Source organism: Sturnus vulgaris, chromosome 27 (assembly GCF_052056855.1).
Source record: "Sturnus vulgaris isolate bStuVul1 chromosome 27, bStuVul1.hap1, whole genome shotgun sequence".
In the NCBI taxonomy this organism is placed as follows: Eukaryota; Metazoa; Chordata; class Aves; order Passeriformes; family Sturnidae; genus Sturnus; species Sturnus vulgaris.
The window spans coordinates 3,866,952-3,921,407 of record NC_142269.1 but is presented as its reverse complement, the minus strand read 5'-3'; the positions used below and the strand labels follow the sequence as shown (position 1 = coordinate 3,921,407).

General features: G+C 41.0%; 1 protein-coding gene across 2 annotated transcripts; it reads left to right on the top strand.

Moving 5' to 3' along the window:
• Positions 1 to 4,422: 4,422 nt before the first annotated feature.
• KPNB1 (karyopherin subunit beta 1) lies at positions 4,423 to 51,696 on the top strand. 2 transcript variants are annotated; one of them, XM_088179421.1, is made up of 22 exons: positions 4,424 to 4,522; positions 4,778 to 4,836; positions 8,056 to 8,238; positions 11,671 to 11,871; positions 14,534 to 14,686; positions 18,424 to 18,483; positions 18,612 to 18,701; positions 21,873 to 21,983; positions 24,085 to 24,186; positions 27,691 to 27,915; positions 30,319 to 30,510; positions 32,955 to 33,085; positions 34,919 to 35,066; positions 35,322 to 35,393; positions 38,545 to 38,689; positions 39,765 to 39,847; positions 41,075 to 41,182; positions 42,318 to 42,461; positions 42,929 to 43,034; positions 45,438 to 45,552; positions 48,611 to 48,772; positions 49,701 to 51,696. In XM_088179421.1, coding segments are annotated over exons 1-22 (2,631 nt in total). In that variant the 5' UTR covers positions 4,424 to 4,482; the 3' UTR covers positions 49,702 to 51,696. The 2 variants fall into 2 exon arrangements, with proteins under 2 accessions (XP_088035545.1, XP_088035547.1); XM_088179419.1 differs by lacking the exon at positions 49,701 to 51,696 and having other exon boundaries at positions 4,423 to 4,522; positions 48,611 to 48,776.
• Positions 51,697 to 54,456: the final 2,760 nt, after the last annotated feature.

The window sequence follows — 54,456 nt, the reverse complement described above, 5'->3', positions numbered from 1 at the left end:
CTGAAAGGACCCGAATTTGGGTTTATTTGGAAGCTGAAAGGACCCGAATTTGGGTTTATTTGGAGGCTGAAAGGACCCGAATTTGGGTTTATTTGGATGCTGAAAGGACCCGAATTTGGGTTTGTTTTGAGGCTGAAAGGACCCGAAGCCGTGGGGGCCCAGGGGTCCCTTCCAGGACCCTGCAGGGGTCGCGCTGAGGCTCAGCCCTGAGCAGAGCCCTTTTAATCTGAATTAAAAATCACCCTCAGGCACCCCAGAACCGCGTTTAGCAGAGAAAGGGGAAAAAATAATTATTAGTGAAACAAAAAAAATTGATATTAAACAGCACAAAATTGACGGAATCGAATTGTGGAATCATTTCCACCCCCCCCCAAAAAAAAAAAAAAACAAAAAAAAAAAAAAAAAAAACGGGAATTTGGAGCTGTGGGGTGGATGCTTTGGGAATTCTGCATTTCCCTGCTGTCAGCACCACACTCAGCTGCTTTCCCTTCTGCTCCCTGCACACGAACAAAATCAAAATCGGCCACAAAATCCAAACAAGCCCGGAGGGAGCGGGGCTGGGGCTCGGGGGGAGCCGGGGGAGGAGACACAAAAATAAAAACAAAAAAAAAAAACCAGGAGGGGCAGAACCGGCCCGGCTGGGGCTGGGAGCGGCTGAATCCAAATTAAAGGAACTTTGGGATTTGTCCTTTCCGAGAAAAATCTTTATTTTTATTGCTGGAGGCAAAGGGATGATGGGGAAAATGGGGAAGACAAGAAAAGATTTTAGGGGTGAGGAAAGGGCTGGGCCTGAACTCTCCTGCAGGCCCTGAGGGGAATTTAATTCACAATTAAAGTTTGGGATTTATCTTTTCCATGAGAAATCTTTATTTTTATTGCTGGAGGCAAAGGGATGATGGGGAGAGAGGCAGGACAAGGAGAAAAAAGATTTTAGGGGTGAGGAAAGGGCTGGGCCTGAACTCTCCTGCAGGGCCTAAAAGGAATTTAATTCCCAATTAAAGAAAGTTTGGAATTTGTCTTTTCTATGAGAAATCTTTATTTTTATTGCTGGAGGCAAAGGGATGCCAGGAAAAGGGGAAGACAAGGAGAGAAAAGATTTTAGGGGGGAGGAAAGGGCTGGGCCTGAACTCTCCTGCAGGCCCTGAGGGGAATTTAATTCCCAATTAAAAGAACTTTGGGGATTTTTCCATTCCTAGGAAATCCATGAAGGCAAAGTGATGCCAGGGAGAGGCAGGACAAGGAGAGAAGAAATTTTGGGGCGAGGAAAAGGCTGAGATGGGGCTCAGGGGGTGATTAATGAGGGAATCGTGGTAATTAATGAATGAGGGAATTAATGAGGGAATTAATGAGGGAATCGTGGCTGCCACATCCCAGTGGCACCTGGCCCTGGATGAGTTTTTATCTCTTTTCCACCCAAAACCATTCCAGGATTTTGCCCACGGGATTTGGGAACGTTCCTGGGGCTGGGGGTCCCAGCAGGGACAACTGAGGGAATCACCAGAGTCCCTGGAACACGGAATTTTTAGGGAATGCTGGATATTCCCTGTAATTCAGATTATTTTGGGGAATGCTGGATATTCCCTGTAATTCAGATTATTTTAGGGAATGCTGGGTATTGCCTGTAAACTGGATTTTTAAGGGAAATATGGACATTCCCTGTAATCCAGATTATTTTTATGGAATGCTGGACATTCCCTGTAACTCAGATTATTTTTAGAGAATGCTGGAGATTCCCTGTAAACTGGATTTTTCAGGGAATGTTGGATATTCCCTGAAACCCGGATTTTTTCAGGAAATGCTGGATATTCCCTGAAACCCGGATTTTTCAGGAAATGCAGGAAATTCCCCGTAACCCGGATTTTTTTTTAGCGAATGCTGGACATTTCCTGTAACCCATTTTTTTTCAGGAAATGCTGGATATTCCCTGTAACTCAGATGATTTTTTTATGGAATGCTGGCTGTTCCCTGTAACTGGGATTTTTCCCGGGAACGCCGCCTATTCCCATTTCCCCGGCAATGAATCAAATCCCCCCTCGGGGGCCAACACGAGCTCGGTTTGGGGGTTCGGGCTGGGGAGCCCCCGGGCACCTCGGAGATGTCGGGGCAGATTTTCCTCAGCTGCCAGCAGGGAATTCTCCCGGATTCCGCCCCAAGGGAGGAAACTCTGGGAGCTCCTCTGCACGCCCCGGGGTGAGGGCAGATGTTGGCAGCTGGAATGGGAATGTCGGAGCCAGCTGCTCCCAGGGGTTTTTTCCATGGATGATGGAATTCTGGAATGGTTTGGGTGGGAAGGGAGCTCAAATCCCATCCAGGAAGATTTTCCCCCATCCCAGCCTGGCCTGGGACACTCCCAGGGATCCAGGGGCAGCCACGGCTGCTCTGGGAAATCCCTGCAGGGTTTTTAGAGCCTCACTGGGAAAACTTCTTCCTTTTTGAGCTCATCTCCAATCAATCCTCTCCCACTTTCAAACCATCCTCCCCTGTCCTACTGCAACGTTCCATAAATCCCAGAAAATCCTGAGCTGGAAGGGACCCACAGGGATCACCCAGCCCAGCTCCCATCCCTGCAGGACACCCCAAAATCCCACCCTGGGCAGCCCTGGCAGCGCTGCCCAAACATTCCCGGAGCTCTCAGAGGTTTGGGATCAGGATCATCCCATGGGGAGCTGCTCCACAGCCCAAAAACCCTCTGGGGGAAACCCAAAAATCCAAATCAAACTCCAACCCCAAACTCCTGGAGCTCTCAGAGGTTTGGGATCAGGATCATTCCATGGGGAGTTGTCCCAGTGCCTGAACATCCTCTGGGGGAAACCCCAAAATCCAACTCAAACTCCAACCCAAATATCCATCCCAAAACTCCTGGGGCTCTCAGAGGTCTGGGATCACAACCATTCCACAGGGAATTATCCCAGTGCCCAAAAACATTCTGGAGGAAACCCCAAAACCCAACCCAAAACTCCCGGAGCTCCCAGAGGTTTGGGATCAGGATCATTCCACGGGGAGTTGTCCCGGTGCCCAAAATCCCTCCCCAAATCCCTGTTCCAAGCAGGAATTCCTCCCCCGGTTCCAGTCCAGCCCCGCCCTCTCCCCCTTCCCCCCCGCATTCCATCGGCTCCCGTTTCTGGGGCGCGTTCCTTCCCCCGGATCCCGCAATTCCCCGCACGATCCAAGGGCCGCTCCCAGCCCGGGAGGGGCCGGGGCAGTGTCCCGGTAATTGCCGCTTGTCCCCGCGGCCTCTGTGTTTACTGTGTGTCACTAATTGCCACTCCTCATTACGGCCCGTTAATTGGTCACCCGCGCTTTGTCCTGCCCTTCTCCAGCCATCCCGTTTTCCCTCTTTTCCTTCCCATTCCCGCATCCCACGGGAATGCGGGTCCAGGCTGGTGTCACCCCGCTTTGGGGACACTCGGGGCACACCGGGGGCAGTGCAGGGCGGGCACTGCCGGGGCTGGCTGCGCTTCTCTCCCAGCCCCGGTACCCGGTGCTGACCGGGCCGGGGCCCCGCCCGCTCACCGGAACCGGCCCGTGGGATACACAGCGCCGGTTCTTGCGGGATGCCCAACCCGGAGCGACTCTGCAGGGCCGGACAGGACACACGGACACGCCCGGACACACCCCCGGTCCCGGGAGCCCCGAGCCGGCTGCGCTTCCCGCGGCGCGCCGAGCACGTGGCTCCTCCCAAGCCGGTTCCGGTGCCGGTGCCCGGAGCCGCTGCCGCTGCTTCCCGCGCCCATCGCGGGCGGAGCCGCGCCGGGGATGGCCGGGACGCCCCGGCAGTGCCGGTGGCCCCGCTCTCCATCTCGGTGGCCCCGCTCTCCATCCCGGTGGTCCCGGTGTCGCCCCCACTCGCGGCCCCACGTGGTCGCGCCCCCTGCCCTCCTGCCTCCCCCCCACCACGGCAATGGTCGCGGCCCGGCCCCGCCCAATCCCCGCGCGCGCTGCCGGAAGCTCCGCCCCTTCTCTTTCCTCACCCGCTCCCCCCGACTTGGCCGCCCCCCCCCCCCCACCGCCAATGGCCTCGCGCCGCCGGCCCGACCAATGGGAAGCCGCGCGCGCCGCCCCGGGGGGCCCCGTCGGCCAATCAGCGCGGCGGGCGCGGGGCGCGCGCGCGGGGCCTCCTGGCGTATCCCTCCGCCGCCCGGTGCGCGCGCGCGCCGCCGCCTCCCCGCTCGCGCGGCCCCTTCTTTTTTTTTTTTTTTTTCCCTTTTTTTTTTTTTCCTTCTTCTTCTTTTTTTTTTTTTTTTTTTTTTTTTTTTTTTTTTTTCTCAATAATCTCCCGCCACCGCCCCGAAGCCGCACCGGGAGCTACTACTACCACCACCCCCGCCCCGGCCTCCGCCCGCCGCCTCCGCGGGGCAGGCCCCGACTTTCCGCCCTTCCCCTCCCTCCCCTCCTCCGGCCCGCCCCGCTTCCCCCCCCCTCCCCTTCCCCTCCTCCTCCTCCTCCTCCTCCCGCCGGCGCCGGAGCCGCCACGCCGCCGCCATGGAGCTCATCACCATCCTAGAGAAGACGGTCTCGCCGGGTAGGGCGCGGGCTGAGGGCTGAGGGCGCCGGGGCGGGCAGGCCCGGCGGGGCCGGGCGGGGCGGAGGCCGCGCAACCCGCGGGGCGGCCGAGGCGGCGCCCGCAGCCCCGGGGAGGGCGTGGGCGGCGGGAGAGGCCGCGGGGCAGGCGGGAACCGTGGCGGCGGGGAGGCTCCTGGGCACGGTGAGGAGCGCGCTCGGAGCCTGAGGGCCCGGGCGGTTGGGCCGCGGCTGACGCCGGTTTCCCCCTCCGCAGACTGCTCGGAGCTCGAGGCGGCGCAGAAGTTCCTGGAGCAGGCGGCCATCGAGAACCTGGTGAGCGCTCGGCGCGGCCCCGGGGGTGGCGGGGCCGGCGCTGCCCCGAGCGCTCCGCGGCCTCCCCCGCCCCGCCCGGCTCGGCCCGGCCCGGCCCGGCCGCCATGGCCGCTGCCGCCCCTGCCCGCGCCCGGCGGCCGCGCGGGCCAATCACAGCGCGCCCTGCGGGCTCGGCAGCCAATCAGCGCGCGGCGCCGGGCCGGGGGGCGGGGCCGGTGCGGGAGCGGCCGCGGGCCATGTGCGGCCACCGCGGCCATCGCGGCCCCGGGCGCCGCCCGGTCCTAAAGCCCGGCTGCCCTCGGGGACCCCGGCCCGGCCCCGCCGGCCGCTTCCAGCCCCCGCGAGAGCCCTGCTAGGCCCCAGTGCCCGCCCGACCCCCGCCCAGTCCCTCTGCCCGCTCCCGCCCTCCGCGGGACCCCCGGCCGGTTCTAGCGCCCGGTCCTTACGGGACCCTCTCCCAGGCCCGCTGTCCGCGGAGTCCCTGCCCAGTCCTGCTGCCCGGTTTTAGTGCCCGGTCCTGCCGCCCGTGGGACCCCCGCCCAGTCCTGCTGCCCGGTTCTGGTACCCTCGGGACCCCTGTCCGGTCCTGCTGACCGCCGCATCCCCTCGAGACCCCAGCCCGGGCGGGATCGGAGCTTCGGGAGCCTGGGGAGGAGCTCGGGGGCCTCCGGTGGGGGAGGGAGGCTCGGCTGGGCAGGGGGAGTTGCATCTGCGGTGACTTTAAAAAATGTGAGGAGGAAAAGAAATCTGGAAAAAAGGAAAGAAATAGGGGCGAAAAAAGCCCAAACTCCTGGGTGTATCGCTGTGCTGGAGAGGGGGATTTGCTGCTGGTGGTGCTGGAGAAGGTTTTTGCTTAGTCAAGGTGTGGGGCTGCAGCTCTGGCTGCTCCTTGCAGGGCTGGGGAGCACTGGGGGATGCTGGGCCCCGGTGTCTCGGTGCTGTCCTTGTCACACCGCCGTTATCACCCCCAAAAGTGTCACCTGTCACCCCAGCAGCGGTTCCCTCCCCGGGCCTGCTGTGAGCTGGGAAAGCCACAGGGGTTCTGCGTTTCTGCTGCTGTTGGAGGGAGTGTGAAGCCCCCTCGGCAGCGGCGTTGATGCAGCCTTTGTGCTGAACCTCGGTTTGGAGTGAAAAATCCTCTGGATTGGTGCTGCTGGAGTGTCAGGAGCCTCCAGTTGAGCCTGGAGTGGCAGGGCTGTGTGGAGTGAGGGATTTCGGGGTGATGGGCAGGAGCTGCTCGTGGTCCTGATTTCCAGGTGTTGGGAGGAGCCGGGGCAGATGTGGGTTTTCATTTTCCAAACTTTCGTTTTGTCCTCTTTGCCTTGTGGGATTGCTCCGAGCTTTCATTTTTTCCTTTGCTTTGTGAGAGGCAGGACTGGCTGAGAGCAGAGCTTGGGCTGGCACTGAGGATTTGTGTGGGAAAGGGCCGAGTCCTGGAGGAGGATGAGGGTGGGGATGAAGCAGGAGGATGAGGATGTGGAATCCAGGCCTGTCCCCAGCACGGGATGGGTGGGAAGAGCATCTGGAGCATCTCCCAGTTCCCTGATGGAGCCTCCTGCTCTTCCTCATCCCCCTTCCTCCTCCTCCTCTCCACCCCTAATTTCTCCCTTTTAGCTAATTAATTTTTCCCTTTTAGCTAATTTCTCCCTTTCTACCTGAGCTGTTCCCTGACACCTCTGCAGGTGGGAGCCAGCTCAGGCACATCTGCCTTGGCTTTCTCTCTCGAGTCTGGGAGCTTCCATGTGATGCTGCTCATTTTTTAAAGCTGAATTTAACCCCCAAAACCTCACAAAAATGCAAATTTTCCCTGCTAATTTATGGGTGAGAAACCCAAAGGTTTCCTCCACCTGTGAATTTCAGGAGTTTTCTTGTCCAAGGTGGCAGCAACACTTCTGGCTTGTCCTGTGAACTGATTCTGGCTGGCTCCTCACTCGTAATAAAATCAGAGTTTAAAATTTGTTTTTGTTTAAAATTTGGTGGGTTCTGCTTGTAGGATTTATTCTGTTGCATTAAACTGAGTCTATTTCTAAAGCCTCACACCCATCCCTTTAAGTTTTCCCCCATTTTTTGACCCCAAATTCTGCAGTTTAAACGTTGAAGAGTTGGGGATGGAACAACTAAAATGGATTTTATTTCAAAAGCTTGGCTTGGGCATTGAAAACGTGGAGTTCAAGGCACTGGAGTTGTTTGTTGAACTTCTGAATGTTGGGTTAGTTTGAAAAATGCGTTTTTGGTTTCCCAAAATCTTTTAAGATTAAGGAATTTTTAAAAAAAATTGTATTTTAAGATTTCTTAAGTGATTCTAGAAATGGGTTTATTGTAAAAAAAGTTGAAGATTTTTAGGAAAATCACATTTCTGCTCGGTGTAAAAAGGTTTGGGAAGGGATGCATCTGCTCCCACTGTTTCCTAGGAAGGATTTTCTGGGCAGGCAAAAAGCTTTTGAGGAAAAATATTCAGGAAAAATAAAACTTCCCTGCTCAGACTTAACTTCAGAGAAACCTCTGAAATGTGAAGAAATTAAGAAATGTTTGAAAGAAAAAAAGGTTTAAAAGGAAAGGTTTTAGCAGAGGGGGTGGCAGCAATGCCAGGGGGTTTTGTGTGCACTCAGGTGGTTTTTTGGGGGGGTTTATGATGATTTTGAAGGGTTTGTGATGATTTTGAAGGGTTTATGATGATTTTGGGGGGGTTTATGATGATTTTGAAGGGTTTGTGATGATTTTGATGGGTTCATCATGATTTTGGGGGGTTTGTGATGATTTGGGGGGGTCAATCATCATCATTTTGGGGAGTTAATGATGATTTTTGGGGGTCAGTCATCCTTTTGATCAGCAGAGAGTTCAGAGTGTCACAAATCAGAGATTCCAGATTTCACCAATCCCAGTTCGTGTGTGGAACCACCGCAACAACAAACAGGGAATTCCTCCTTTTCCACACTAAATTCCCACCCAGAAAACTCTTTTTTTTTTTTGTTTGTTTTTTGTTTTTAACCCCATAAATCCATTTATTTAAAGAAATTCTCAGGGCAGGGAAGGTAACTGTGCTTCAGTGTCAGCTCTTAAAAAAAAAAATCTCATCGGAGCTTCCGGCGCTTCTTGTGAGGAGCTTAACCCTTAATCTGGGCCTAGCTCCGGGGGGGGGGTGGCTTTGTGAGGGTGACCAGGGGAGATTTTTGGGGTGTCTAGGGTGGGGGGGGGGGTCTGATCCCGTTGTTTTCACAGCCAACTTTCCTGGTGGAACTGTCCAAAGTGCTGGCCAACCCCGGGAACAGCCAGGTGGCGCGCGTGGCCGCGGGGCTGCAGATCAAGAACTCGCTGACCTCCAAGGATCCCGACATCAAGGCCCAGTACCAGCAGAGATGGCTCGCCATCGACGCCAACGCCCGCAGGGAGGTCAAGAACTTTGTGAGTCCTTGCCTTTTGTTTCCTTTTTTCCCACTTTTTTTTTTTTTTTTTTTCCTCATTTTGAGAAGGGGTCAGCGAGGGATTTGGTCCGGTTTAAAAAGTTTTGTCGTAGACGACGCCGGGAGTTGATTTCGTGCCTGGGGAGTTTTGGGGTGGGATTTGGAGAAAGATCTTCCTGAAGAGGTGGGTTGGGTGCTGGGATTGCTCCCCATGGGATGGTTGTGATCCCAGAACTCTCAGGGCTCCTGGAGTTTTGGGGTTGGATTTATTGAGTTTTGGATGTTATGGGTTGGGTTTGTTGGGTTGGAGTGAGTTTGTTGAGTTGGAGTTTAAATTGGATTTTGGGGTTTCCTCCAGAGGGTGTTTGAGCACTGGGACAGCTCCCCATGGAATGATCCTGATCCCAAACCTCTGAGAGCTCCAGGAGTTTGGGATTAGATTTACTGAATTACGGATATTATGGGTTGGATTTGTTGGGTTGGAGTTTGAGTTGGGTTTTGGGGTTTCCCCCAGAGGGTTTTTGGGCACTGGGGCAGCTCCCCATGGAATGGTTGTGATCCCAGAACTCTCAGAGCTGCTGGAGTTTGGGGTTGGATTTATTGAGTTATGGATTGAGTTTGTTGGGTTGGAGTTTAAATTGGATTTTGGGGTTTCCTCCAGAGGGTGTTTGAGCACTGGGACAGTTCCCCATGGAATGGTTGTGATCCCAAACCTCTGAGAGCTCCAGGACTTTGGGGTTGGATATTTGGATTGGAGTTTGAGTTGGATTTTGGGGTTTCCTCCAGAAGAATTTTGGGCACTGGGACAGTTCCCTGTGGAATGATCCTGGTCCCAAACCTCTGAGAGCCCCAGGAGTTTGGGGTTGGAGTTTGATTTGAATTTTAGGGTTTCCCCCAGAGTGTTGTTGGGCTCTGGAGCAGCTCCCCATGGAATGGTTGCGATCCCAAAGCTGCCTGAGCTCCAGGGTTGGATTTTGAGTTGGGTTTTGGGGTTTCCTCCAGAAGATTTTTGGGCACTGGGACAGTTCCCTGTGGAGGGGTTGTGATCCCAGACCTCTGAGAGCTCCAGGAGTTTTGGGATGGATATTTGGGTTGGAGTTTGAGTTGGATTTTGGGGTTTCCCCCAGAGGATGTTGAAGCACTGGGACAACTCCCCATGGGATGATCCTGATCCCAAACCTCTGAGAGCTCCAGGAGTTTGGGGTTGGAGTTTGATTTGGATTTTGGGGTTTCCCCCAGAGGGTTTTTGGGCTGTGGAGCAGCTCCCCATGGGATGATCCTGATCCCAAACCTCTGAGAGCTCCGGGAATGTTTGGGCAGCGCTGCCAGGGCTGCCCAGGGTGGGATTTTGGGGTGTCCTGCAGGGATGGGAGCTGGGCTGGGTGATCCCTGTGGGTCCCTTCCAGCTCAGGATTTTCTGGGATTTATGGAACGTTGCAGTAGGACAGGGGAGGATGGTTTGAAAGTGGGAGAGGATTGATTGGAGATGAGCTCAAAAAGGAAGAAGTTTTCCCAGTGAGGCTCTAAAAACCCTGCAGGGATTTCCCAGAGCAGCCGTGGCTGCCCCTGGATCCCTGGGAGTGTCCCAGGCCAGGCTGGGATGGGGGAAAATCTTCCTGGATGGGATTTGAGCTCCCTTCCCACCCAAACCATTCCAGAATTCTGTGGCTCAGCTTGGTTTTTCAGGAAATGCTTTTTGAGGAAGATTTTTTCCTTCCTTTTCTGAGGAAGAGCTTCCCCAAGTGCTCTCCAATCCCCATCAACACCTTGGAAACGCTCTGGGGCTGAACAACATCCACAGGAGTCCAAGGAAGATTGAAGGGTGGAAAATTGGGAAAAAAATTGCAAATTCCAGATAGAAAATCAGGCAAAAATTGGGGTGTTTTCCCGAGGATCCTTTTGTGTCCTGTGCCAGTTGGAGTTCAGAGCCTGCACAGACAGAAGTGGTGGCTCAGTGGTTTTTGTTTTGTTTGGTTCTTTTTTTTTTTTTTTTTTTTTTTTTTTTTTCTGGCTGATGGGAGCAAAAAGCGGTGCTGGGATTTGTGCAGCGCTCTGTGATTGATTCAGCTCAGCCCCCTGAGCTTTTATTTTTATTTTTTTTTCTGTGTGTGTGTGTTAATAGAATCTCTATAATCCCTGAATTATTTGGATTGGGAGAACTTGGAAATTCCATCCATTCCCAATTTTCCCTTATCCCAGGGTGCTCCCAACCCAATCCAGGCTGGCCTTGGACATTGCAGGGATCCAGGGGCAGCCACACCAGAGGGATAAATTTGGGTGAGAGATGATGGAGCACCTTTGATCCTTTTATTTCCATGGAATTTTACTGGGATCAGGAACTCTCCTGGTGCATTGAAATCCAACGATTTGTTGATGTTTTCAAAATCAAAAATACAACATTGAGGTGGAAACTTGGAAAATGAAAATGTGCAACTGGAAATGCTGATAAAATTCATCCCACTCCCTGCAGTTTTTAGAGGAAATGTTGTTGGTGTGGAGCTGGAAATGCTGAAAAAATGAATCCCCATTTCTTTGTTTTTTAAAGAAATTTTTATTGGTGAACAATCAAAAATAGAGAGAAAATGCAAATCCCTCTTTTCATTTTTTTATAGAAAATATTATTGGTGTTCAAGTGGCAATGGTAAAAAAAAAAAGCATTTCTATTGTTTTTTTTTAGTTATTGGTTTATAACTGGGAATTCTGAAAAAACTCATCCCATGTCCTTCCATTTTTTAGAGAAAGTTGTTGGTGTCCACCTAAAAATGATGGAAAAATGCAAATCACTCCCTCTGTTTTTAAAAAAGAATTTTATTGGTGAATGACTGGGAAATGCTGAAAAAAAAAATCCCTGTATTTTTTAAAGGAAGTGTTATTGGTGTATAACTACAAATGATGGAAAAATGAAAGTCCATCCCTCTTTTAAAAAAAAAAAAGTTCTTGGAATGGCTGGGAAATGCTGTAAAAATCTCAGTTTTTTAAAAGTGTTATTGGTGTATAACTGAAAATGAAGGAAAAATGAAAATTGACTGCTTTATTTTCTGAAAAAAAATTGAAAAATTGAAAAAAAACTGAAAAATTTTCTTGGTGTGTAACAGGAAAAGCTGAAAAAATCAGGGAGGGATTTTTCTCCCTCCATTTTTTTAAGGAAAAATTCTCAAATTCCACCACCACAAATCCTCCTGATCAATCCCACTGCACACCAAAACCACCCAGATTATTCCAGCATTAAAAATTCACACTTTTGGGCCGAATTTAACCTCCATTTCTCCAATTTTTAACCATTTTTTTTTTTTTTAACCACAAGCTGGAACCTCCCCATCCCCACCAGCAATTTTCCCGGTACAATCCGAGCCGTTCGCGGCACGAGATGAAGGATTTGGGATTTTTTTTTTTTTTTAATTTTTTTTTTTTTTTTTTTTTGTCCCTCTGCCAGGTGCTGCAGACCCTGGGCACCGAGACGTACCGGCCCAGCTCGGCGTCGCAGTGCGTGGCCGGCATCGCGTGCGCCGAGATCCCCATGAACCAATGGCCGGAGCTGATCCCACAGCTGGTGGCCAACGTCACCAACCAGCACAGCACCGAGCACATGAAGGAGTCCACGCTCGAGGCCATCGGTTACATCTGCCAGGACATCGTGAGTGCGCCGGGGAGGGCTCGGGGAACGGGGTTAAAAAAAAAAAAAAAAAAATTCAAAAGAAAATAAATAATAACGACGCGGGGTTTAGGATATCCCGGATCGGGATGGGTTGGGTTTGTTTGGTTGAGTTTGTTGGGTTTATTGGGGTGGGTTGAGTTTGTTGGGTTGGGTTTATTGGGTTAGGTTGAGCTGGTTGAGTTTGTTGGGGGTTGAGTTTGGTGGCTTGAGTTGGTTGGGGGTTGAGTTTGTTGGGGGTTGAGTTTGTTGGGGGTTGAGTTTGGTGGGGGTTGAGTTTGTTGGGGGTTGAGTTTGGTGGGGGTTGAGTTGGTTGGGGGTTGAGTTGGTTGGGGGTTGAGTTTGTTGGGGGTTGAGTTTGGTGGGGGTTGAGTTTGTTGGGGGTTGAGTTTGGTGGGGGTTGAGTTGGTTGGGGGTTGAGTTGGTTGGGTTGAGTTGGTTGGGGGTTGAGTTGGTTGGGTTGAGTTGGTTGGGTTGAGTTGGTTGGGTTGAGTTGGTTGGGTTGAGTTGGTTGGGTTGAGTTGGTTGGGGGTTGAGTTGGTTGGGTTGAGTTGGTTGGGTTGAGTTGGTTGGGTTGAGTTGGTTGGGTTGAGTTGGTTGGGGGTTGAGTTGGTTGGGTTGAGTTGGTTGGGTTTTGGGCTTGTTGGGTTTGTTGGATTGGGTTGAGTTGGTTGGGTTGAGCTGATTGGGTTTATTGGGGTGGGTTGAGTTTGTTGGGTTTTGAGTTTGTTGGGTTTTTGAGTTTGGTGGGTTGGGTTTGTTGGGTTTTGGGTTTGTTGGATTTTTGACTTGTTGGGTTTTGGGTTTGTTGGGTTTTGAGTTTGTTGGGTTTTGAGTTTGTTTGGGTTTGGGCTGGTTGGGTTTGTTGGATTGCGTTGAGTTTGTTGGGTTGGGCTTGTTGGATTTCTGGGTTGTTGGATTTTTAGGTTGTTGGGTCGGGCTTGTTGGGTTTTGGGGTTGTTTGGTTGAGTTGGTTGGGTTGAGCTCTTTGGGTTTATTGGGGTGGGTTGAGTTTGTTGGGTTTTGAGCTTGTTGGGTTTTGGGTTTGTTGGGTTGGGTTGGGTTTGTTTGTTGGATTTTTGGGTTGTTGGGTTGGGTTTGTTGGGTTTTGGGGTTGTTGGATTTTTGAGCTGTTGGATTTTTGGGTTTGTTGGATTTTGGGTTTGTTTGGTTGGGTTGGGTTTGTTTGGTGTCGGGTTTGTTGGATTTTGGGGTTTGTTGGGTTTTTGAGTTGTTGACTTTGGGGCTTGTTGGGTTGAGTTTGTTGGATTTTGGGTTGGTTGGATTTTTGGGTTTGTTGGGTTTTGGGGTTGTTTGGTTGGGTTGTTGGGTTGGGTTTTTGGGTTTGTTGAATTTTTGAGGTTTGGGATTGTTGGGTTGAGTTTGTTGGATTTTTGGGTTGTTGGATTTTTGGGTTGTTGGGTTTTGAGTTGTTGGTTTTGGGCTCGTTGGGTTTTGGGTTGGGTTTTTGGATTGGACTCTGGTTTGGTTTTGAGTTTGTTGGGTTTAGGGTTGGATTTTTGGGGTTTGGGGTTTGGGTTTTGGGGTTTGGGGTTTGTTGGATTTTGGGGGTTTGGGGTTTGTTGGATTTTGCCTTTGTTGGGTTGGATTTGTTGGATTTGGTTTAGGGTTGGACTTTTTTGGGTTGGACTTTAGGTTTAATTTTGAGTTTTTTGGGATTTTAGTTTGGGTTTAGGCTTGGATTTAGGGTTGGATTATTGGGGGTTGGATTTTCCCAGCGTTAAGAATTCCCAGATTTCCAGGATAATTTGAATTTCCTGGAGGGAAATTTCCATGAGGGAATATTTCTGTTTTTGAGGGAATATTTCTGTTTTTGAGGGAATATTTCTGTTTTTGAGGGAATATTTCTCTTTTTGAGTGATTTTTTAAATTTGGATTTTATTTGGATTTTTTAATTTGGATTTTTTATTTGGATTTTTTAATTTGGATTCTATTTGGATTTTTTAATTTGGATTTTATTTGCATTTTTTAATTTGGATTTTATTTGCATTTTTTATTTGGATTTTTTTTATTTGGATTTTATTTTCAAGGGATTGGTTTCACTGAGGAGAAAAACAAAATAAAAAAGGAAATTTGGTTGTGAGAAATCCCTGGAATTCTGCAGGGTTTGTTCCTTTTTTTTTTTTTTTTTTTTTTTTTTGCAGGTCCAGGCACTGTGAATTTTTTTTTCTGTGTCTGAAAAAAAAAAAAATTTGGAAAATTTCCCACTTGAAAATCTCTGCCCAAATCCAGAAATTATTTGGAAATCAAATTTTTGAACTTTTAATGAATGGAATCAAATCCTGGAGTTTGTTTGATTTATTTGGTTTTTTTTTTTTTTAATTTGGATTTCTGGAGGAATTTATTCTCAGTTTTTTCCTTCCCATCCCAGCAACTGCAGGAATTTATTTTTTTTTTTCCTCATTATTTCTTGGTTTATCCTAAAATTTTCCTGACTTATCCTAAAAATTTTTATTTGTAGATTTTAGCAAAAATAATTTAAAAAAATATAAAAATTCGTTTTATCTGTCGATTTTGCTGCTTGAAAACACGAAAAAAACCCTTTAAATCTTGAATAACTTTATGAATATTTTAAATTTTTTTTTAATTTTTTTTTTATTTTTTTTTTTAATTTTTTTTTTAGGATCCAGAGCAGCTCCAGGACAAATCCAATGAAATCCTGACTGCCATAATCCAGGGGATGAGGAAGGAGGAGCCCAGCAACAACGTGAAGCTCGCAGCCACCAACGCTCTCCTCAACTCCCTGGAGTTCACCAAAGCAAACTTTGACAAAGAGGTGAGAAATGGGGGAAAAAATGGGAAAAAATTGGGGAAAAATTGGGAAAAAATTGGGGAAAAGTGGGGAAAATTTGGGGGAAAAATGGAAAAAAATTGGGATAAAATGGGAAAAAAATCGGCAAAAAAAAATGGTAAAAAAGGGCAAAAAATCGTAGAAAATTGGCAAAAAAAAAGGCAAAAAATTAGTAAAAGATTGGCAAAAAATCGGCAAAAAAATGGCAAAAAATAGCAAAAAATTCACCAAAAATTCACCAAAAATTGGCAAAAAAAAAAAAAAGCAAAAAATTGGCAAAAAAAATCGGCAAAAAAATTGGCAAAAAAATTCACAAGAAATTGGCAAACAAATTCACCAAAAATTCACAAAAAATTGGCAAAAAAAGGGCAAAAAATGGCAAAAAAAGCGGCAAAAAAATCGCAAAAAATTCACCAAAAATTGGCAAAAAATTCACCAAAAATTCACAAAAAATTCGAAAAAATTCACCAAAAGTTCACCCAAAATTGGCAAAAAAGTCACAAAAAATTGGCAAAAAAGTCACCAAAAGTTCACAAAAATTGGCAAAAAATTCACCAAAAATTCACAAAAATTGGCAAAAAATTCCCCAAGAATTCACCAAAAATTGGCAAAAAATTGACCCAAAAATTGGCAAAAAAGTCACAAAAAATTGGCAAAAAATTGGCCAAAAAAAAAAAAAAAGGCAAAAAAAAGCGCCAAAAATTGGCAAAAAATTCACCCAAAATTGGCAAAAAATTCACCCAAAATTGGCAAAAAAAATTCCAAAAAAATTCCCCCAAAAATAAAAAAAAATCCCAAAAAAATAAAAAAAAATCCCCCTCAAAATCCCAAAAAAATCCCCCAAAATCCAAAAAATTCCCCAAAAAATCCAAAATAACGCTGAAAAAATTCCCCAAAAATTCCTCAAAAAAAATCCCCAAAAAATCCCAAAAAATTCCTCAAAAAATCCCCAAAAATTCCCCAAAAAATTTTAAAAAAAATTTCAAAAAAATCCCAAAAAATTCCCCCAAAAAAATCCCTAAAATTGCCCTGCAGTGGCCGTGCAGGTCCGTGATGAGCGTTCATGCACCACGCTGAGAATTCCTGCAGAAATCCCAGAGTGAGCTGAGACCTGCACGCGCCTTTTCTGGGATTCTCTGGGATTTTCTTGGGATTTTCTTGGGATTTTCTTGGGATTTTCTTGGGATTTTCTTGGGATTTTTGTGGATTTTTCCGGGATTTTTCCGGAATTTTCGTGCGATTTTCGTGGGATTTTTCTGGGATTTTTCCTGGATTTTTCTGGAATTTAACTGGAATTTTCCTGGAATTTTTCTGGAATTTTTGTGGGATTTTTCTGGAGTTTTCCTGGGATTTTCCTGGAATTTAACTGGAATTTTCCTGGATTTTTCTGGAATTTTTGTGGGATTTTCCTGGGATTTTCCTGGAATTTAACTTGAATTTTCTTGGGATTTTTCCGAGATTTTCTTGGAATTTTCTTGGAATTTAACTTGTATTTTCCTGGGGTTTCCCTGGGATTTTCCTGGAGTTTTCCTGGATTTTCGTGGATTTTTCCTGGGATTTTCTTGGAATTTTCCTGAGATTTTCGTGGGATTTTTCTGGGATTTTTCTTGGGATTTTCCTGGAATTTTCCTGGATTTTTCCTGGAATGTTTCTGGGGTTTTCCTGGACTTTTCCTGGAGTTTTCCTAGGATTTTCCCGGGATTTTCTTGGAGTTTCCTTGGGATTTTCTGGGATTTTCTTGGGATTTTGCTGGATTTTTCTGGAATTTTCATGGGATTTTTCTGGATTTTTCCTGGGATTTTCCCAGAATTTTCTTGGAATTTTTCTGGGATTTTCATGGGATTTTCTGGGATTTTCGTGGGATTTTCCTGAGATTTTTCTGGAATTTTCCTGGGATTTTCTTGGAATTTTCCTGGGATTTTCTTGGGATTTTTCCGAGATTTTCCTGGAGTTTTCCTGGGATTTTCCTGGAATTTAACTTGAATTTTCCTGGGGTTTCCCTGGGATTTTGCTGGAGTTTTTCTGGGATTTTCCCGGGATTTTCTTGGAATTTTCGTGGGATTTTTCTGGAGTTTTCCTGGGATTTTCCTGGATTTTTCCTAGATTTTTCCTGGGATTTTCCTGGGATTTTCCTGGAATTTAACTTGAATTTTCTTGGGGTTTCCCTGGGATTTTCCTGGAGTTTTTCTGGGATTTTCTTGGAATTTTCATGGGATTTTTCCTGGATTTTTTTTGAATTTTCCTGGAGTTTTCGTGGGATTTCTCTGGGATTTTTCCTGGCACTTTCCTGGATTTTTCCTGGGATTTTCCCGGGATTTTTCTGGAATTTAACTGGAATTTTCCTGGATTTTTCTGGAATTTTCGTGGAATTTTCCCAGCGTTGTCGCGGAGTTTTCCCGGGATTTTCCTGGGATCTTCATGGGATTTTCCTGAAATTTTCTTCTTGGAATTTTCTAGGAATTTCCCTGGATTTTTCTGGGTTTTTCCTGGGATTTTCCCGGAATTTACTTGGAATTTTCCCGGGATTTTCCTGGGGTTTCCCTGGGATTTTCTTGGGATTTTCCTGCGATTTTCCTGGAATTTTTCTGGATTTTTCCTGGAATTTTCTTGGAATTTTCCTGGAATTTTCCTGGGATTTTCTTGGAATTTTCTTGGAATTTTCCTGGATATTTCTGGGATTTTCCTGGAGTTTTCCTTCGATTTTCCTGGCATTTTTCTGGAATTTTCCTGAATTTTTCCTGGGATTTTTCATGGGATTTTCCTGAAATTTTCCCGGAGTTTTCTTGGAATTTTCCTGAGATTTTCCTGAAATTTTTCTGGAATTTTCCTGGAATTCTGGGAATCTTCAGGGGAGGGGAGCAGTGACCTTTTATTCCCTTTTATTCCCTTTTATTCCCTTTTATTTTCCTTTTTTAAATTTTTTTTTTTCCCTTTTTCAACTTTTTTTTCTCCCCTTTTTTTTCCCCCTTCTCCTCCCTTTTTTTCCTTTTCCCCCTTTTCCCTTTTTCCTTATTTTTTCCCCCCTTTTTTTCCCTTTTTTCCCCCTTTTCCCTGTTTTTTTTTTTAATTCTGGAGTTCTGCTGTGTCTTTATTTTGGAGAGCCTTGAGGTGGAAATTTGGGATCCCCATTTTGGGGAAAGGAAAAATTTGCATTTTGGGAGAAGAAAGAAAAAAATTCCCGTTTTGGGATGGAAATATTCCCATTTTAGGAGAAAAAAATCCTGTTTTTGAGTAGAATTATTCCCATTTTGGGAAGGAAATATTCCCATTTTTGAGTAGAAATATTCCCATTTTTGAGTGGAAATATTCCCATTTTAAGTAGAATTATTCCCATTTTTAACTCTAAATATTCCCATTTTTAAGTAGAATTATTCCCATTTTTAAGTAGAATTATTCCCATTTTTTAGTGGAAATATTCCCATTTTGGACTAGAAATATTCCCATTTTTGAGTAGAATTATGACAAGAAATATTCCTATTTTAACTCTAAATATTCCCATTTTTAACTCTAAATATTCCCATTTTTAGTAGAATTATTCCCATTTTAAGTAGAATTATTCCCATTTTCTCTATAATCCTCATTCCCATCAGCCACTTCTCCCCTCACCCCATTAAATCCCATTCCCATCTTGTAAGAAAACCCCAAAAAAACCCCCCAAAACCCCTTTTTTTAATTAAAAAACCCCTTTATAATTTCCTTTTTATTTCTATTTTTCCCCCCAGTCTGAAAGGCACTTTATCATGCAGGTCGTGTGTGAAGCCACACAATGCCCAGACACCAGGGTGAGTGACACCAAAAAAAAAAAAAAAAAAATTCCTTTTTTTTTTTTTTTTACCAATGAAATATTTCCAAAAAATCATTAAAAAATTCAAAAATAATTTGATTTTTTTTTTTAAATTTTCTGCTGCAGGTTCGAGTGGCTGCCCTGCAGAACCTGGTGAAGATCATGTCCCTTTATTATCAATACATGGAGACCTACATGGGCCCTGCCCTCTTTGCTGTGAGTTTTTATTGCAGGAAATTCCAATTATTTCTCTTTTTTTTTATCCTTTGTGTCGCTGGGGTATTTCTCTGATTTTTTTTTTCTCTTATGTTTTATTTATTTCTCTGATTTTTTTTTCTATTTATATTTTATTTATTTTATTTATTTCTCTGATTTTTTTTCTATTCATATTTTTATTTATTACATTTATTTCTCTCATTTTTCTCTCTTTGTATTTTATTTATTTCATTTATTTCTCTGGTTTTCCCCCATTTGTATTTTATTTATTTCATTTATTTCTCTGATTTTTCTCTATTTATATTTTTATTTATTTCATTTATTTCTGTTTTTTTGTCTATTTATATTTTATTTATTTCATTTATTTGTCTGATTTTTCTTCCATTTGTATTTTATTTATTTCATTTATTTCTCTGTTTTTTGTCTATTTATATTTTATTTATTTTATTTATTTCTCTGATTTTTCTCTATTTATATTTTATTTATTTCATTTATTTGTCTGATTTTTCTCTATTTATATTTTTATTTATTTCATTTATTTCTCTGATTTTTCTTCTATTTGTATTTTATTTATTTTATTTATTTCTCTGATTTTTTCTCTATTTATATTTTATTTATTTCATTTATTTCTCTGATTTTTCTTCTATTTATATTTTTATTTATTTCATTTATTTCTCTGATATTTCTTCTATTTGTATTTTATTTATTTCATTTCATTTATTTTTTTCTCTATTCATATTTTTATTTATTACATTTATTTCTCTGATTTTTCTCTATTTATATCTTTATTTATTTTATTTATTTCTCTGATTTTTCCCTATTTATATTTTTATTTATTTTATTTATTTCTCTGATTTTTCTTCTATTTATATTTTATTTATTACATTTATTTGTCTGATTTTTCCCTATTTATATTTTATTTATTTTATTTATTTCTCTGATTTTTTCTCTATTTATATTTTTATTTATTTCATTTATTTGTCTGGTTTTTTTCTCTATGTTTTATTTATTTCGTTTATTTCTCTGATTTTTCTTCTATTTGTATTTCATTTATTACATTTATTTCTGGGTTTTTTCTCTATTTATATTTTATTTATTTCATTTATTTCTCTGATTTTCCCCCGTTTGTATTTTTATTTCTCGTTTTTTTGTTGATTTTTTGTGGTTATTTTTGTTCATTTGTTCATGATTTTTTGGTGATTTTTTTTATTTTTTGCTGATTTTTTTGTTGATTTTTGTTGATTATTTTTGTTGATTTTCAGTTTATTTTTTTCTGATTTATTGTTAATTTTCACCTGATTTTTTTGTGATTTTTTTTTTAATTTTTTGTAGATTTTCTGTTGATTTTTTTGTTAATTTTCAGCTGATTTTTTCTGATTTTTTTTTATGTTTTGTAGATTTTCACCTGATTTTTTTCTGATTTTTTTTCATTTTTTTGGTAGATGTTCACCTGATTTTTTTCTGATTTTTTTTATTTTTTGTTGATTTTTCTGTTGATTTTTTGTAGATTTTCAGCTGATTTTTTTCTGATTTTTTTTTTATTTTTTTGGTAGATTTTCTGTTGATTTATTGTTAATTTTCAGCTGATTTTTTAATGCTTTATTGTTAATTTTCACCTGATTTTTTTGTGATTTTTTTTTAATTTTTTGTAGATTTTCTGTTGATTTTTTTGTTAATTTTCAGCTGATTTTTTCTGATTTTTTTTTTATGTTTTGTAGATTTTCACCTGATTTTTTTCTGATTTTTTTTTAAATTTTTTTGTAGATTTTCCCCTGATTTTTTTCTGATTTTTTTTTTATTTTTTTGGTAGATTTTCTGTTGATTTATTGTTAATTTTCAGCTGATTCTTTCTGATTTATTGTTAATTTTCACCTGATTTTTTTCTGATTTTTTTAATATTTTCTGTAGTTTTTCTGTTGATTTTTTTGTAGATTTTCAGCTGATTTTTTCTGATTTATTGTTAATTTTCACCTGATTTTTTAATGCTTTTTTGTTAATTTTAAGCTCATTTTTTTAATGCTTTATTGATAATTCTCACTTGATTTTTCCTGATTTTTTTTCATTTTTTTGTCGATTTTCACCTGATTTTTTTTTATTTTTTTTTTTTATTTTTTCTGTGAATTTCCCATTGATTTTTTTGTAGATTTTCAGCTGATTTTTTTCTGTGTTTTTTTTATTTTTTGTAGATTTTCAGCTGCTTTTCTGTGAATTTTGTGTGATTTTTTTGTAGATTTTCAGCTGATTTTTTCTGATTTATTGTTGATTTTCAGCTGATTTTTTTGTGATTTTTTTTTATTTTTTGTAGATTTTCTGTTGATTTTTTTTGTTAATTTTCAGCTGATTTTTTCTGATTTATTGTTAATTTTCAGCTGATTTTTTCTGATTTATTGTTAATTTTCAGCTGATTTTTTGTTGATTTTTTTTTTAATTTTTTTTTGTAGATTTTCACCTGATTTTTTTCTGATTTTTTTTTTCATTTTTTTGGTAGATTTTCTATTGATTTTTTTGGTAGATTTTCAGCTGATTTTTTTCTGATTTTTTTTTATTTTTTGTTGATTTTCTGTTGATTTTTTGTAGATTTTCAGCTGATTTTTTTCTGATTTATTGTAAATTTTCAGCTGATTTTTTGTTGATTTTTTTTAATTTTTTTTTTTTTTAGATTTTTCACCTGATTTTTTTCTGATTTTTTTTTTTCATGTTTTTGGTAGATTTTCAGCTGATTTTTTTCTGATTTTTTTTTTATTTTTTGTTGATTTTTCTGTTGATTTTTTTGTAGATTTTCACCTGATTTTTTTCTGATTTTTTAAATATTTTCTGTAGTTTTTCTGTTGATTTTTTTGTAGATTTTCAGCTGATTTTTTTCTGATTTTTTTTTTTTATTTTTTGTAGATTTTCAGCTGCTTTTCTGTGAATTTTGTGTGATTTTTTTTTTAGATTTTCACCTGTTTTTTTCTGACTTATTGTTAATTTTCACCTGTTGTTTTCTGATTTATTGTTAATTTTCATTGATTTTTTCCTGATTTTTTTTTCATTTTTTTGTCGATTTTCACCTGATTTTTTCTGAATTTTTTTTTGATTTTTTCTGTAAATTTCCCATTGATTTTGGGTCGATTTCCAGCAGCTTTTCCGTGCCTTTCCCGTTGATTTCTTTCATTATTTTCCTGTTCCCAGATCACCATCGAGGCCATGAAATCCGACATTGACGAGGTCGCCCTGCAGGGCATCGAGTTCTGGTCCAACGTGTGCGACGAGGAGATGGACCTGGCCATCGAGGCCTCGGAGGTGGGGCTGGGACACTGCAAATCCTGCCTGGAAATACAGAAAAAACTCCCTAAAATACAGAAAAAACATCCCTGAAATACAGAAAAAACATCCCTGAAATGCATAAAAATAATGCCTGGAAATACATGGAAAACATCCCTGAAATACAGAAAAAACATCCCTGAAATGCATAAAAATACTGCCTGAAAATACATAAAAAACTTCCTAAAATACCATAAAAATACTGCCTGGAAATACATGGAAAACATCCCTAAAATACAGAAAAAACCTCCCTGAAATACATAAAAAACATGCCTAAAATACATGAAAAACCTCCCCAAAATACATAAAAATACTGCCTGAAAATACATAAAATCCTGCCTGAAAATCCCCAAAATCCTGCCTGAAAATCCTGAAAATAGTGGCTGAAATTCCTGAAAATAATGTCTGAAAATACATAAAATCCTGCCTGAAAATCACTGAAAATCCTGCCTAAAAATACATAAAAATACTGACTGAAAATACATAAAAATCCCATAAAAATCCTGCCTAAAAATCTTGAAAATCCTGCCTGAAATACATAAAATCCTGCCTGAAAATACATGAAAATCCCATAAAAATCCTGCCTGAAATCCCATAAAAATCCCATAAAAATCCTGCCTAAAATACATAAAAATCCTGCCTGAAAATACATGAAAATCCCATAAAAATCCTGCCTAAAATCCCATAAAAATCCTGCCTGGAAATCACTGAAAATCCTGCCTGAAAATCCTGAAAATTCTTCCTAAAATTCTGTAAAAATTCCATAAAAATTCCCTAAAAATCCTGAAAATCCTGCCTAAAATCCATAAAAATCCTTCCTAAAATCCCATAAAAATCCTGCCTGAAAAACCCTGAAAATCCTGAAAATTCTTCCTAAAATTCCCTAAAAAATCCATTAAAATCCCATTAAAATCCCGCTTAAAATTCCATAAAAATCTTGCTTGAAAATCCTGAAAATCCTCCCTGAAAATCCTGAAAATTCTTCCTAAAATTCCATAAAAATTCCATTAAAATCCCATTAAAATCCCATTAAAATCCCGCTTAAAATTCCATAAAAATCCTGCTTGAAAACCCTGAAAATCTTTCCTAAAATTCCATTAAAATTCCATAAAAATTCCATTAAAATTCTATAAAAATTCCATAAAAATCCCATAAAAAGTCCATAAAAATCCTCCCTAAAAATCCCTGAAAATCCTTTTGTATGGGGCTGGGAATTCCCTGAAAATTCCATAAAAATCCTCCCCTAAAAATAGCGACCAAAATAAAAATTAAATGATATAAAACCTGATCAAACCGTCCATGAAAATTAAAATAAAATGATATAAAACCAGATGAAAATCTCGACAAAAATCAAAATAAAATTACACGAAACCAGATGAAAATCTCGATTAAAATAGAAATAAAATTATATAAAACCAGATGAAAATGTCGATTAAAATAAAAATAAAACTACACAAAACCAGATAAAAATCTCGACAAAAATAAAACTAAAATCCCCCAAACCCAGGTGCAGATCTCGATGAAAATCAAACCCAAATCTCCCCAAAATCCCATTTTTCCCCATTTTTTCCCCATTTTTTCCCCATTTTTTCCCCATTTTTCCCTCAATTTTTTCCTCAATTTTTCCCCATTTTTCCCCATTTTTTCCCCAATTTTTTCCCCATTTTCCCCCCAATTTTTTCCCCATTTTTCCCCCATTTTTTCTCCATTTTTCCCCCATGTTTTCCCCATTTTTTCCCCATTTTCCCCAATTTTTTCTCCATTTTTCCCCATTTTTTCCCATTTTTTCCCCATTTTTTCCCCTTTTTTCCCCCATTTTTCCCCCATTTTTTTCCCCATTTTTTCCCCATTTTTTCCCCATTTCTCCCCATTTTTTCCCCATTTTTTCCCCATTTTGTCCCCATTTTGTCCCCATTTTTCCCCCATTTTTCCCCATTTTCCCCCCATTTTTCCCCCATTTTCCCCCCAATTTTTCCCCCATTTTCCCCCCAATTTTTCCCCCATTTTTCCCCCATTTTTTCCCCATTTTTCCCCCATTTTTCCCCATTTTTTTTCCCATTTTTCCCATTTTTCCCTGCAGGCAGCAGAGCAGGGCCGGCCCCCTGAGCACACCAGCAAATTCTACGCCAAGGGGGCCCTGCAGTATTTGGTCCCAATCCTGACCCAGACCTTGACAAAACAGGTGAGTGCCCAAATCCCCTCGGCTCGGGGGCTTCTCCTGCCCCTTTTGGGGGATTTATTGGGGGGATTTATTTGGGGGGTTTGGGGGATTTGGGGATTTGGGGGGTTGGAGGGATTTGGGGGATTTATTTGGGGTATTGGAGGGATTTGGGGGGATTTAGGGGATTTATTTGGTGAGATTTATTTGGGGGATTTGGGGTTTTGGGGGATTTATTTGGGAGATTTATTTGGGGGGATTTGGGGATTTATTTGGGGGATTTATTTGGGGAGTTTGGGGGATTGGGGGATTTATTTGAGGGATTTGGGGGATTTATTTGGGGGATTTATTTGGGGGGTTTGGGGGATTTGGGGGATTTTGGGGGATTTATTTGGGGAATTGGAGGGATTTGGAGGGATTGGGGGATTTGGGGGATTTATTTGGGGCTTTGAGGGATTTGGGGGGTTTAGGGGGATTTGGGGGATTTTGGGGGGTTTGGGGGATTTTGGGGGATTTGGGGGATTGGGGGATTTATTTGGGGGATTTATTGGGGGGTTTGGGGGATTGGGGGGACTTATTTGGGGGATTTATTTGGGGGAATTTGGGGGTTTGGGGGATTTGGGGGGATTGGGGGATTTAGGGGGATTGGGGGATTTGGGGATTTGGGGGATTGGGGAGATTGGGGGATTTATTTGGGGGTTTGGGGGATTTATTTGGGGGATTTGGGGGGTTTTGGGGGATTGGGGGATTTATTGGGGGATTTGGGGGATTTGGGGAATTTTGGGGGATTTGGGCGATTTGGGGATTTTGAGGGATTTGGGAGATTTTGGGGATTTGGGGGGTGCCAAAATCCCCTGGGCAGGTCCTGGTCTGGGATGAGCCCTCATGCACCACTCTGAGCCCGTGATGGAGCCAAGCCTGGCCTGAGACTGGGACCTGACCCCCTGTGTTCCTGTCGGGAACGTTGGGATCTTAAATATTAAAATATTAATCAGATATTAAATATTAATCAGATATTAAATCAAATATCAATCAGATATTAAATCAAATATTCATCAGATATTAAATCAAATATCAATCAGATATTAAATCAAATATCAGTCAGATATTAAATCAAATATTCCACAGTTCTGCCTCATCTGAGCTCCCAATCCCTGGGATTTTTGAGCCTGGATTTGTTTTTACTCTCTATTAAAAACTTCCAGGGATTTTTTTGGGGCTGTGCTTCCAAAATTTTTGGATTCTGGAGGAGTTTAGTGATTCCTTGTATTCCTATTGGGAATATTTAGAATATTAAACCCAAATATTCCACACTTCTGCCTCATCTCAGCTCCCAATCCCTGGGATTTTTGAGCCCTGGATTTGTTTTTACTCTCTATTAAAAATTTCCAGGGATTTATTTCTGCTGTAATTCCAGAATTTTTGGATTCTGGAGGAGTTTAGTGATTCCTTCTATTCCTATTGGGAATATTTAGGAATTAAATCAAATATTCCACACTTCTGCCTCATCTGGGCTCCCAATGCCTGGGATTTTTGAGCCCTGGATTTGTTTACTCTCTATTAAAAATTTCCAGGGATTTATTGTAGTTTCTGGAAGAGTTTAGTGATTCCCTGTATTCCTATTGGGAATATTTAGGAATTAAACCCAATATTCCACAGTTCTGCCTCATCTCAGCTCCCAATCCCTGGGATTTTTGAGCCTGGATTTGTTTACTCTCTATTAAAAATTTCCAGGGATTTATTTGGGGCTGGACTTCCAGAATTTGTAGTTTCTGGAAGGGTTTGGTGATTCCCTGTATTCCTATTGGGAATATTTAGAATATTAAATCAAATATTCCACAGTTCTGCCTCATCTCAGCTCCCAATCCCTGGCATTTTTGGGGCTGGATTTGTTTATTCCCTATTAAAAACTTCCAGGGATTTATTTGGGCTTTGCTTCCCAAGCTAATCAAAATAAACGGAATCACTTCCCTAATTATAAAAGAGAAGAGTTAATGAAGAGAAGAGCCTTGATTTAGGCAGGAAAATTCTCGGAGTGAATGCAGGGAATTGTTCTCCTGCTTTCTTTGTGTCCTTGGATGAGCAGAGTGGAATTGCAGGGGGTGAAACAGGGCAGGGAATCCCAGGGGGGAAAAACTCCGGAGGGTTTGAGAGTTGGGGAAAAAAAAAAAAAAAAAAAGATTTTTAATGGTGCAGGGATCAAAGGGATAAAATTCCCACCTGGATAAGAGGGAAAAGATTTTTTTTTGGAAGGGGATGAGACCACTTGAGATTGGAAAAGTTTTAAGGGGCTGAATTTGGTCGGAAAAGGAGATTTTTAATGGTGCAGGAGCCACTTTTGGGTGATTTTTTAGTGATTTTTTAACCTATTCTAACCCTGGCAGTCTGAACTATGTTTTATAATTTTCTTTTATTTTTATGAGTTTTTTACCCCTATATATAAAACCCCTATATATGAACTATATTTTCCAAGTTTATTTTATTTTTTGTGAGTTTTTTTACCCCTATATACGACCTACATTTCCCAATTTTATTTTATTTTTTGTAAGTTTTTCACCCCTGTATAACCCCTATGTATGAACTATATTTTCCAAGTTTACTTTAATATTTGATGACTTTTTTACCTCTATATAACCCCAGGAGTCTGAACTTTATTTTATAAGTTTATTTTATTTTGTGCTGAGTTTTTTTACCCCTATATAACCCCTATATATAAACTAAATTTTTTTATTTTTTTGGTGGGTTTTTTACCTCTATATAACCATGGGGGTCTGAACTATGGTTTTATAAATTTGGGTTATTTTTTCTGGTGAGTTTTTTACCCCCTGTATAACCCCTATATTTGAACTAATTTTTACAAATTTATTTCATTTTGTGGTTATTTTTTGACCTATTCTAACCCTGAGAGTCTGAACTATATTTTATAGTTTTTATTTTTTCTTTTGGTGAGTTTGTTTACCTGTTCTGGTGATTTTACCTATTCTAACCCTGGAGATTGAACTATATTTTATATTTTTGTGAGGTTTCTTTAGTGATTTCTGGACCTATTCTAACCCTGAGAGTCTGAACTATATTTTATATTTTTGTGGGGTTTCTTTAGTGATATTTTGACCTATTCTAACCCCGGAGGTCTGAACTATATTTTATATTTTTGTGGGGTTTTTTTAGTGATTTTTCCACCTATTCACACCCCGAGAGTCTGAACTATATTTTATATTTTTGTGGGGTTTTTTTAGTGATTTTTCCACCTATTCACACCCCGAGAGTCTGAACTATATTTTATATTTTTTGGGGGCATTCTTTAGTGATTTTTCCACCTATTCACACCCCGAGAGTCTGAACTATATTTTATATTTTTTGAGGAGCATTCTTTAATGATTTTTCCACCTATTCACACCCCGAAAGTCCCATCTCCATTTTATAATTTTGGCACTGATTTTTTTTTTTTCACCCATTCACTCCCCCCACCCCGCTTTACCCCACGGAACTTTTTTATTTATTTATTTATTTTTTTTTGGTTTTTTTCAGGACGAAAACGACGATGACGACGACTGGAACCCCTGCAAGGCAGCCGGGGTGTGTCTGATGCTGCTGGCCACGTGCTGCGAGGATGACATCGTGCCCCACGTGCTGCCCTTCATCAAGGAGCACATCAAGAACCCCGACTGGAGGTACCGCGACGCCGCCGTCATGGCCTTCGGCTGCATCCTGGAGGGGCCCGAGCCCAGCCAGCTCAAACCCCTCGTCATCCAGGTGGGGATTTTAATGCAAGGAGTGGTTTATTATCGTTATTATTATTGTTATTATTATTATTATTAATGGGCCCGAGCCCAGCCAGCTCAAACCCCTCGTCATCCAGGTGGGGATTTTAATGCAAGGAGTGTTATTTTATCATTATTATTATTATTATTGTTATTATTATTATTATTATTATTAATGGACCCGAGCCCAGCCAGCTCAAACCCCTCGTCATCCAGGTGGGGATTTTAATGCAAGGAGTGTTATTTTATCATTATTATTATTATTATTGTTATTATTATTATTATTATTATTAATGGACCCGAGCCCAGCCAGCTCAAACCCCTCGTCATCCAGGTGGGGATTTTAATGGAAGAAGTGTTATATTATCATTATCATTATTATTATTATGATTATTAATGGGCCCGAGCCCAGCCCAGCTCAAACCCCTCGTCATCCAGGTGGGGACACTGGGATTCATTATTGTCATTTATTTATTCATTTATTCATTATTTTTACTGGATTTCATGGGTCCCAGCTCAAACCACTCGTCATCCAGGTGGGGATTTTAATGGAAGGAGTGTTTTTTTATTATTATTATTATTATTATTATTATTATTATTATTATTATTATTATTATTATTATTATTGTTATTGTTATTGTTATTGTTATTGTTATTGTTATTGTTATTGTTATTATTATTATTGATGGGCCCGAGCCCAGCCAGCTCAAACCACTCGTCATCCAGGTGGGGCGATTTTTAATGGAAGAAGTGTTATTTTATTAGTATTAATATTGTTATTAGCTATTAGTTATTTATGGTTTTTAATGGATTTCATGGGCCCCAGCTCAAACCACTCATCATCCAGGTAGGAAATACTGGGATTCATTATTGTCATTTATTTATTGTTTTTAATGGATTAATTTTAATGGATTTCATGGGCCCCAGCCCAGCTCAAACCCCTCGTCATCCAGGTGGGGATTTTAATGGAAGGAGTGTTATTTTATTAGTATTGTTATTATTGTTATTATTGTTATTATTGTTATTACTGTTATTAGTTATTTATGGTTTTTAATGGATTTCATGGGCCCCAGCCCAGCTCAAACCCCCCATCATCCAGGTGGGGAATACTGATCAATGCCTTTAGTGGATGGGATTTCATTATTGTTATTTATTCTTTAGAAATACATATAAATGTAATGTCTAATATGTGGAATATACAATGCCTAATATATATAAAATATATAGTGCCTAATATATATAATATATAATATATAATGCCTAATATATATAATATAGAATGCCCAATATATAATGCCTAATAGATATAATATATAATGGCTGATTACTGTTATTTAATTATTTATTATTAATAAGTATGCTATTTTTTCCCTTACAATGCCGGATTATTTAAATTTCTGCTCTTACAATGCCGGATTTATTTTCCCTCTCATTTGGACCCTTTCAATGCCAGATTTATTTCTTTCCTCTCCATTTTCCCCTTACAATTCCATATTTATTTTCCCCTCTCATTTTCCCCCTTACAATTCTGCATGTACTTTCCCCTCTCCTTTGGCCCGGATTATTTTAATTTCTGCCCTTACAATTGCATATTTATTTTCCCCTCTCATTTTCCCCCTACAATTCCCTATTTATTTCCCCTCTCATTTTCCCCTTACAATTCCCTATTTTTCCCCCCTCTCATTTTCCCCTTACAATTCCCTATTTATTTCCCCTCTCATTTTCCCCCTTACAATTCTGGATGTACTTTCCCCTCTCCTTTGGCCCGGATTATTTTAATTTCCGCCCTTACAATTCCATATTTATTTTCCCCTCTCATTTTCCCCTTACAATTCCATATTTATTTCCCCTCTCACTTTTCCCCTTACAATTCTGGATGTATTTTCCCCTCTCATTTCCCCCTTACAATTCCCTATTTATTTCCCCTCTCATTTTCCCCTTACAATTCCATATTTATTCTCCCTCTCATTTTCCCCCTTACAATTCCATATTTATTTCCCCTCTCATTCTCCCCTTACAATTCCATATTTATTTCCCCTCTCATTTCCCCTAACAATTAATTCCCTATTTATTTCCCCTCTCATTTTCCCCTTACAATTCCATATTTCCTTTTCCCCTCTCATTCTCCCCTTACAATTCCATATTTATTTCCCCTCTCATTTCCCCTTACAATTCCCTATTTTTTCCCCACTCTCATTTCCCCCTTACAATTCCCTATTTATTCCCCCTCTCACTTCCCCCTTACAATTCTGCACGTACTTTCCCCCTGTCCCTTGACCGGGATCATTTTAATCTCCGCCCTTACAATTCCATTCCCCCTCTCATCTCCCCCTTTCACCACCCCATTAACGTCCCCTCCCTTTGTGTGTGTTTTTTTTTCCCCCGTTTCCCCCAGGCCATGCCGACGTTGATCGAGCTGATGAAGGATCCCAGCGTGGTGGTCAGGGACACCACGGCCTGGACCGTGGGCAGGATCTGTGAGATGCTGCCCGAGGCTGCCATCAACGACATCTACCTGGCCCCGCTGCTGCAGTGCCTCATGGAGGGGCTCAGCGCCGAGCCCAGGGTGGCCACCAACGTCTGCTGGGTGAGGAGCCACCAAAAAATTCACCCCCAGGACTCAAAATCCGTTCCAGGAGGGGTTTTTGGGGTTTGTTTTTTTTGCCCCGTGAGGGTTGGTCACGTTGTTGGGGGTTTTTGTAGCGAGGGATTTTTCGTCGTGTGGGGTTTGGGTTGTTCTTTGGGGTTTGTTGGTGGTGTCTGAGAAAAATCTTCGTTCAGTTTTTCGTTCAAGTCTCCCAATTTTTTTCCTCGAATCTCGCTCATTTTTCTCTTCAATCTCCCCCATTTTCCGTCATATCTTCCCCATTTTTCCTTCACATCTCCCCATTTTTCTCTTGAGTCTCCCTCAATTTTCCCTTCAATCTCCTCCGTTTTCCTCCAAATCTCCCCCATTTTTTCTTCAAATCTCCCCCATTTTCCCCCCTGGAATCTCCCCCAATTTTTCCTTCAAATCTTTCCCCCATTTTTTCCTTCAAATCCTTCCCCCATTTTCCCTTGAATCTCCCTCAAGTTTTCCTTCAAATCTCCCCCATTTTTCCTCCAAATCTCCCCCATTTTTCCCTTGAATCTCCCTCAATTTTTCCTTCAAATCTCCCTCATTTTTTCCTTCAAATCTCTCAATTTTTCCCTTCACATCTCCCTCAATTTCCCTTCAAATCTCCCCCGCTTTTTCCTCCAAATCTCCCCCATTTTTTCCTTCAAATCTCCCTCATTTTTTTCCCTTGGATCTCCCTCAATTTTTCCTCCAAATCTCCTCCATTTTCCTCCAAATCTCCCCCATTTTTTTCTTCAAATCTCCCATTTTTTCCCTTGAATCTCCCTCAATTTTTCCTCCAAATCTCCCCCATTTTTTCCTTCACATCTCCTCATTTTCCCCTCGAATCTCCCTCAATTTTCCCTCCAAATCTCCATTTTTTCCTTCAAATCTCCGTTTTCCCCCCTGGAATCTCCCCCATTTTTCCTTCAAATCTCCCCCATTTTTCCTTCAAATCTCCCCCATTTTTCCTTCAAATCTCCCCTATTTTTTCCTTCTCATCTCTCCCATTTTCCCCTGGAATTTCCCCCATTTTCCCCTCACATCTCTCCCATTTTCCCTCAAGCAGAGCTCAGTTCCCACCTGGCTCCACCTTCCCATCAGTGGGGCTTTATTGAATATAAGTTAAAATACATAAATGCAAATTAATATTAAAAAATAGACCCATTTATATCTTTATATGGTTTTCTATAGCTACATAATTTTCAATATTTATATTCTTTTCTATGCTTGTATGGGTTTATGTACTTATATAATTTGATATATTTATATAATTTAACATATTTTTATCATTTAACATATTTTTATCATTTATGGTGATTTTTATATATTTATCCACACTCACTTTAATGAATTCCACAATTAATCCATGGCTTGCTCCCTCAGCCAACACTGCTTGACACTTCAATTATCCCAACTCTATTTTGTGGCTTTGTCAGGAAAAAACTACAAGAAAAAAGTGGAATTTTAGGAAAAAAATGCTAATATTCACTGATTATAGAGGTTGCCTGTAGTCTGGGAATGTCGTGGGGTTGGGAAAAGGGATTTTTGGATTAAGATTTTTATCAAGACCCAAACCTGCTCCTGGAGTGATCCCAGAATTAATTTGGGAAGCAGAATTTCTATTTTTTTTATCCCTGCTGCTTTTTTGTGGTCTCCATGTCCTCAGTGCCTTGCAGGAGCTGCTCCTTCAGACTGAGCAGGGGAGGAGGATTTTCCTGTCAAAACAATTCCTAGAAATGACAGAATCCCTTTTTTTTTTTTTTTTTTTTTTTTTTTAAATATAAAATTCCAGAGGTTCTCAAAACTCATCAGCACAAAGGGATTTTCCCTGGCAAAAATCCAGGTGGTTTTTGTCTCCTGATGATGATTCCTGGGTGGTTTTAGAGTAAAATAAAAAAAAAAAAACCTTTAGAGCTTTTAAGCTCTCACCCACCTATAGCACAGTTAAAGTGCTCTGGAATTGTTCAGCCTGCACACTTTTTAATTTGAGGATTTGGGGTTTTTTTTTCTGGTTTATGTTTTTTGGGGGTTGGTTTTTTTCTTGTTTTGGTTTGGGTTTTTTTGGGGGGCTGGGTTTTTTGTTCTTTTTTGGGATTTTTTTTATGGTTGTTTTTTTTTTGGTTCGTTGGGGATTTTTGTGGTTTTGTTTATTTGTTTTGGGGGTTTGATGTTTTGTTTTGGGGATTTTTTTGGTTTTTGGTTGGTTTTTTTGTTTGTTTTGGTTTGGTTTTGGGGGTTTTTTGTTTTTTTTTTTATGTGTGTTTTTTAATGGGTTTTTTTGTTTGTTTTGGGGATTTTTTTGTGTTTCTTTGCTTTGTTGGATTTTTTTTGTGGAGTTTTTTTTGGTTGGTTTTTTTTTGGAATAAAAACCGCTGAAATCTGAATATCTGGAACTCTGAGGATGGAAAACCAATGGATATTTTATTTTTCAGGCCTTCTCCAGCCTTGCTGAAGCTGCCTATGAAGCTGCAGATGTGGGTGATGATCAAGAAGAACCAGCAACCTACTGCTTATCCTCCTCCTTTGAGCTGATAGTGCAGAAACTGCTGGAGACTGCAGACAGGTGAAACAACCTCTCCAAAAAATATCTTTTCATTTATTTCCCTCTCCACACACTCGGGCTTTTCCTCCCAGCTGAGATCTGGTTTTGAATTAAAATGGTGTTATTTGGTATGAAATAAACCCACAGGAATGGAGGATGCAAATCCCGGGAAAACAGTTACTCACATTGAATAATTTCTCATCATTTTGTTCATATCTGGTTTTAGGAAGTCCAGGAGTGTCCCTTTCCTATTTTCTTTTCAGTTTTTCCCATTTTCCCCTCACGTCTCCCCCATGTTTTCCCCTCACATTTCCCCCATGTTCCACTCACATCTCTCCAATTTTCCCCTCACATTTTCCTCCATTTTCCCCTCACGCTTTCCTCCATTTTCCCCTCACACTTTCCTCCATTTTCTCCTCACATTTCCCCTGTATTTTCCCCTCACACTTTCCCCATGTTCCCCTCATATCTCTCCAATTTTCCCCTCACACTTTCCTCCATTTTCTCCTCACACTTTGCCCCATTTTCCCCTCACATTTCCTCCGTATTTTCCCTCACACTCTCCCCATTTTCCCCTCACATCTCTCCCATTTTCCACTCACACTTTCCCCCATGTTTTCCCCTCACATTTCCCCCATGTTTTCCCCTCATGCTTTCCCCCATTTTCCCCTCACACTTCCCCCATTTTCTCCTCACATTTCCCCTGTATTTTCCCTCACACTCTCCCCATTTTCCCCTCACATCTCTCCCATTTTCCACTCTCACTTCCCCCGTGTTTTCCCCTCACACTTTCCCCATTTTCTCCTCACACTTTGCCTCATTTTCCCCTCACACTTCCTCCATTTTCTCCTCTCACTTTCCCCATTTTTCTCTCACATTTCCCCCATACTTTTCCCTCACATTTCCCATATTTTTTCCTCACATTTCCCCCTCACGCTTTCCTCCATATTTTCCCCTCACACTTCCCCCTTTTTCCCCTCACATTTCCCCCATATTTTCCCCTCACTCTTTCCCCCATTTTCCCCTCAAATCTCCAAATTTTACTCCACACTTTTAAGACTCTGCCCTTTTTGTGCAGTCACAGGATTCAGTCCCATTGGCTGCAGGGCCCCAGGATGATCAAAAATTGCAGGATATAATCGTGGATCCCTGTTTATTCCTTTTCCTGATTATTTTTTATGGGTTCCATCCCTTCCCAGCAGCTCCAGGTGCTCCCAGAAGAGCCAGGGACCAATTTAATCTCCCATTCCCATCCCAGCTAAAACAGAAAATAGATGAGGCAAAATATTTTGCTCTCATATGCAGAAAAAGAAAGCTAAAACTCGAATTTTATGGTCACATAAATGTGACATCTCCAGGTTCAATCCCTGGATCAGCCCCATTCACTGATGGAGCCTTTTTGCTGCTGCTTCTCTTTAAAAACCTTGTCCCAGTTGAAAATTTAAACTCTTTCCTTGTCATCATTTACATCCAGCCGGGAGTGGAGTGTCTGGCCTCAAGACTCTGGAGCCCATCAATCATCTCAGGTGCCTTAATTTCAAATTTTACACCCTCAGAGGTGTCTGGGGAGGGGCTCTGAAGTGCTGCTCACCTTACACCAACTCCCAGGCTCCTTCTGTCCCTCTCCTTCTTGTCAGAGCTACTGAAAATCATTTAAAAAACCGAAAATCACTAAAAAGAAATGTGCCAGAAGTGGCTTCACAAATTCCCTTTATTTCAAGGCTTTTCAAGTGGTTCCTGCTTGTCACAGCACTCAAATGGAGCTGTTGCTGGTTTGCTAAAATAAAAAAAAAAAAAAAAATCAAATCTATTTCCAAGCACTGGGAGCTGCAAATCTTCCTCCTTCTGTTGCAGACCTGACGGACACCAGAATAACTTGAGGAGTTCTGCCTATGAATCGCTGATGGAAATAGTGAAAAACAGTGCCAAGGACTGTTATCCTGCTGTCCAAAAAACCACCCTGGTCATCATGGAGAGGCTCCAGCAAGTGCTGCAGATGGAGGTGGCTAAATCCCGATTTAAAACGGGGAAATTGTGGTTGTTCCCTCCCTGGGAGTGTCCAAATTCAGGGATGGTGGGAGGGAATGGATGGGATTTAAGGTCCCAAACCACTCAGGGATTCTATATTCAGCTTCTTCACAGCCCCTGTGCTCTGAAATCTGAAAAGAACAAATATTTAAAGTACAACCTGGCTCTCCCTGGAGCTGCCAGGATCCCAGGCAGCCTCTTCACATGCAGGGTTTTGTTCTTGTTTCAGTCTCACATCCAGAGCACCTCTGACAGAATCCAGTTCAACGATCTCCAGTCCCTTCTCTGTGCTACTCTCCAGGTAAATTCCTCTCTCTTGGGTTTGTGGTGGGAATAAAGTGATTTTTGAGGTGTTTTTGTCCCCCCTTGGAGCTCCAACCTCAGCTGCTGGTGCTGAGAATTGAATGGAAAAAGTGGATTTTGGGTCCCAGCTGACACGTGGGAGGTGATGCAAGGTTCAGGAGTCTCTGAGTTGTGCTCTGGTGACAAAATTCAGGGCAATGTGACTCGAAGAACGCTGGTGGGGATTTTATAAAAGATTGTCTGTGCTGTCAGGTTGGTTCTTGGGTTGGCCACAGCCTCGACAATCCCACAGACAGCAACAGCACCAATAAAAAAAATTCCCTCGCTGCTTTGATTCCTTCATCTGCCTCTCGTGCTTGGTGCTCCTGATCCAAATGGCACCAATTAAAATGTTCTGAGTGTCCTCAGAATTCCCAATTAAACATCTGCTAATGAGCAGGAGCCACCAGTGCAGTGCTTGCTGCTTCAAACACCACTCAAAAAAAGTTTTTTTTTTTTTCCCAAAAAAAATCAGCTCAGAGCAACCCAGGTGGTCTCCAGGTTAATGTGAGAAATCCTTGATTTCATCCTCAAAAGCTTTGTGGGTTTTTTTCACTCTCCAGTTTTAGGGTAATTTTTGAAAATAGTGGGAAATGGGAATAATCTGTTCTTAGGAAGAGTTTTAATGTGGAATTTTCTCCCTGGAATCTCACATGGTGGGTGCTGATCCCTGCCAGGGGAGGGGAGTCCAGGTGGGATTAAGCTGCCAGTTTTAATTTCTAAATGTGGTTTTTTATTATCCCAGAACCTGAACCTGAATTTTTTTACTCAGTTGCAGCAAATACTTAAAAACCACCGAGTAAAACTCGGCAGAGGGGCTTTTTTTCACTATTAAAAAAATCAAATATATTGGTCTTTTACCTAAAGTTTTTGTTGTTTTGCTGGAAATACAAACATCCAGCAGAGGGAAAAACATTTGTTAATATTTAAAATGGAGTGAGAAAATCCCATCCCTGGAAGGAACAGTTTGGTTTAGTGGAATGTGTTCCTGCCCATGGAATTTGGGGATTTTTAAACTCCCTTCCCACCCAAACCATCCTGTAATTCCATAAATCAAGTCTTAATTACATAAATAGCCACAGTCCATCTTTGTGGAGGGAAAAATGAAACTTTGAATAATTACTTTCCTCAGAAAATTAAGGATTCTTTCTTCTTTTGCTGGGAATTGTTGTATTTTAACCGCTTCAAGCATTTCTAAACTTGAATTCAGAAGCCAAATTTCAACCCCTACAAGCTCAGCTGTGACAGGAAAAAAAAAAAAACAAAAAGAATTTCATTATTATGGTTTTTTTAATAGGCTAAATTTGAGCTGGTCACATTTAATTCCAGCTTACAAATGGCAAAGCTTTGAGAACAGCCCATGCAGCAGGAAAGGGAAATTCAGCTGGAAAATCTGAATGCAGCCAAATGAACGGGACTTTGCAGCCACAAAAAGCAGATTTTTTTGGCAGCAAAAGAGTTCAGACAGCAACTCTTTCATCCTTATCTCAGCTCCCAGGGTGAGGGAATGTTTTATCTGTAGGATGAACACTGATTTTTTGCCCATTTTCCATGATTTTTCCCTCAGAAGGTGCCACTCCAGTGGTGTGGGAACACTTTACCTGTAGGATGATTAATATTTTTAGCCCATTTTCCATGATTTTTCCCCTCAGAAGGTGCTGAGGAAGATGCAGCACCCAGGGCTGTGTATGACAGCACTTTACCTGTAGGATAACTGTTGATTTTTGCCCATTTTCCTTGATTTTACCTCAGAAATTGCAACACCCAGGGGTGTGGGGACACTTTACCTGTAGGCTAATTTCTGATTTTTGCCCATTTTCCATATTTTTCCCCTCAGAACGTGCTGAGGAAGGTGCAGCACCCAGAGGTGCAGGAATGTTGGGACAAACAGTGGTTTTTCCCCATTTTCCATGATTTTCCCTCAGAAACTGCAGCACCCAGGGGTGTGGGGACACTTTACCTGTAGGCTAATTTCTAATTTTTCCCCATTTTCCACGATTTTTCCCTCAGAACGTGCTGAGGAAGGTGCAGCACCCAGGCTGTGTATGGGAATGTTTTACCTGTAGGATAACTGTTGATTTTTTCCCCATTTTCCTTGATTCTTACCTCAGAAATTGCAGCACCCAGGGGTGTGGGAACACTTTACCTGTAGGCTAATTTCTGATTTTTGCCCATTTTCCACGATTTTTCCCTCAGAACGTGCTGAGGAAGGTGCAGCACCCATGGCTGTGTATGGGAATGTTTTACCTGTAGGATAATTGTTGATTTTTTTCCCATTTTCCTTGATTTTCCCTCAGAAATTGCAACACCCAGGGGTTTGGGGACGCTTTACCTGTAGGCTAATTTCTGATTTTTCCCCATTTTCCACGATTTTTCCCTCAGAACGTGCTGAGAAAGATGCAGCACCCAGGGCTATGAGAGCACTTTACCTGTAGAATAACTGTTGATTTTTCCCCATTTTCCATGATTTTCCCTCAGAAATTACAACACCCAGGGGTGTGGGAACACTTTACCTGTAGGCTAATTTCTAATTTTTCCCCGTTTTCCATATTTTTCCCCTCAGAACGTGCTGAGGAAGGTGCAGCACCCATGGCTGTGTATGGGAATGTTTTACCTGTAGGATAATTGTTGATTTTTTTCCCATTTTCCTTGATTTTTCCCTCAGAAATTGCAGCACCCAGGGGTTTGGGAATACTTTACCTGTAGGCTAATTTCTGATTTTTTCCCATTTTCCACGATTTTTCCCTCAGAACGTGCTGAGGAAGGTGCAGCACCCAGGCTGTGTATGGGAACGTTTTGCCTGTAGGATAACTGTTGATTTTTTTCCCATTTTCCTTGATTTTTACCTCAGAACTTACAGCATCCAAGGGTGTGGGAACACTTTACCTGTAGGCTAATTTCTGATTTTTGCCCATTTTCCATATTTTTCCCCTCAGAACGTGCTGAGGAAGGTGCAGCACCCAGAGGTGCAGGAATGTTGGGACAAACAGTGGTTTTTCCCCATTTTCCATGATTTTCCCCTCAGAAATTACAACACCCAGGGGTGTGGGAACACTTTACCTGTAGGCTAATTTCTGATTTTTCCCCATTTTCCACGATTTTTCCCTCAGAACGTGCTGAGGAAGGTGCAGCACCAGGACGCGCTGCAGATCTCGGACGTGGTGATGGCGTCGCTGCTCAGAATGTTCCAGAGCACGGCCGGCTCCGGGGGCGTGCAGGAGGACGCCCTCATGGCCGTCAGCACCCTGGTGGAAGGTCAGGAACGGGGAAAAATGGGGGAAAAATGTCATTTATTGGGGAAAAATGTCATTTATTGGGGAAAAATGTCCTTTATTGGGGTTGCTCTGTACCGGGAAGTGGCTGATGGTGGAAGGTGTCACTTCCAAAAAATCCTGGTGTTCTGAAATTTTAAAGCAACTTAGAGCGTGGGATTTTGGTTTCTTATATTATTTTTTTTTGTTATTGTTGTTGTTATTATCGTTATTTTAAATATATTACATTAATAAACTTTATATAATTTATACTATGTTATATTATATAAAAATTTATATTATTTATATATGAAATTATAATGTATTAATATATTAAACAATGTATAAGTTATTCTATGTCATATATTATATAAAAGGATTTTTGATATATTTTTCTATGTTAAATCATAATATATCAATATATTTTATATTATTGTACGTTATATGTAGTATTTATGGTGTATGTATATATACTATATATACTATATATGCTCTACATATATTTTATATATTTATTCTGTATATATGCTATATATATACTATATTTACTAGATATACTATATATAGTATATTTATAGTATTTATAGAGTATAATAATTACATTATTATTTATATTCTTATTTATATTATTATCACCTTATTTAAATTATTATTATTAGTAGTATTAGTGTTAGTATTTTCATATTTTCTTATTATTAAAAAAAAAAAGTTAATAAAACAGTGTTTACATGCCTGAAGTGTCCTAGGCCAGGTTGGACAGGGCTTGGAGCAAACTGGGATAATGAAAGGTGTCACTTTAATGTCCCTTTCATCCCAAAAAAATCCTGGAATTCTAAAATCTAAAACCACCTCAGAGCGTGGAATTGTGATCTGTTATATTCTCTTATTACTTCCAATAAGAATTTGGGAATTTATCCACTCCAGAGGACCTGGAATCATTTCAGTGTTCTCAGATGGGAGTTGATTTTCACTGGGTTTGGGTGGAATTTAAGGGATATCTGGTTTGTTATTTATGGCAAATGCCCCAAATTGGGATTTTTTTTTTCCTTTTTTTTTTTTTTTTTTTTTTCCCTGCACAGTCCTGGGTGGAGAATTCCTGAAGTACATGGATGCCTTCAAACCTTTCCTTGGGATTGGGCTGAAAAACTATGCTGAGTACCAGGTATGGATCCCAGCTCTCCCTTTATCTCAGGGAATTTGTGGCTTCCCCATCCCTGGAATTTTCCAGGATGAATTTTGGGATAGTGAAAGGTGTCCCCTGCCCATCCAACCCAAACAATCCCGGGATTCTAAAATCCAAACCACCTTATGGAGCGTGGAATTTTGGTTTCTTACGTTTTCTTCGTTGCTTCCAAGGAAAAGTGTGGATAAGGCAACAAAATTCCCCTTGGAATGTCGAATCCTGGTGGCCTCCAGGGGGATTTGGAACCAAATCCTGCCTGGGGTTTCCCCTTGGAAACTGTGGAATTTGGAGGTGTTTTTCCAGCCCAAATCCTGGCTGGGATTTCCCTTTAAAATATTCCTGTGGGGATGACCCCAAATTCCCTGGAATGACCCAAATTCCCCAGGAATGACCCCAAATTCTCAAGGACGACCCCAAATCAGGGGATGACTTCAAATTCCCTGGAATGACCCCAAATTCCCAGGGATGACCCCAAATCCCCAGGAGATGACCCCAAATTCCCGGGAATGACCCCAGATTCCCGTGGAGATGACCCTAAATCAGGGGATGACCTCAAATTCCCTGGAGATGACCCCAAATTCCCCTGGAATGACCCCAAATTCCCAGGAATGACCCCAAATTCCCCAGGAATGACCCCAGATTTCAGGGGGCTGACCCCAAATTCCCTGGAGATGACCCCAAATTCCCCGGGAATGACCCCAGATTGCCGTGGAGATGACCCTAAATCAGGGGATGACTCCAAATTCCCCAGGGATGACCCCAAATTCCCATGGAGATGATCCCAAATTCCGTGGAGATTACCCCAAATCCCCCAGGGATGACTCCAGATTCCCCAGGAATGACCCTAAATTCCCTGGAGATGAGCCCAAATTTCAGGGGGCTGACCCCAAATCCCCAGGAATGACCCCACATCCCCAGGAGATGACCCCAAATTTCAGGGGGATGACCCCAAATTCCCCGGGAATGACCCCAAATCCCCAGGCATGACCCCAAATTCCCCGGGAATGACCCCAAATCCCCAGGGGATGACCCCAAATTCCCCAGGGATGACCCCAAATTCCCAGGAATGACCCCCAAATCCCCAGGGGCTGACCCCAAATTCCCCAGGGATGACCCCAAATTCCCCAGGAATGACCCCCAAATCCCCAGGAATGACCCCCAATTCCCAGGAGCGATCCCAAATCCTGGAGCTGGTCCCTGTTGCAGGTCTGCCTGTCGGCAGTGGGGCTGGTGGGGGACCTGTGCCGAGCCCTGCAGTCCAACATCCTCCCCTTCTGTGACGAGGTGATGCAGCTGCTCCTGGAGAACCTGGGGGTGAGTGGGAGATCCCCGAGTAACACTCGGCTGCACACTCTTCCCTGGGGAGTGGGAGGTGGGGAGAAACTTGGGAAAAGTGGGAGGAATCCACCGGGAATGTCTCGGGTTTGGCAGCGCCGCCGGGAGGTGCTGGGGGCAAAGGATTTGGGTTTGAGGGAGTGTCTGCTTTCTCGGCTGCCTGAAGTGCTAAAGAGATTCCTTCTGGAATTCCTGAATTCCTTCCTGAGTCCCTTCCTGAGTCCCTTCCTGAATCTCTTCCTGAATTCCTGAATCCCTTCCTGAGTCCCTTCCTGAATCTCTTCCTGAATCTCTTCCTTCCTTCCTGAATTCCTTCCTGAATCTCTTCCTGAATTCCCAAATCCCTTCCTGAATCTCTTCTTGAATTCCTGAATCCCTTCCTGAATTCCTGAATCTCTTCCTCTTTCCCACTCTGCAGCTCTCCCTTCCTGAATTCGTGAATTCCTTCCTCAATCCCTTCCTTCCTTCCTGAATCTCTTCCTGAATCCCTTCCTGAGTCCCTTCCTGAATCCCTTCCTGAATCCTTTCCTTCCTTCCTGAATTCCTTCCTGAATTCCTTCCTGAATTCCTGAATCCCGTCCTGAATTCCTGAATCCCTTCCTGAATTCCTGAATCTCTTCCTGAATTCCTGAATCCATTCCTGAATTCCTGAATCCCTTCCTCTTTCCCACTCTGCATCTCTCCCTTTCTGAATTCTTGAATCCCTTCCTGAATCCCTTCCTGAATTCCTCCCAAATTCCTTCCTCTCTCCCACTCTCTCTCTCTCCCTCCCTCCCTCCCTCCCTCCCTCCCTTCCAAATTCCTTCCTGAATTCCTTCCAAATTCCTTCCTGAATTCCTTCCTTCCCAATTCCTTTATCCCTTCCTGAATCCCTCCCTTTTCTTCCATCCCTCTCCCACATTCCTGGGACATTCCCAGGCATTTTCCAGCCCCTGCGTGTTTTTGCTCCAACATTTTACCACCATTCCACTGGAGAATCCTCCTGAAATACCCCCCACAAACCCCCCCTGGTGCAGCTTGAGGCCGTTCCCTCTTTTCCTTTCCCCCTTCCCACACTGATCCAGGACCCTTTTGGGATTTTTAATTTTTTTTTTTTTTTTGTCTTTTGTTGCAGAATGAGAACGTGCACAGGTCAGTGAAGCCACAGATCCTCTCGGTGTTCGGGGACATCGCCCTGGCCATCGGGGGCGAGTTCAAGAAATACCTGGACGTGGTGCTCAACACCCTCCAGCAGGCATCCCAGGCCCAGGTGGACAAGGTGAGCTGTCCCCAATCCCAGGGGACATTCCCAGGGTCTCACCCTGGTGCCTGGAGAGGCTGAGCTGGAGCAGAGGCTGGGCAGAGTTAAAGGAATAAAACGGGGGAAAAATTAAAAATCCTTTAAAGGATTCACTGTGGGCAATGCAGGAGCTCGGTCGTGGTTCCATCTAAGATGGATTCAGAGTGACAATTGTCACACTTTTGTCAGTTTTGGTCCGTTTAGATGTTGGGGTTCATTGTCCAATTCCAGCTCCAAGTTCTGCAGTCCAATCCTCCCAAATTCTCCTTAATTTATGTCTTTTACACTTTTTGAAGCTGCATCTGCCCTTAATTCTAGAACTGGGAAAGAATTATTCTAACTAATCCACGAGAACAACATAACTTTGAAGTTACACCCTAACAGAGCAGAGAACGTGGAAAACCTAAACCCCCAAACTGAAAATTTCCTTTTATCCATCCCCCCAGTCCGACTATGACATGGTGGATTACCTGAACGAGCTGCGGGAGGGCTGCCTGGAGGCCTACACCGGCATCATCCAGGGCCTCAAGGGAGACCAGGAGAACGTGCACCGTGAGTGGCCCGGGCTGGCACCCTGCTGCCATCCCCTCCTGCCACCCTGGGGACACGTCCTGACACTCGGGCCACCCACTGCCGTGTGCCCCCCGGGCCACTGCCCGTGGGGTTTGGGGCACTTAACGCCTTTATAGGGGAGAAATATCCAAAAATATTTGATAAAAAACTCAATTTTGGGGTATTCACATCCCTGCTGTGTGCCCCTGTGCCACTCCCGGTGGGGTTTGGGGCACTTAATGCCTTTATAGTGGAGAAATATTCACAATTCTTTGATAAAAAACTCATTTTGGGATTGTCACATCCTTCCCATGTACCCTAGTACCACATCCACCTGGTTTTGGGGCATTTATAACCCTGCTAGGGGAGAAATATTCACAATTCTCTGATAAAAAACTCAATTTGGGGTTGTCACATCCCTGCTGTGTGCCCCCGTGCCACTGCCACCTGGTTTTGGGGCATTTATAACCCTTCTGGGGAGAAATATTCACAATTCTTTGATAAAAAACTCAATTTTGGGGTATTCACATCCCTGCTGTGTGCCCCTGTGCCACTCCCGATGGGGTTTTGGGGCAGTTAAAAGCTTTATAGGGGAGAAATATTCACAATTCTTTGATAAAAACCTCATTTTGGGGTTGTCACATCCTTCCCATGTACCCTTGTGCCACTGCCACCTGGGGTTTGGACATTTATAACCCTTCTAAGGGAGAAATATTCCCAAATATCTGATAAAACCCTCATTTTGGGGTTGTCACATCCCTCCTGTGTGCCCCTGTGCCACTGCCACCTGGGTTTTGGGGCACTTAAAAGTTTTATAGTGGAGAAATATTCCCAATACCTGATAAAAACTCATTTTGGGGTATTCACATCCTGCCAGTGCCACTCCCACCTGGGTTTTGGGGCACTTAACGCCTTTATAGGGGAGAAATATCCAAAAATATCTGATAAAAAACTCATTTTGGGGTTGTCACATCCTTCCCATGTACCCCTGTGCCACTGCCACCTGGTTTTGGGGCATTTATAGCCCTTATAGGGGAGAAATATTCACAATTCTCTGATAAAAACCTCATTTTGGGGTATTCACATCCCTGCCAGTGCCACTCCCACCTGGGTTTTGGGGCACTCAACGCCTTTATAGGGGAGAAATATCCAAAAATATCTGATAAAAAACTCATTTTGGGGTTGTCACATCCCTGCCATGTACCCTAGTACCACATCCACCTGTTTTTTGGTGCACTTAACACCCTTCTAGTAGAGAAATATTCCCAAATATCAGATTAAAACTTCATTTTTGGGGTATTCACATCTTTACCATGTACCCCTGTGCCATTTCCACCAGGTTTTGGGATATTTATAACCTTTCTAATGGAGAAATATTCCCAAATATCCAACATCAACCTCCTTTTGTGGTTGTCACATCCATGGGCACATCCCTGCTCCTTCCCTTCCTTTAAAATCATCCAGTTCACCTCCAAACCACATCCCCTTTTTTTTCCCCCATTATTCTCCTAAATTCCTCCCTAAATTCCCTTTTTTCCCTGAATTCCCTTTTTTCCCCTTAATCCCCTGAATTCTCTTTTTTCTCTTTTTTTTCCCTGAATTCCCATTTTTCCAATTTTTTTCCTGAATTCCCTTTTTTCCCCTTAATCCCCTGAATTCTCTTTTTCCCATTTTTTTGTCCCTGAATTCTCTTTTTTTCCCATTTTTTTCCCTGAATTCCTTTTTTCCCCTTAATCCCCTGAATTCTCTTTTTTCTCTGTTTTTTTTTTCCCTAAATTCCCATTTTTCCCATTTTTTTCCCTGAATTCCCTTTTTTCCCCTTAATCCCCTGAATTCTCTTTTTTCTGTTTTTTTTCCTGAATTCCCTTTTTCCCCTTAATCCCCTGAATTCTCTTTTTCCCATTTTTTTGTCCCTGAATTCTCTTTTTTCACTGTTTTTTCCCTGAATTCCCATTTTTTTCCCCAGAATTCCCTTTTTTTCCCCTTAATCCCCTGAATTCTTTTTTTCCCATTATTTTCCCCCGAATTCTCATTTTTCACTGTTTTTTTCCCATTTTTTCCCCCGAATTCCCTTTTTTCCCTTTAATCCCCTTAACTCCCAACACCACACCCCCACATTCCTATGACATTCCCAATCTTCCACCAACCCCCCCCTCACCTTTATTTTTAATTTTTTAATTTTTTTAACCTTCTCCCACCCCCTTACCCCACCAAACACCACAACCCTCCGTACCTACACCGCCAAAAAAAAAAAAAAAAAACCCAAAAAACCCAAATTATTTTCCCCTTCCCTCCCTGACCAACCACTCCAGCTGTCATCCAGCTTATTTTAGGAAGCCAAAAAATCATTCCCGAAATTTTCCAGCTGTGACCAATCCTTTTTTCCTGCCCCTCACCCCACAGCTGACGTGATGCTGGTGCAGCCCAGGGTGGAATTTATCCTCTCCTACATCGACCACATCGCCGGCGACGAGGATCACACGGACGGGGTGGTGGCCTGTGCTGCTGGACTCATAGGGTGAGCATTCCCCAGCCCAGTCCTCCTGGCAGAAACCCTGGGATCTGCCCTTTTATCCTGCCTGGATGAAGTTTTTATTGTCAGTTTTGGGGTTGGAGTTTTGGTTTTTGGCTCCAGGTGTGAAGCGATGCTGCAGGTGAAAAAATCGTCACAAAAATTCTAGATTTAGGAATTTTCTAGGTGTTTAGAACCCAAAAACCCTCATTCTTAGGGAGGAGAGGAAATCAGGATAAAATCCTGGAATTTGTCCCTTTTTTCCTGCCTGGATGAAGTTTTTATTGTCAGTTTTGGGGTTGGAGTTTTGGTCTTTGGCTCCAGGTGTGAAGCAATTCCACAGGTAAGGGACGAGGTGAGAAAGTCGTCACAGAAATCCCAGATTTAGGAATTTTCCAGGAGTTTAGAAAGGAAAAAACCCTGATCCCTAGGGAACAGAGAAACTGGTTTGAAATCCTGGGATCTGCCCTTTTATCCTGCCTGGATGAAGTTTTCAGTGTCAATTTTGGGGTTGGAGTTTTGGTTTTTGGCTCCAGGTATGAAGCGATTCTGCAGGTGAAAAAATCGTCACAGAAATCTCAGATTTAGGAATTTTCCCGGAATTTAGAGCCCAAAAACTCATCCTTAGGGAGCAGAGGAAACTGGGTTCAAATCCTGGCATCTGCTCTTTTTTCCTGCCTGGATGAAGTTTTTAGTGTCAGTTTTGGGGTTGGAGTTTTGGTGTTTGGCTCCATGTGTGAATTAATTTTGAAGGTGAGAAGTCGTCACAGAAATCCCAGATTTAGGATTTTTCCAGGAGTTTAGAACCCAAAAACACTCATCCTTAGGGAGGAGTGGAAATCAGGTTAAAATCCTGGGATTTGTCCTTTTTTCCTGCCTGGATGAAGTTTTTATTGTCAGTTTTGGGGTTGGAGTTTTGGTGTTTGGCTCCAGGTGTGAAGCGATTCCGCAGGTGAGAAAGTCGTCACAAAAATTCTAGATTTAGGAATTTTCCAGGAGTTTAGGAACAAAAACACCCTTTATCCTTAGGGAGCAGAGGAAACTGGGTTGAAATCCTGGGATCTGCCCTTTTATCCTGCCTGGATGAAGTTTTTATTGTCAGTTTTGGGGTTGGAGTTTTGGTTTTTGGCTCCAGGTGTGAAGCGATTCTGCAGGTGAAAAAAATCGTCACAAAAATTCTAGATTTAGGAATTTTCCCGGAATTTAGAGCCCAAAAACTCATCCTTAGGGAGCAGAGGAAACTGGGTTCAAATCCTGGGATCTGCTCTTTTATCCTGCCTGGATGAAGTTTTTATTGTCAGTTTTGGGGTTGGAATTTTGGTTTTTGGCTCCAGGTGTGAAGCGATGCTGCAGGTGAAAAAATCGTCACAAAAATCCCAGATTTAGGAATTTTCCAGGAGTTTAGAAAGGAAAAAAACCCTCATCCTTAGGGAGGAGTGGAAATCAGGTTAAAATCCTGGAATTTGTCCTTTTTTCCTGCCTGGATAAAGGTTTCAGTGTCAATTTTGGGGTTGGAGTTTTGGTTTTTGGCTCCAGGTGTGAAGCGATTCTGCAGGTGAAAAAATCGTCACAGAAATCTCAGATTTAGGAATTTTCCAGGAGTTTAGAAACAAAAAAACCCTCATCCTTAGGGAACAGAGGAAGCCAGGGTGAAATCCTGGAATCTGCTCTTTTTTCCTGCCAGGATAAAGTTTTTATTGTCAGTTTTGGGGTTGGAGTTTTGGTGTTTGGCTCCAGGTGTGAAGCGATGCTGCAGGTGAAAAAATCATCACAGAAATCTCAGATTTAGGAATTTTCCCGGAATTTAGAGCCCAAAAACTCATCCTTAGGGAGCAGAGGAAACTGGGTTCAAATCCTGGCATCTGCTCTTTTATAATGCCTGGATGAAGGTTTTATTGTCAGTTTTGGGGTTGGAGTTTTGGTTTTTGGCTCCAGGTGTGAAGCGATTCTGCAGGTGAAAAAATCATCACAGAAATCTCAGATTTAGGAATTTTCCAGGAATTTAGAAATGAAAAAAAAAAACCCTTTTCCTTAGAGAACAGAGGAAAGTGGTTTGAAATCCTGGGATCTTCCCTTTTTTCCTGCATGGATAAAGGTTTTATTGTCAGTTTTGGGGTTGGAGTTTTGGTTTTTGGCTCCAGGTGTGAAGCGATTCTGCAGGTGAAAAAATCGTCACAAAAATCCCAGATTTAAGATTTTTCCAGGAGTTTAGAACCCAAAACCCCTCATTCTTAGGGAGGAGAGGAAATCAGGATAAAATCCTGGAATTTGTCCTTTTATCCTGCCGGGATAAAGTTTTCAGTGTCAGTTTTGGGGTTGGAGTTTGGTGTTTGGGTCAGGGTGTGAATTAATTCTGAAGAAAATCATCACAAAAATCCCAAATTTAGGAATTTTCCAGGAATTTAGAACCCAAAAAACCTCATCCTTAGGGAGCAGAGGAAACTGGGTTCAAATCCTGGGATCTGCCCTTTTTTCCTGCCTGGATGAAGGTTTCAGTGTCAGTTTTGGGGTTGGAGTTTTGGTTTTTGGCTCCAGGTGTGAAGCGATGCTGCAGGTGAAAAAATCGTCACAAAAATCCCAGATTTAGGATTTTTCCAGGAAATTTAGAAAGGAAAAAAACCCTCATCCTTAGGGAGGAGAGGAAACTGGGTTGAAATCCTGGAATTTGCCCTTTTTTCCTGCCTGGATAAAGTTTTCAGTGTCAGTTTTGGGGTTGGAATTTTGGTTTTTGGCTCAAGCGATTCTACAGCTGAAAAAAAATCATCCCAAAGATCCCAGATTTAAGATTTTTCCAGGAATTTAGAACCCCAAAAACCCCCTCATCCTTAGGGAACAAACAAATCCACCTTGATGCATTTTCATTTTTCCTACTGAATTGAAATAAAACTTTGGAAAAAAAAAAAAAAAAATCAACATTCACACCCGAACTTACAAATTTTTAAAAATCACTTTTTTAAAAAAAAAAAAATCACGATTCCCCCAAACCTGCGTTTTGTACCACTCACTTTTTTTTTTTTTTAAATTTATTTAATTTTTTTTTTGTTGTTTTTTTCTCTCTTTCCAGAGATTTGTGTACAGCTTTTGGGAAGGATGTCTTAAAATTAGTAGAAGCCAGACCCATGATCCACGAACTGCTGACAGAAGGGAGGAGATCCAAGACGAACAAAACAAAAACTTTGGCCACCTGGGCCACGAAAGAGCTGAGAAAACTCAAGAACCAAGCTTGGTGAGGACTCATTTCTTTTATTTTTTTTTTTTTCCCCACCTAAAAAATTAAAAAAAAAAAAAAAAAAATTAATCAGGGAATTATTTCAGCACAGCCCGACAAAAATCACCATCCCAAAATTCTGGTTTTTGTTGGGAAAAAAATCCAAGTTTTTCATTTATTTTTTCACCCTACAAAGTTGATTTTTTTTTTTTTTTTCCCCCCCACCCTCCCCATTTTTATTTTTTAATTTTTTTTTTCTTCTGGGATTTGGGGGTTTTTGAGGTTTTGAGGGGATTTGTTGTTGTAATCTTGGAATTGGGAAATTTAAGAAAAAAATCTCCCAAGTCACATCCCCCTAAATTTGGAACAATCCCAGGGGTTTTTTTAATGCCCTAAATTCCCTTTTTTTCCCCTGAATTTCCTTTTTTTCCACCCTGAATTCCCCTTTTTTATCTTGATTATCTGAGTTCTCTTTTTCCCCTTGAACCCCTGAATTCTCTTTTTTCCTCTCAATCCCTCAAATTCCCTTTTCCCCCATAAATCCCATTTATTATTCCCCCCCAAATCCCTTTTTCCCCTCCCTAAATCCCATTTTTCCCCCAAAAAAATCCCATTTTTCAACCTCTAAATCCCTTCTTCCCTCCCTAAATCCCATTATTTCCCCTTTAAATCCCATTTTCCCCCCTTTAAATCCCATTTTCCCCCCAAAATCCCATTTTTTCTCCCTTAAAATCCCATTTTTCCCCCTTTAAATCCCATTTTCCCCCTTTAAATCCCATTTCCCCCCCTAAAAATCCCATTTTTACCCAAAAAAATCCCATTTTCCTTCCTTTAAATCCCATTTTCCCCCTTTAAATCCCATTTTCCCCCCTTTAAATCCCATTTTCCCCCCAAAATCCCATTTTTCCCCCTTTAAATCCCATTTTTTCCCTTTTTTTCCCCCCAGATCTGTTACCATTGGGACGACACCTGAGGACCCCCACTGGAATAATAAAATAAAATAAAATAAAAAAATTTAAAAAATCACCAACACCACCACCAAGAGAAAAAAAAAAAAATGAAAAAAAAAAACCAACAACAACAACAACAAAAAGAAAAATCTCCAATCTCCTAAAAAAACTCCCCCAAAAAAAAAAAAATCCCAGGAGTGAGAGGAAGATGAGGATGAGTGAGAACAAAAAAAAAAAACAACAAAAAAAAAATAAAATGAAATAAAATCCCGAATTTTGGTGACTCCCCCAACATCCAGGAGGGAATTTTGGAAAATCCTTCCCCCCCCCAAAAAAAAAAAAAAAAAATAAAATAAAATAACAACAAATTCTGGGGGGAAAAAATAAAAAATAAATGGAATTTTCAGCAGCCCAAGAAGGGGGAAAATTGGGATTCCAGTGGTGCAATTTGGGAATTTCCCAAGATTTGGGAATGAGGTTAAAAAAAAAAAAAAAATAATCCCAAAGGAGAGAGAGAGAGAGAGAAAGGAAATGAGAAAAATGGAAAAAAAAAAAAATTTCCAGAGGAGTGAGTGAAAAATTCACATTCTCAACTTCCCAAAAAAAAAAAAAAAAAAAAAAAAAGGAAAAAAACAACAAAAAAAAAATTCAGAATTTATGGCAGTTTCTCACTTTTTTTTTTTTTTTTTTTTTTTTTTCCAAAACCACACACACAAAAAAAAAAATTAAAATATTCTGGGAAAAAAAAAATTTAAAAAAAAATTAAAAATATACAAAATTTCAAGGTTCAGCTGTTGCATTTCATGAGTGAGGTTCAGGCAGAGATGGGGGGGAAAAAAAATTTAAAAAAAAATGATAAAAAAAAAAATTAAAAATTTAAGGAAAGTCGCTTTTTTTTTTTTTTTTTTTTTTGCTTTTTTTTTCTTTTTTTTTTTTAATTTTTAGGGATTTTCTTTTTTTAGGGATTTTCTTTTTTAGGGAATGCTGAATGTTCAGAGCTCTTGGCTTGTCCTGCTCAGCAACAAAAGCGCCTTTCCTTCCTCAAATATTCAACTGTGAATGTAGAAATGGGGGAAAAAAAAACCCAAAAAATTAAAAAAAAAATTAAAAAAAATTTTTTTGGGGTTGCAGGGAATAGAAAAAAAAAAAAAAAATTCCGTTTGTCCAGCGAGTTTCAGGCTTCAAAAATTCCAAAAAACAGCAAAAAAAAAAAAAAAAAAATTGAATAAAAAGAAATAAAAATATTAAAAAAAAAAAAAAAAGGTCAGGAAAAGAATAAAAAAAAAAAAATGAAATTTTCTTTCTTTCTTTCTTTCTTTTTTTTTTTTTTTTTTTTTAAAGTGCTGCGAATTGGGAAAAGAAATTTGAGTGGGATCGGAGCAGGGGGGAAAAAAAAATAAAAAAAAAATTAAAATTATCGTGCCAAAGAGGTGAAAAATATACGGGGGAGGGGGGGGTTAAAAAAAAAATAAAAATCTGTACAAAAAGAAGGGAAAAAAAATAAATTTAAAAATTCAGGTGATGCTTGAGAGGAAATTGGATGTGAGGAAAAAAAAATACAAAAAAAATGGGATTAAAATCCGTTTATTTGGGATTTTTTTTTTTCTTTTTATTTTGTTTTTTTTTGGGGGGGAGGGTTTTGATTCCCATCAACCTCGATGTGGATTTTTTTTATTTTTAATTTTTTAATTTTTAAATTTTTTTTTTTTTTTTTTGGATCTCTTGCCGCACTTGGAAAAAAAAAAAAAAAAAAAAACCACGATGGGGAAAAAAAAAAATTAAAAAAAAACAGGAGAGAGAGAGAGAGGAAAAAAAAAAAAATTTAAAAAAGGAGTAAAAAAATTAAAAAAAAAAATTAAAAAAAAAAAAAAAAAGAAATTTATATAAAAGATAGAAATATATAAAGTTGAGTTGAGCTGACAACGCCGGGCTTGTAAAAGGTTTCTATTTTTCCACTGCAGTTAAAGATGAATAAAATGGTGTCAAACATTCCCCAATATTTTATTTTCCTTTTTTTTTTTTTTTAATTATTATTATTAAAAAAATTTTTTTTTTTTTTTTTGGGATATTCTTGGCTCTTCTCCAGAAAAAAAAAAAAAAAAAAAAAATCGGGATTTTTTTTTCGTTTAAAAAGCGAATTTTGGGATTATTTTTTTAATTTTTCAAGTCAATTTTGGGATTTTTTTTTATTTTTTCCCTCGATAATCCACGAGAAAAATTTTATTTTATTTTTTTTTTTTTTGAGGGGGGGGAAAAAAAAGGGGGGGGGTAAAAAAAAAATAAATTTTTATTTTTTATAATTTTTAGGAGGTTCAGGGTTTGGAGATTTAAAATTTTGAATTCATTTGAAGCTCCTGGGAGGGGGAGCAGGAAAACTGGGCAGGATTTTCCCCCAAGATTCTTAAAAATTTTATTTTTATTTCATTTTTTTTTTTTAATTTTATTTTTTCCTTCATTTTCCCCTTTTTTCTTTTATTTTTTCCTCATTTTTTTCTTCCAATTTTCCCCTTTTCAAACCTTTAATTTTACATTTTATTTCCATTTTTTCCCCTTTTAATTTCTTTTTTTTTTCCTCGTTTTTTCTTCAAATTTTCATAAATTTTCCCCTTTCTTTGTTTTTTCTTCTTTTTTTTTCTCAGAACTTTCCCTTTATTCTTTTTTTATTTTTCTTGACCATTTTCCTGTTCCTTTTTCCTTTATTTTTCCTTTTCCAACGATTTTTATTTTCCCTTTTTCTTGATTTTTTTTTCCATTTCTTTCCATTTTTTCTTTTTCTTTTATTTATTTAAATTTTTCCCATTTTCATTTCCCCATTTCTCTTTTTTTTTCTCATTTTCCTTTGTTTTTTCCCATTTTTCTTTGGTTTTTTTCTCTTTTTTTTGGCTTTTCCCATTTTTCTTTGTATTTTCTCATTTTTCTTTTTTCCCCCCCATTTTTCTTTGTATTTTCTCATTTTTCTTTGTTTTTTTCCCCATTTTCCTTTGGTTTTTCCCATTTTTCTTTGGTTTTTTTCCCATATTTCTTTGATTTTTTTCTCATTTTTCTTTATTTTTTCCCATTTTCCTTTGGGTTTTCTAATTTTTTTTCCCATTTTCCTTTGTTTTTCCCCATTTTCCTTCATTTTTCCCATTCTCCTTCCTCTTTTTTCTCATTTTTTCCCATTTCCATCCCTTTATCCCCTCCCCAATTTCCCATTTATTCCCCTCAATTTTCCCTCCCTTTTTCTCCAATAATTCCAATTTTTCCCCATTTTCCTTTGTTTTTTCCCCATTTTTCTTTGTTTTTTCCCATTTTCTTTGTTTTTTCCCCATTTTCCTTTGCTTTTTTCCCATTTTCTTTGTTTTTTCCCATTTTCTTTGTTTTTTCCCCATTTTCCTTTGTTTTTTCCCCATTTTTCTTTGTTTTTCTCATTTTTTTTTCCCCATTTTTCTTTGTTTTTTCCCCATTTTTCTTTGCTTTTCCCCATTTTTCTTTGTTTTTTCCCCATTTTTCTTTTTTTTCCCCATTTTTCTTTGCTTTTTTCCCATTTTTCTTTTTTTTCCCCCATTTTTCTTTGTTTTTCCCCCATTTTTCTTTGTTTTTCCCCATTTTTCTCTGCTTTTTCCTCATTTTTCTTTTTCCCCCCATTTTCCTTCATTTTTCCCATTCTCCTTCCTCTTTTTTTTCAATTTTTCCCCTCCACCCCCCGCTCATTTTTTTTCCCTTTCCCACCATTTTCCTCTCGTTACATTTCTCAATTTTTATTTTATTTTTTATTTAAATTCCCCCATTTTTCCTCCTCCCCTCCTTTTTTTAATTCCGTTTTTTCCCCTCCCGTGGCTCGTACAGGGTATATCAGACATGAATGTGCCTTCAGGGCTCTGCCCCACGCAGAACCGACACAAAAAAAACCCAAAAAAACCCCAAAATTATCAAAATTCACCCCAAACCCACAGAGCAGCCCCGGCCATCCCAAACCGACGCTTTTTTTTTTTTTTTTTTTTTTTTTAATTAATTAATTATTAATTATTAATTATTATTTTTTCTTCGGGGGGGGGGGGCGGCGATTCCCAAAGCTGCGGCGACAAAAAAAAAATCCAACGAAATTCAAGGGAAACAACAAAAAAATAGAAATTAAAAATTTTTAAAAACTACTAAAAAAAAAAAAAAAAATAGAAAATAAAATTAAAAAAAAATAATAAAAAAAAAAAAAAAAACGTTCCTGGGTGGGAGGAGCTGGGGCCGCTTTTGGTGGCCACTGGTCAGATCTGGTGGCCAATCCTGGATCTTGGTGGCCAATTCTGGTTCTGATTCTGGTAGCCTGTTCTGGCTCTTGGTGGCCAATTCTGGTTTTGGTAGCCAATTTTTTGTCCTGGTGGCCAGTTCTGGTTCTAGTTTTGGTGGCCAGTGGCCAATTCTGGTGGCCATTCCTGGTGGCCCATTCTGGTTCCTGGTGGCCCATTCTGGTTCCTGGTGGCCCAATTCCAGTTCCTGGTAGCCAATTCTGGTTCTTGGTGGCCATTTCTGGTTCCTGGTGGCCCAGTTTGGTTCCTGGTGGCCCATTCTGGTTCCTGGTGGCCATTCCTGGTGGCCTATTCCAGTTCTTGGTGGCCATTTCTGGTTCCTGGTGGCCATTCCTGGTTCCTGGTGGCCATTCCTGGTGGCCCAGTTTGGTTCCTGGTGGCCATTTCTGGTGGCCATTTCTGGTTCCTGGTGGCCATTTCTGGTTCCTGGTGGCCATTTCTGGTGGCCCAGTGTTGCCGTGCTTTGGTG

Bases quoted from the DNA above. Each gene is read 5' to 3' on its own strand.
- KPNB1 (XM_088179419.1), top strand. From the start codon at position 4,483: ATGGAGCTCATCACCATCCTAGAGAAGACGGTCTCGCCGG. The intron at 8,239-11,670 runs GTGAGTCCTTGC...TCCCTCTGCCAG, and splicing joins GCAGGGAGGTCAAGAACTTT to GTGCTGCAGACCCTGGGCAC. The intron at 38,690-39,764 runs GTCAGGAACGGG...TTCCCTGCACAG, and splicing joins CGTCAGCACCCTGGTGGAAG to TCCTGGGTGGAGAATTCCTG.